Source organism: Schistocerca serialis, chromosome 4 (assembly GCF_023864345.2).
Source record: "Schistocerca serialis cubense isolate TAMUIC-IGC-003099 chromosome 4, iqSchSeri2.2, whole genome shotgun sequence".
Classification (NCBI taxonomy): Eukaryota; Metazoa; Arthropoda; class Insecta; order Orthoptera; family Acrididae; genus Schistocerca; species Schistocerca serialis.
In genome coordinates, this window is record NC_064641.1 from 60947252 (window position 1) to 61019340 (window position 72089).

At 40.7% G+C, this 72089-nt stretch overlaps 1 long non-coding RNA gene across 1 annotated transcript; it reads left to right on the plus strand.

The window, feature by feature from the left end:
• The first annotated feature begins 47669 nt into the window (after window positions 1-47669).
• Window positions 47670-53232, plus strand: LOC126473987 (uncharacterized). The gene is made up of 2 exons (XR_007586547.1): window positions 47670-47707; window positions 52926-53232. It is a non-coding gene; the product is annotated as an uncharacterized LOC126473987 (long non-coding RNA).
• Window positions 53233-72089: the final 18857 nt, after the last annotated feature.

Consider the following 72089-nt stretch of genomic DNA (forward strand, 5'->3'; position numbering starts at 1 on the left):
ATGCGATGGTGAAGGTTGTGGCAGTAACGACTAATAATGTGAAACGACAGAAGCCAATTGAGACTTTAAAATGGCAAAGGGGTTACCTATCGAAATATTGCTTTTAGATGAAATTACCTAAAGTTATTTAGAAGCATACGCCAGGAGAAGCTTAAAGTTTACACAGTTTCGTGTATCTCATTTCTGGGCATAAATGATTGTTTTTCCACGAGTGTACGTACATTTTTTATGGAGCATGATACCCAGAATCACTCTGAAGCAGTAAGCAGTACTATACATCATATATCTTCCTTTATGTCTGCTAGTAAAGGGTACAACAATCAATCGCAAATAATATTTATCGCAATTTCAGATTTAGATCATTGTGTCATCACCTTCACTGCAGTAAAAGTAAGTTAAAACATTAGAACTTCACGGAATAGAGCAACACAGAAATCGGAGCCTCGTCTGGAATGATCATTATTTTCGACTGATTGCTGTACTTGTTACTGCCTGAAGTAAGCACAGTCGCTATTCACACTTATTTTCACATGGAATCAAACCTTCCTTTTTGTGATACTGCTTATGATATGTATAGGATTCGCTGTGCTTGATACACAAAGGCAGAAGTTCTGTGGAAATTTGTTGTACTTCTAGTGATTTCTATGCTTGACCACATGTCAGTCTCGAGTTGTTCCAATAAGTCAGGCAAAGATCTTCGTTCTTAGTTTCTTGCTTAGCAACATCATGGTAGGCACAATAACGCAGAACAAACTGGATCTGTCACACCGGATGTTTCAGACTTCTGGAGAGGAACGAACATGAAACATACCAAAATTGAATCTTTATGGCAGTTTAAAACAATGTACCTGACAGGGACTAGAAACAGGGTCTATTACCTTTCGAAAATAGAGCAAAAAGCGGTGACATTTCTGTTGTATCATTCCAGAGCTCGAGTGTAATCTGCAAGCTGAGGGATTAGAAAAACCATTCTTCAATACTTGCACTTACTCTTATCTCGGGTCATAAAAATGCCTTGAGATGCAGCAGACTCAATTAATTATTTGCTATGTTATGCAAATATTTAAATAGGTGTGACTGGTCAACCAAGGGGTCTCAAACATACAGACGTCTCTTGAACGAAATTACTCGGACCCACTGATGGTTACTTTTCCCCCTGAACAATGTAAGAACTCATTAACTAGAAACCATTATTAACATATGAGGAAGCATCTCCTTTGCACTCTTAATTGACGTACATTTTTACATACTTGGCATCTGAACTGATGTGTTGTTTATCAAGATTTATCTTTCCATTAAGTTCCACATTCTCAGTCTGAAAAAGATACTATGTATTCAGCTCTGTACATCTAGAGGTAGTGTACCAACGATAAGTGTAACACATGATAAGGAAGTAATAAATAGAGTTGCAAAATTTTTACATGTGCGTATTGATGATAATTTAGGCTGTACAACACATTTTGGAGCTTGTAAAACAACTTCACTGAGTCACATTTACACTTATAACATTACAAAGCTTGGAGAGAGAAAAATCAGTACATTGATATACTTCGCATATTTTCAGTCAAAAATGTCAGATGGAATGTTGTTCTGCACGACTCGTGTTTACAAAACAAAGTTTTAATTGCTCAAAAAGTGTTGTAAGATTAATATGTGGTGCTTACTTATCATCTTGTCGACATCTGTTTAAGGAGTCAGGCGTAATGACTACTGCTTCACAATATATTTATTGCCTCATGACGTTTGTTGTAAATAATCCACTGCAGTCTGAAAAGGAACAACATTGCGCACAATTACAATACTATAAGAAAAAATGTCATTCATTACTCCACATTAAGGTTGTCTTTAACGTAAAAAGAGGAGCATAATGCTGCACCCAATATATTTGATCTCTCATGTGGAGATACAAACCAAATTTGCATACAAACTGAAAAAGTTTCTCTTAAACAACACCTTATATTCTGTAGAAAAATTTCTGTTATTTTAATGTGTGAATGTTGGTGGGCAGGAAATAATTTCTCACATCTTTATATTAAAATAATGTTCAGCCTGTAGCCCTATATACAAATAAATTTGTTACTTGAATGAAAAATGACTCTTTCTATTGAATTATGGTTTTACATGAAAATTAACCAGGACTCTTTCCATTGAATTACGGTTTTACATGAAAATTAACCAGTGAACATGAGACTAATTAACAGCGATATGTAGGTAAATATATCAACGTATTTCTGTCAAAATTATGCTAAATATAGAGTTTCCGGGAAGATGGTCTGTACTAATGGGTTCTAAATGCCAGTTTTGACAAAAGAAAGACTTGTGCAACCTGGTAATAATGCATTTTGAAAATACTGTTGTAAATGGCTGTCAGTTTCCTGTAGGATGTCCACATCGACTGCAATTCACTGCTTTAATGTAGTAGTTTAGTCATATTTTTCTATTACTATTTGTCAACAAACTCACAAAAAAGATTTACATATTCCAACCATAGCAAAGTAAGGGGTTATTATTATGTGGGGGTCATAAAATAAAATTGTGTAAAAATAGTGCTGAGCTCATATTTCGCTGCTCACACACTGGTACTGTTAATGCCATAAGATTTATAGTCAGAAATAAAATAATAATCTTTAATCATGCACAGATCCACTGAAATTTCTCGCCTAACTACAATATAGTCGTCAATATCAACGACAGGACTCTGTACAGATGCTCAAATTCTACTTTCAGAGGTCAGAGTTCCACATCAAGATGGTATATTATTCACTGAGTACTACTACATATTTTGTCTCTAACCATAGATATTATTTTTATTCTGGTGGTTTTTGTTTGTTTGTTTGTCTCCCCCTGTCTCTCTCTCTCTCTCTCTCTGTGTGTGTGTGTATGTGTATGTGTATGTGTGTGTGTGTGTGTGTGTGTGTGTGTGTGTGTGTGTGTGTGTGTGTGTGTGTGTGTGTGTGTGACTATACCCATGCCCTGTGGAGGCTATAGGTGCACTGAGAGAGACACTTCGGCAGCGACCAGTACTGCTACATGTACTATCTCTGACCAGAGATATTGTCTCCCTGCAGGTACTCCTGTTTGTGGTGCTGGCTGTGGTGTGCGCCGCTCTGGCGGTGCCTGGCCCAGCGCCCTTCCCACGCCCTGGCCCTATTCCAGTGGCTGCTGAGCCCAGAGAGACTCTCCGTGGCAGTGAGCAGTACTACTACTACCCCTATGTCTACGGATAAGCTTGGACCGAATCACCTCGAGCTGTTAATAATGGATTTATCGACTTGTCACTGAAATGAAAGCAAACATCTCCTGGCCATTTTCTCTCTGTTTGTTATATTCTTAATGTTCTCACTCACCCAATAAATTTCACTTCTTCTCTCAAAATGTGTCCATTTCTTTAAGAGGGATTAACATATCAATTTCCCAACCCAGTTCCTACTCATTCAGTTATTTCTAAAATTAAATTTCTCACTGATAATTCAGAGCACGCTGCAACAATGGTTCTGTGTCTAAAATAACTTATCTGTATAATAATCGTCTAGTTCAATAAAAAAAAGTATTCTTCCTGCTAATGTCAACAATTTTCCCTCCGGTATAGACTATGTGTAGACAGAATAATTAATTTTTATTCTTTTTGTATGCTGTTCAGTTCATTTAGTTTCCTTCTAGCAACGTTCAACAGCCACTTCTGCACTGTTGACAGTAGCCACACATGCAACCATGGGGAAACTGCATGGTGATCGATCATATGCTAAGATGCAAAAATTCTTCAGAACAGGATTCCAGATCTGCTTACCAAGACTGAGACAAGACTGATTTCTCCAAGGCCCTGAAGATTTCATCGAATCTAACGCCATTCAGGATAATTTTTTTGATGAAGCTACACACTTATGAAGGTATTCAGTAAATGAATGATGTAGTCACAGTGCCAAACACCAAAACTGGTCCATCATCGCGTATGCATTTGAAACCCTGCCAGCACTTTGGCGCAGCTAATCGAGTACCTGTGGTCTTGCATCCACACGTATCTCTGTGACCTAGTTGTACCACTTAGGACAAGTAAAAGTTCCATCTCTAGCGAGACAGCTGTATATAATAGTCCGGAGTTTCACCAATTATTGATGTCAAGCATTCCACTGACGAATAATTTGCTGCAGCGTTAAAGTGATGTGTACTTGTGATATCGAAATGACATGACACTTGATGCGGCAGATGCCAGCTGATTTTGGCGTATTTATCTTAACTTGCAGTATGCTGTTTCAAGGCAACGGCGCATTGAAGGCTTCTCACAAACATGTCACTCTCATAGTTAAATGTAAGATAATATTACAACCGACACAAAAGACAAAAACCACATTTCTTGTGTAGTGTATAAGGACGTGGATTAGAGGTTCACGACACACTATTTACAATTTTTTTGATATGAGTGTTTTTTACACTTTCTTACGAATGTAACACAAGTACGTTCTACCTTTTCTATGTTATTTACATATGAATACCCACTCTATGAGGATTGACTTTCTTTCTTCCGCCTGGTTAGAAAACAAAGGATTAAGAAAATATTTGGTTGCTTATTTCAGAACATGTGGCGATTTCCTAGAGTGTGGTTAGGCAGGAACCTAAGGGTAGCGCTTAAATTACCGTGAGTAAAACGAGAAGTCATTAATTCAATAATCCTCCTTGTCAGAAACATATGTCTGTTTACTTCCGGACGCAAAAATCGAGAAGAGATAGGTACTTCACACGTTACAACCAACCACGGGCACTTCTGGCTGGTGTTACTGTGTTAATAACGACGTGTGTAGGTCAACAGTAATATCGAAGTGGTCGCAAACTTTCTCAATGTCTTTTCGTGTCAAACGTAGAGAGGCTGTAATGAACATTATCTTTAAAGTTAGAGCCAGGCCTGCATGGCACGTAATCCGGTGTGACGCTGGTGTGTCAGGGTGATGCTTGATGCTAGTTAAAACGTTCTTTCGGCCGAGCTTTAGTAAATCTGCGAGACAGCATAATGATGTCCTAATCAATCCGTATACACTACAAAGCGTACATCTTAAATAGATGATCTAATTAAACATATGGGCTTGCTGATATGGGCTTCAACGACCAGAATCAACGTTATCCATGGAGACAACGCCAAATCATACCATTATCTGCTCATTATTTCACTGGGAGAGTTTTCTGTATCTCTGCAATGGACTGTCACGGATCATCCACTAGGACAACGCGGTGTTAGCCAAACTTACTGTTTGTCACAGTGTAGTTGCACATGAAGAGTATTGTGAAACTGGCATGACTGCACTTGACATTTGTTGTATATATGAAACCATTATTGGTTCCCATATCTCTGTTTTCAGGACTATTTGCATTTTTGATTGTCCTCTGTTTGCCCCTTTCGTTCATGCCTATAATTGTCAGATTCTCTGTACAGAGTCGTGAGTAATTTAACCAACCAGTCTGTTTTGACTGTAGGATGAAGTAAGGGTACCGATATCGAAACCGCTTTACCTAATGCACTGTGGTTACACAATTTTTGGGGTTTGTAGGGAAGCAGCCTACTCACGCCGTATAAAATTCACATCACTCTTTCCATTGTGTGCCAGCCTAGTCCGCTGTAACTAGCTCTGACGTCATAAATGTTGCACAATACTTTAAAAATCAAGTAAATAACCTGAAACGTTTCTAGCATGTCAGGAGTAATACTAAATCAATATGTGCTGAATATCAGTTCAATAACTTTAACCATTTTCGAAATTTGGATGTTTTTCCGTAAAAATCATTGGCGCAACAGAAAAGAGCTAGAAATTTAAAAATTTATATTTAGATTCCTTTTGCATAATAATTTAGTAAGAACAGTATTCTGAATCTCACACATCAAAATTTTAGTTGAAACTCATGATTTTCTGGTGTTTGTCTTAAAAATTAAGGAATCAAGATAGATTAAGTAGGCCAATAAATAAAGCTAGAATTTTTAAATTTAAGTAGAAAGGAGATCCGCTATAATTATAAAGATGTGAGAAGTTTCAACTGAATAACTATAAAACTATAGCGATAGCGTATCTCCAAAGGGCAAGTTCAGAGCTCGTCTACTGCGTGTAGTGTAATTAAATTAATTCTCTCGCCCAAAATATTTGACTTAGTTACGTCAGACTTTTATTATGATTTCTTACCTGTGTGCTGATTGCACATTTAAATTGAGAGCTTCATCAGCCATCAGCAAAGGAAACAATGATTTATTCAATAACTTAAAGTGGTGCATTACTAACCCAGCGGCTAGTCGGGAGAGCGGATTTAATCAGGCGTTCCCTTAGCCGTTCTCACGGCGGCTTTATATACAGGGTGTTTCAAAAATGAGCGGTATATTTGAAACGGCAATACAAACTAAACGAGCAGCGATAGAAATACACCGTTTGTTGCAATATGCTTGGGACAACAGTACATTTTCAGGCAGACAAACTTTCGAAATTACAGTAGTTACAATTGTCAACAACAGATGGCGCTGCGATCTGGGAAACTCTATAGTACGATATTTTCCACATATCCACCATGCGTAGCAATAATATGGCGTAGTCTCTGAATGAAATTACCCGAAACCTTTGACAACGTGTCTGGCGGAATGGCTTCACATGCAGATGAGATGTACTGCTTCAGCTGTTCAATTGTTTCTGGATTCTGGCGGTACACCTGGTCTTTCAAGTGTCCCCACAGAAAGAAGTCACAGGGGTTCATGTCTGGCGAATAGGGAGGCCAATCCACACCGCCTCCTGTATGTAACGGATAGCCCAAAGCAATCACACGATCATCGAAAGATTCATTCAGGAAATTAAAGACGTCGGCCGTGCGATGTGGCCGGGCACCATCTTGCATAAACCACGAGGTGTTCGCAGTGTCGTCTAAGGCAGTTTGTACCGCCACAAATTCACGAAGAATGTCCAGATAGCGTGATGCAGTAATCGTTTCGGATCTGAAAAATGCGCCAATGATTCCTTTGGAAGAAATGGCGGCCTAGACCAGTACTTTTTGAGGATGCAGGGACGATGGGACTGCAACATGGGGCTTTTCGGTTCCCCATATGCGCCAGTTCTGTTTATTGATGAAGCCGTCCAGGTAAAAATAAGCTTCGTCAGTAAACCAAATGCTGCCCACATGCATATCGCCGTCATCAATCCTGTGCACTATATCGTCAGCGAATGTCTCTCGTGCAGCAATGGTAGCGGCGCTGAGGGGTTGCCGCGTTTGAATTTTGTATGGATAGAGGTGTGAACTCTGGCGCATGAGACGATACGTGGACGTTGGCGTCATTTGGACCGCAGCTGCAACACGGCGAACGGAAACCCGAGGCTGCTGCACTAGCTGCGCGATGCCCTCTGTGCTTGCCGTACGCGGTCGCCCTACCTTTCCAGCAAGTTCATCCGTCACGTTCCCAGTCCGTTGAAATTTTTCAAACATAACCTTTATTGTATCGCTTTTCGGTCCTTTGGTTACATTAAACCTCCGTTGAAAACTTCGTCTTGTTGCAACAACACTGTGTTCTAGGCGGTGGAATTCCAACACCAGAAAAATCCTCTGTTCTAAGGAATAAACCATGTTGTCCACAGCACACTTGCACGTTGTGAACAGCACACGCTTACAGCAGAAAGACGACGTACAGAATGGCGCACCCACAGACTGCGTTGTCGTCTATATCTTTCACATCACTTGCAGCGCCATCTGTTGTTGAAAATTGTAACTACTGTAATTTCGAAAGTTTGTCCGCCTGAAAATGTACTGTTGTCCCAAGCATATTGCAACAAACGGTGTATTTCTATCGCTGCTCGTTTAGTTTTTATTGCCGTTTCAAATTACCGGTCATTTTTGAAACACCCTGTATAAGAACGCTGGGCGAGAGAAAAAGGCCCCAGTTCCCTCCAGACGCTGAATAGCACGCCACCTGTGTCGGGAGTCGCGTCGCGTCGGTATCATTGCTATAAACAGCCTCGGATGCCGTAATAAGTTACTCGGGATACGTGTAACCATGAAATAATTTTCGAGTGAAGTGTTAATTCTGGGATGACTTTAATGATCTATCTTCAGTTTGCGTATGTCGTATTTTCACGTGCCGTCGCGGGACAGACATTCTACCATTATTTTAGCGTGGCGTTTGATGAGCATTATCATCAAATTACGGCGAGCATTCACTTAAACATTTAGATTGAACAGTAATAGTTGCATCAGCGCATTAGACTCTGAACTGCTCTGGTAGTTGGATTGTGTGGATTCTTTTGGTCTGTGACTTTCAGAATATAGTGAACATTTTAGAGAAAATGGTTTTTGATTATGAATCCCAGACAATCTTCCAATTCCTCAGAGCTATAAGCTGCAGCTATAAGTGTATTTCTCAGATGAAGTGGGCACTAGGAATTCTAATTACAGGCTTCACGTTTTGCTAATCACTTTCTGGTTGCCAATATTGTAGTTAGTGAGCCAGTGTTGAGAACGGCAAAAGACTGCATAAATAATAGGAACATTTATATAACAATAAATTCCACCCGCCGCCGCACATATGGTTAATCGGCCGGGAAATGCATCTTTTCTACATTACATTCTACATTTATATAAACCCATATATTCCACCCGCCGCCCCGCATATAATGCTAATCGGTCGGGAAACACAAAACATTTTATTATTAAGAAGTAATTCCACCCGCCGCCCCACATATGGTGCTAATCGGCCGGGAAAAACAAACAAAATATTATATAAAAACAATTTATTCCACCCGCCGCCCCACAGGTTCTGGTGTATTCTAGAAACAACTGGCGTGTTTTTCTGTCCCGATCAACCTCGGTGACAATCGGGAGTAACGGATAAATAGACGCCTTGGAAGTGGACAGGGGAACTTTCGTTTTTGGTGGAAGGTACATCGTAAGTTAAGACAATCTCTGCGTTGCTTGTGCCGACCGAGGTAGGAAGATTCCGTAACAATCCGCTCAGATAAGCAGTAGCGTGAAATAAGGGAAATTATGATCATTTCTATAGTATGAACTACAATGCTAAACAAATAGATAGTTCTAGAAGAAAGGTTGGATGTATTAAAATTAATGTTCATGTCATTGGGAACATTTAACTTACTCAAACGAATATTGCTTATTTCAAGTGACTTTATTACTTGCAGTGACTTCATTTTGTTTAGAAAACATGTTATTTTGGAGCACACTATTTAAATTTAACCACCGCATGTGGACATGACATGTGACTATTACACCTGCATTGACCGATAAGTAGAAGAATTTTAGACTGAAATACTTTAATATGTTATTCATAATGATTTTTAATTGTAATTTTAAAAAGCGAAATGTAATCTCATCAGAAACAGAGCTTTCAGACTGCCAATAACTTGTTGTTAGTTAGTGCCTCATTACATTTCTTGGCTATGGTATTCTCTTTTTAACTGATTTGAAAATTTTGACGATGTGGCATTATTAGTGTGCCTTGGCGCAAATTTCAACATGACTGATCAGAAATAGGTACTCATATGTAAACGCACATTGCAGATGCCTTAGCTGAAAACGTATTTTTTTTTCTGTAAAGGTCTGTCTTGCTAAAAAGTGACAAGCGAGCATATGAAATAAGTATTATTAAAGTAAAGAACAGATGATGAATACTAATTTACCTTCATTACAAATAACTGTATGACAGTTTGCATTAGTCAGGCAATTGTCCATGCCGTTTGATTTTCGAGTGTGATTCGGGGATTGCGATCTCTAATGTACTACATTATGAGAGTTCGATGCAAGTAAATCTGAACTGTATTTGTTGATTGGTAATACACACTTACACAACAATGACTGATGGTTTAAGGACAGAGACTACAGAAGATGGACCTATTGCAGATATGGTATTATTGTGTGGGTGATGAGATCTGTTGTCCAGATAAAAAAATCTTGCCGTGTGTGGTGCGACATGGACAAACACTCCGCACTAGCACCTGGAAAGTGTTATCTAAATGTGCATTTATATACATAATCTGCGAAACACTGTGAAGTGTACGGAAGAAGGTACGTCCCATTGTACCAGTTATTAGAGTTTTTTCCGATTCCATTCCGTATGGAGTGCTGGAAGAATGATTGTTTAAAAGTCTCTGTTCATGCTGCAATTGATATAATCTTGTTTTCACGACCCCTATGAAAGTGACATGTAAGGGGTTCCAGTGTATTCCTAGAGTCCTAGTTTAAAGCCGGTTCTCGAAACAGTGTGAGTAGGCAGTCTCTTGATATTTTACATCATCTTGAAGAGCCTACCAGTTCAGTTTCTTCAGTATATCCTTGACTCTCTGCCATGGATCAAACTAGCCTGTGCCCATTCGTGTTGCCCTTCTCAGGATACGTTCAGTACCTTCTGTTACTCCTATGTCATATGCGTTTCATGCACTTGACCAGTATTGTAGTCTGGATCGTACAAGTGATTTGTAAACAGTCTGCTTTGTAGACTAATTGTTCTTCCCTGTTATTCTACCAATAAACCTAAAACTGCTACCTACTCTACTCATGACTGAGCCTATGTGATCTTTCCATTTCATAATCATACTAAGAGTTACACGTAGATATTTGTGTAAGCTGATGTATTCCAGCTGTGACTCATTGATATTATAGTCATAGGATAGTGAGCCGCGCTCCGGCTCGCGTCTGTGCCGTTGACAGGTTGGCGTCGTGTATTCGGATTGTGACTTCTCGTTTTCTTAGTGCGTTCACTGGCGCCACTACGTTTGCTCGCTTTGTCTGTCCGTGAGTGGCAGCAGCGGCGTTAATCGATAGCGAGTACTATGGAACTATCGTTGGAGCGACCTCTAGTATTTCGGGTTCGTCGTGTGTCAGGAGTTCGATCGGGATGGAGCAATGGAGAGATCTGGCAGTGCGACGACATGCCGAGATTGCTGGCGGCATGCAGACATTGCCGGATCAAGGGGCTTTAGTTGCGAGGGCCACAACCTCGTTGTCCACCGGACCCAGGACGTTTGAGTTGAGTGAACATTAATCCAGTAGTGAAACCTCCACCGTTTGGTGATCACGCCGTTTGTTCGTGCTTTGCTGGTCGAGGTCGCCGTGATACGAACAGCAGCAAGTGGAATGTGTCGAGTTGGTGGAATCTGTTAGCCGTCTCCTACTGCCTGTTATTAGTTTTTGAATTTTGTGTTATTATTTGGTGAAGTGCAACCAGCGGTATTTTACTGCCTAGTGGCCGCTAACGCTCCAGTTACCTGCCCTGGAGGTTAGCATATTGTTGTGGCAGTGTGTTTTTCCTAGTCTCACCGATGCTGTCCGGCATGACGTGTAGTTCGACAGCCTCCTTGATTGCGATGTGGATTGTGTTTTTTTTTTTTTTTGTCTACCTTGGTTGTAGTGGTTCCTTCTGCCTTTCGATGTTTTAAACTCCGGATTCTGAATACGCAATGCTGTCTGTCACTTCACCCTCGCTTGAATTATTCCATCATTGTACTGGTTATCACACGTTAGGTGGAGTTGATAAGAGGAGTGATCGGCGTTTGAACTGTCCCTAATTTGAGTTGCCATCCTGTTAGGTGAGCATAACTCTTGGCTACCTGTCTCACCGCTTACGCAGCGGTAGGGACTTTTCTCAGGCCGATCCTTGGAGCACTGTCTGTATATCACTCCCCATTTTTGTTTGGTCTGATTGTGTCAATTGTTTAAAAATAATATTTCTTCCAATTATTGCTATTGCTTGTGGCCTTCAGCCGACAAATAATTTCAATTCTTTCGTAATAAGGCCTTCGCCGTCAGTGTAGGTAGTGCTACAGTCAATTTTTTTAATGATTGTGCTAAAAATTATTTTGGTATTTTTAGCGTGTAATTGTCTTCCTCATTTGTAATTCAGGTCTTCAGTCGTTAATTGTTCTGAAGTACTGCTCGTGGCCTCCAGCGGACAAATAATTTTGAATTCTCTATTAATAGGGTCTTCAGCCGTCAGTGTAGGTGTTACAGTCATTTTTTTAAAAAAATGATTGTTTTCAAAAAATTATTTCCTTAAATAATGTGTATGTGCTTACTGTACAACCAACGGTATTTGATTAGGCCCCGTCCATACCTTTTCCTGCTTTTCCCAAGTCCCACGTTTCAGATAGTATTATTTTTTTGCTGTGTGAAGAGCACAATTTTACATTTAGATTTCAGTCTTTGTGCCAGTTTGAAATCTGATCAAGATGTGACAGTAATCAGCTTCTTCCAGACAGCACTTCATTACTGATAACTGCGTCACCTGCAAAAAGTCCAAGCTAACTATTAACATTGTCCACAAGATGTTGAAATGTATAAAATGAACTTTAAGGGACCAGCACGCCTCCCTGGGGCACACACGAAGATATGTCTACGTACGTCGATGACTTTCCATCCCTACCAAAAATATTCTCAATTCAGACTCAATTTTCCCCTGACGCACCATACGGTCGTACCTTTCATAAATAGCGTAGATGTGGAACGGAGAAAAATTATTTTCGGAAATCAAGAAATACTGCATCCACCTGACTGTCTTGCTCGAAAGCTTTCAATATGTTATTTGAGAAAAGTTCGAGCTGAGTTCCACAGGATCGATGTTTTCGCAATCCATGATGGTTGGCATAGAGGAAGTCATTTTCTTCTAGCTATCTCCTTATATTTGAGCTCAGAATAATTTCTGTGATTTTACGACAAGTTGATCTCAAGGATATTGGACGGTAGTTATGTGGATCCTTCTTGTAAAGGATGTAAACTCTTACTTTCATGCAACTACTGGACACGTATTTTTGTTCGCAAAATCTACGACAGATTATACCTATAAGAGAGGCTAACTCCGCCGCAAATTCAGTATAGTATCTGGTAGGGATTCCACGGAGCCCTGGATATTTCATGAATTTTAGCGATTTCAGGTGTTTGTCAACGCCACTGACGCCATCAATTTTTGCACGCGTACTTTAAGGGGATCAAACTGAGGTAATTCTCCTTCGATTTTCCTTTGTGAAGGAACATTTGAAAACGAAGTGAATCATTTCTGCTTTTGCATTGCTACCCTCAATTTCAGTTCCATTGTCATCGGCCAGCAACTGTACACTATCTTTGTGCTGCATGCAGACTTTTCATACGACCCAGATTTCTGTGGGTTTTGTAAATGAATTTATGACGTTATTCTGAAAAGACAGTCACTGAAAAGTTCACAAATTTCTCTCTTGAAGGCCATACCCATTTCATTCAACGGCTCTCTATCTATAGCCCTTTGCTTTGTATTACAATTATTATGTAGTAGTCACTGTTACTTTAGGACTTCTTATGCAGTCTATATATAGCAGTCAGGCAGAAGCAGCTGGCTGAGACAGTAGGAGCAACAGGGAAGTAACCGATTTTGTGACTTTTACAGTTCCTAGCAAGAAGCGAATTGTATAATTTCATCTGTGTGCTTTGATAGTTTAGTTTCTTGAGTTTCTGCGTGTTAATTTAATATCTGATAGACATGGTTCTCTTGTTTTTGTTTGCATCGGAAAGTGAGTCGATTTTGTGACATATTGCAAGTTCCTAACCAGGGGCAAGTTATTTAGTCTGACGTGAGTGATTCGGTAGTTCTGTTTTTTGATTCTCTGCGTATCAAACTAATTTATCAGACACAGTTCTTGTGTTTTCATCAAGGTCTACAGTAGAGTTTTGTAGTACGTGTCTATAGTCAGTTTGTCCTAGTAGTATAGTTTTCCATGGTCTTTAGTATGGATAAGGACTGTGACTGTTGTCTGCAGACATGAACCGAGTTGGTGACACTTTGCTCTCAGCTCCAGGCTGTGATGGCTTCGTTCACATAGCTTGAAGCTGCAGTTGATGGTTATCTCTCTTTTGTCAGGTTGTGCAGATCCATCGGACATCCAGCACGTCCGAGTCCTCTGATCAGTCCTCGCCGGTGGCCAGTCCTGTTACCGCTCGCACTGAGGTTGACCTCTCACTTGTGGTCGAGAGGGAGGTCGCCTCAGGGGGTCGTAAGTAGTGAAGGACTTCCCAGGGGGCACACGGGCAAACAGGTTCCAGATGATGTCTATGACTGACACTGTCACTCAGCCAGATGCAATCGCCTGTCCTGTTTCAGAGGAAACCTCTCAGCCTGCAAGATCCAGGCAACCACAGAGAGTGCGATTATCTGTAGTTGGGTGTTCCAATGTAAGATGTGTTACGGGGACACTTACAGACATGGCTGCCACGGAGGGTAAAGTGCCAATGAGCACGCCATGTGCATGTGCGTACATCCAGATGTGGAACGAGTCCTGGATGCCATGAAGAGCACAGGGTGCAGCCAACTGCAGTTGGTGGCTCACGTCGGTACCAATGATGTGCCTCTTTGGATCTGAAGAAATTCTCTCTGGTATAGAGTGGCTAACAGAAGTGGTAAAGTCTGCCAGTCTTGCTTGCAAGATGAAAACAAAGCTCACCATTTGTAGCATAGTCGACAGCACTGATTGCGGATCTCTGGTACAGAGCTGTGTGGAGGGTCTAAATCCGAGGCTCGGACGGTTCTGTGACCGAGTCGGCTGCAGATTTATCGTCTTGCGCCAGAGGGTGGCTAGGTTTCGGGTTCTGCTAAGTAGGTCAAGAGTCCACTACACGCAGGAGGCGGCTACAGGGTAGCAGGGACTCTGTGTCGTGGATTGGGCTGTTTTTTAGGTTAGAGGGTCTTGCAAAAACACAAAAAGGGCTTCAGTCATAAAGGCTGCAGGTCGAACACACGAAGAACGTAGATACAGGAACCATCGGTATAGCAGTTGTAAATTGTTGTAGCTATGTTGGGAAAGTACCAGAGCTCCAAGTGCTAATAGAAAGCACTGATGCTCAAATCATTAGAGGCACTGAAAGCTGGCTAAAGCCGGACATAAGTCCATGTAGAGTTTTGTACCACAAGGAAGCAAAGGAAAGGATGTTGTTATGGTTGGCCGGTGTCCTCTTTCCACAACACAAACGCACACATTGATTGATACGGTTCTTTATTTCGGTTTACTGGAAATTTTACTGAAATGGGATGAAGTCCATGTTTGTGGTATCATCTCATCGATGATAGTCCTTTGCAGACAATATCGGTAATCTTGCGATTACAAATCTTAGTCTCGCTATATCTTTGCCGACCGGTGTGCTGGTGACATGCCAGCACATTTCTCCCTACCTCCCCTCCGCCCCCCCCAAAAACGCACCGTAGTCGTGTAGGGAAGATGCGAACGAGAAGCGAGGCAGGACGCTGGATGTAGAGACGAGCCGGGATCCGTGACTGTGGAAGACTGCGTACTCCCGGCCGTACCCCGCCACCTGGCTTGCGGAGCAACAGAAACATCCTCCGGAAAACTTCAGCCAGGGCACACGTCCAGGTCTGAGGGAGGGTCCTGGGGCGATGACGGCGACGGCGGCGATGGGTCCAGGTCCATCGAGTCAGCGAGCGGGGACGGCGGGGGAGAGGGCGCATCGTCCATTCGCTCCTCACAGGCTGCCCTTGTGGCACCAGCGGGCGGCTGCGAAGGCCGCGAGGTCCCGAGAATCTCGTGGAAGAAAAGCAGCAGAATCACGGGGCAAATGAGACGCACGAATTTGGTTCTGGAGGGGCGCTGCAAACCATCAGGACCTGGAATTAAGTACGTAAAAGTGCCAATGCGTTCCTGGACCACAAATAAACGCACAATGAAATCGCTTACGTACAGACTCGCGAAACATCTGGCCAACCTCCTTACCCCGCACCTTGGTCACTGTGTGCATCACATCAAGAATACAGCCTACTCCATCAGTCAAATTAAATGCCTGCGCCTTGGAGAAGGGGATATTATGGTCACTTTTGATGTAGTGTCATGTTCACGCGCGTTCCCGTTAAAGACTCAATAGATCTGCTCTCCCAGTTATTTGACGACTGTTGTTGCTTTATTCAAGCATAGTCTGACGTCATTTTATTTCTTGCATGATGGAGAATATTTGAGCCAGACGGACGGCGTTGCAATGGGAAGCCCATTATTTCCAATTGTACCCAATCTGTTCATGAAGTACTTTGAAAACATCGCCCTGGACACAGCTCCTGAAAACCCTAGTTGCTTTTATCGTTAAGCCGCGTACATACGTAGCAACAAAAGTCGCGGAACACGTGTCCCGAGACAGGTCTCTGTGTTGTTCTGGGACATTTTCTCGTGTTGCGAGACTGTCGCTATACAAAAGTCTCGAGTCCCAGGTTCCCCGTCAAAACGGAGAACATGTAATTTCGCGCGACATTTCGCAGTCTGTACGTGCACTCTGACGTGTGCGCGTCATTTTGAACCTGGCCACAATGGAGGCAACGATGAAAATAATTGAAGATTTTCAAGCTTGCCCTTGTCCTTGGGATAGGCCATGTGGGGAATATGAAAACATAAATATGAGGAGGGATGCTATGGAATCTCTGGCTAAAAAATACCTGATGTCACACCATGAAATGGAAAAAAAATCCACAATTTAAAATCACAGTTTAGGCGCGAACATAAAAAGCTATCCGAGTCAAAAAAAGTGGTTCGCCTCCCAAAAAGTGCAACTGGTTTTGGTACAAACCATTACTGTTCTTGTTACAAGGAACGGAATCAAGAGGAAGCCGGGACACTGATTGTGATGAAGCCGAAGAAGAAACATATACCATAGTAAGTGAACTTTATTTAATTTAACAATTTACACAGTAATTTTTTACTCTTACCATAAGTATTTTGTACATTTGTATCTTTTATAGTACTTTAAAAGTAATTTAGCAAAGCTTTTAAATTTATTTTTAACTTTATAATATTTATATAATTATTTTCATTGGCAATGAAGGAAAAATAATTAAAAAAACTAATTATCCAGCAAATATGTGCCATTGCCCCTATTGTTGATTATTTTGCCAAGAAACCGCTCCTGCTGGAGATATAAAATAATCTCTGAATTCATCTCAAATTTTGTGCACATCGGTAGGTGCTCTTACAGGAATACTTTGCAATTTTATTAGACTATTTGGTGATTCAAATCTCCACTGTCCTTCTATCAAACTTCCGTCAATGTCTTCCAAATCAAACTATCCCGGAGGAGTATAAAACTTCCTTGATTCAGAATTTCTTCTTGGGATGTTGTGCAGATAAATACATGTCATAGCCACAGATTCTACTTTATCGGGATCCAGTGCAATAGGTTTTAAGAGCATTCTGAATTTCGAACTTAAAATGCCAAATATGTTTTCAATAATGCTTAGAGCTCTACAGAGCCTGTAATTGAAAATCCTTTCTGCTGATGTTGAACACAATCGCTGGCCTGGATAAGGTTTCATCACATGGGTGGATAATGCAAACGCATCATCTGCTATAAATACATAAAGAACAGGGGTAGATTTGCCTAGCAATGCTTTATCTGGGGGGATATTTAGTTTCTTTTGCACCATTTTCTTGTACAAAGATGTAAATTTTAAGACACCACCATCCGATATTCGGCCCTGACATCTCACATCAGCATATATAAAGTTATAATTGGCATCACCTACTCCAAGAATCACAATACTAAAGTTCCTTTACAATTGAAATACATGCTGCCACTGTTTTCTGGGGCCACTATCTGTATGTGTTTGCCGTCAATACTACCTAAACACTGAGGAAAGTTCCATCTCGTTGCGAATTGTTCTGCTGTTGCTGCCCATTCGGAGTTAGATTTTGGCATCTGAAATATTAAACAAAATACAATAACATTAAAGCAATAAATACAAGTAACAGCTGTTAAACAAAATAAGTTCAATGAAATTGTTGGTTTTTCCCTAGGAGGATAACGACAATGGAACAGAAGAAGAGCGATATGATGAACGACAGTCCACTCTACCAAAAGAAGAATTCAGAAGGCCACCGATACCCAAAAGGAGGAAGAATGCAGACCACGATGTTGATATTGCAAAGGATACAGCAAGCTGCAGGAAATTTTTAACAGAGGCTGTTAGGAGCCGAGATAAATTTGCGGTTTACGGAGAGCATGTTGCTAATAAATTAAGAAACTGCGGTAGAAGTCGCATCGAAATTTCCTTAGCCCAGCGTGAAATTGATGACATATTCTTAAAATTGGAAATGGGAATGTACAGTAGGATAGGATGTTCACCTCAGTTCTGTTCAAACCAGTTAAGCCCACTTCAAACAATTCCACCTCCATTCCATTCTTCACCATCAACATCCCATAGTACAGACGGACAAAACTCATACTCTTCAGACTGTTCCTTTACACCCTTAAAATCTTCGCAAGATCTCGAACCTCCTTCTCAAAATGAAGGGACCAGAGAATACTAAACCATAGAGGGTTTTTTTGAAAATTTCAGATCATTGTAATTTAAAAAATGACAAAACTGTATACCTGTAATTAATTTATTCTTAAAATAAAAGAATGTAATAAATAAAAATTGAGTTACTTCTTACCTTTACAAACCCTTTCAGCGAAGTAATTATGGCTTCACAGACTTCTGGAACTATACTTGAAATTGATTGTTTTGACACTCGAAAGGTGCACATCAAGCTGGAAAATTATTCGCTGCTAGCAAGGAACCGGAGGGTGATAGCTAGCCTGACTGAGGCTGGAGTGGTTTTTCCTAAATATAGTGTTTTCTTTCGAAATCTTTTCTCCAATCATTTGCTGAAGAGTTTCGAAATCGGTAGGGCTCATTCTGACAAAATTTATGAAACCAGTGCCATCTTATAGCTTCAGTTTTTCAAGAAGATTCAAAACTGTAGTAACTCCACCAGAAAATAAATTCCTCGTCCAGTACCGTTTAGGTTTACGCTTTTTGCTTCTTAACAACATTAAATTAATTAAACTGATATGAACAGCACAAACAGCTGTTTCTTGTGACATCGTGTTCTGATTTTTGTATCGCAACTGGCTTCGTACATGTGGACGCGTGACATTGTTTGGCGACAGTCTCGAGACATTGTATCACGACTGTACCCATACAAAGTCCCGCGACTTTGTTGCTAGTTGTGTACGCGGCTTACGTCGACGACACGTTCGTTGTCTGGTCTCGTGGACGTGAAAGGCTGGGAGAATTCTTGGACCACATCAACAACATCCATGACAATATCAAGTTCACAATGGAGGTAGAGGCAGATGGTCCCCTGCCGTTCCTTGATGTTCTCGTCCGCCGCAAAGCAATTGGGTGTCTCAGTCACAGCGTTTACCGGAAACCCACCCACACAGACCGATATCTGCACGCTAACAGCTATTACCACCCGTCGCAGACACGTTCTGTTCTAAGGACCTTAGTGCATCGAGACCAGACGGTCTCAATTCTGAAATCTTGCCGAAGGAACTGAGCTACTTACAGAAAGTATTCAAGGAAAACGGCTACGACAACCGCCATATTTCGCAGTCTGTCTTTCTGAAAATATGTGAGCAGAAAGACTCCGAGGAGGACACGAAGAAGTTTGTGTTCTTGCTGTTCTGTGGCGCAATAACAGGAAAGATAAGCCGGCTCCTAAAGAGGCATAAAATCGATTCGGGCTTCAGGACTCCAGCAAAAATTCGACGAGGTCTGTGAAAGACGACATAGGCCTCAGAACCCCAGGAGTATATAAAATACCATGTGGGTGTGGAAGGTTCTATATCGGACAGACTGTGCCTACCATTCAACACCGCTGTGTACAACACGAGAGATGTTTTTGTCTACGGTACCCAGAGAAATCAGCGGTAGCAGAGCATGCACTAGAAAACGGTCATCGTAATGCTTTCGACGAGACATCTATTATTACACGGACTGACAGTTTCTGGGACAGCTAAATAAAAGAAGCGATCGAAATAAAAATTTGTGACAACACGCTCAATAGATACGGTGGCCTACAGCTAATCACAGCGTGGTACCCGACCATCGGAAGGTTGAAGTAGGCGCGGCGGCCGCACAACGCAAACATTACCATATATGGTGCCAGAGCGGGTACCAGTGACGTCACGTAAGTCAGCGCGGCTATATAAGGACGGCAGCAGCAACCAGAAGACTGTCACCACTTGACAATGACCGAGGAGTGCTCAGCCGAAAGCTCGTGGATATCAAACCACTTGACGCGGCTGGAAGGTCGAGAAACTTTCAAGTGAAAAAACTGATATTTGGCTTCTGGTACTTGGACTGGCTGTTCAGAGTATTGAGTTAATGCAGCGATTACTTGGTCATAGCTGAGTTCGTCGGGAGACGCAGATGGGGATAGGTTTTTGTATTAATCTGAACACTGAGACCCCACACTCGGTCCGCAGCTAGTGGTCGTGCGGTAGCGCTCTCGCTTCCCACGCCCGGGTTCCCGGGTTCGATTCCCGGCGGGGTCAGGGATTTTCTCTGCCTCGTGATGACTGGGTGTTGTGTGATGTCCGTAGGTTAGTTAGGTTTAAGTACTTCTAAGTTCTAGGGCACTGATGACCATAGATGTTAAGTCCCATAGTGCTGAGAGCCATTTGAACCATTTGAACCCCGCACTCGAAAGGAAGTATTATAACTTTACAGTACCTTGAACACGATGAACTTGAAAATGTGATTGGAACTGAGTCAGGTATTCAATACATTCCTTTTTTGTGTCCTTAAATTGCCGGAACGGTGGTATGCTGGTCGGCGACATTTGTTGGGCTGCTTGGTTGGTTGGTTGTGGTTGTGCGGCCGACGCGGCTTGTCCAGCCAGTAGTTGTTGTACTGTCATCAGCTAGATGGCGATTTGTTGGTTGTGAAACTGAAAAACTTATGTTAGATCCATCACATTGGCCCTTTGTTGCTGCGATGTGTGGGCAGGGGGTGGAGGGGGCGGGGAATTTGTGGTTTCCACAAATACCTCGTATCAAAAAGCAAGCAAAGCCTCTGGGAAGAGAAATTTGAGTAGTTCTGCGGTTCCACCCTGGAATAAATGCAAGAACAAGGCAACAAATTAGGAAGTAAAAACACTTTAACACCATCACCCCTGCTAGTTAATACACAAGAGAAGCAAGCAAAATCTTCGGCCAAGCTGATTATCTTCTATCGCCCTGTAGGGAAGCAGCCTACTCACGCTGTACTAAATTCACATCAGTTTCCATTGTGTGCCAGCCAGTCTGCTGTAACTAGCTCTGACGTCATAAATGTTGCGCAATATCTTAAAAATCAAGCAAATGACCTAAAACTTTTCTAGCATGTCAGGAATAATACTAAATTAATGTGTGTTAAATATCAGTTCGATAACTTCAGCCATTTTCGAAATTTGGACGTTTTTCTAAAAAAATCATTGGCGCAACAGAAAAGAGCTAGGGACTTCAAAATTTAGATTTAGATCCATCTTTCATAATGATTTAATAAAAACAGTACTTTGGATTTCACAAATTAAGATTTTAGTGGAAATTCATGATTTTCTGGTTTTCATCTCAAAACTGAAAGAAGCAAGATAGATTAAGTAGGCTAATAAATAAGGCTAGGATGTTTAGATTTAAATAGGTTGGAGGTCCGCTATGACTATGAAGATGTGAAAAGTTTGTTTTGAATACCTATAAAATTATAGCGATAGCGGATCTCAAAAGGGCCAGTTCAGAGCTCATCTACTGCGTGCAGTGTAATTAAATTAATTCTCTCGCCCAAAATATTTAACTTAGCCACGTCAAAATTTTATTATCAATACTTACCTGCGTGCTGAATGCACGTTTAAATTAAGAGCTTCATGGGCCATCAGCAAAAGAAGCTATAAATTATTATGTCACTTGAAGTGGTGCGTTACTAGCCCAGCAGCTAGTCGGGAGAGCCGATTTAATCAGGCGTTCCCTTAGCCGTCCGCACCGCGGCTTTATATATAAGAACGTTGCGCGAGGAAGCAAGGCCCCAGTTCTCTCCAGACGCTGAAAGACACATCTGTGTCGGGAGTCGCTTCGCATCGGTATCACTGCTACAAACAGCCTCGGGTGCCGTATTAAGTTACTAGAGATACGCGGAACCATGAAAACATTTCAAGTGAAGTGTTAATTCTGGGTTGACTTGCATTATCTAGTTTCAGCTTGCGTATTGTCGTATTTTCACGTGCCGTCGCGGGACAGACATTCTACCAAATATTTAGCGTGGCGTTTGATGAAATATTTTCATCAAATTATGGCGAGCATTCTTTTTAACATTTAATTCGGACATTTATAGTAGCATCAGGGCATTAGACTCTGAACTGCTCTGTTAGTTAGATTGTAGGGATACTTGTGTTTTTTATCAGTGAATTTCAGAATATACTCAACTATTTTGGAAAACCGTTTTTGATTAGAAATCCCGGACAATCTCCTAAGTCCTCAGAGCTATAAGCTGCAGCTATAATGGTATTCTCAGATGAAGTGGGCACTAGGATCTCTAATTACTGGCTCCACGTTTTGTTAAATCACTTTCTGGGTGCTAAAAAGTAAATAGAGAGCCAGTGTTGAGAACGGCGAAAGACAGCATTAACAACATTCTAAAAGCCAGAAACTGATTCAACATGCAAGCATTTATACAGCAATTCATTATTTTTACAAACTTAACCGCCGCCCCACAGCCCCTGAATTAGCCTCGTTGCCACTGTAGAGTCTTGTACCGCCAGGAAGCATAGGAGAGGATTTTGTTATGTGTAGCTGGTATCGTCTTTCTGCAGCACAAATGCACACGTGGATTAATATGGTCCTTTCTTTACACTAACTGGCAATTTTACTTAAATTGAATAGAGTTACCCTCTTGCATACAATATCGGTAATCTTGCAGTTAAAAACTTTAGTCTCCTTGTATCTTTGCCGACTGGTGTGCTGGGAGCAGCTTACGCCAGCACAGTTCAACCGAAATTTTTGCGAAGAACGTGACGGTGTTCCGAAAGGATAGGCTAAACAAAATTGGCGGTGGCGTATTTATTGCTGTTGCAAGTAGTTTATCGTGCTGCGATACTGAAGTTGATAGTTGCTGTGAGTTAGCATGGGCAGAGATCATTCTTGGCAATCGGAATAAAATAATAATCAGATCCTTTTACCAACCTCCCAATTCAGATGATACAGTTGCAAAAAGTTTAAGAAAACTCGAGTTTAATTTCAAACACGTACCACCACCCCCCCCCCCGCCCCCCATGAACCATGGACCTTGCCGTTGGTGGGGAGGCTTGCGTGCCTCAGCGATACAGGTAGCCGTACCGTAGGTACAACCACAACGGAGGGGTATCTGTTGAGAGACCAGACAAACGTGTGGTTCCTGAAGAGGGGCAGCAGCCTTTTCAGTAGTTGCAGGGGCAACAGTCTGGATGATTGACTGATCTGGCCTTGTAACAATAACCAAAACGGCCTTGCTGTGCTGGTACTGCGAACGGCTGAAAGCAAGGGGAAACTACAGCCGTAATTTTTCCCGAGGGCATGCAGCTTTACTGTATGATTAACATGTTCTGAGGCATCAAGAGATCACCAATTTAGTATTGGAGGGCAGCGTGGAGGGTAAAAATCGTAGAGGGAGACCAAGAGATGAATACACTAAGCAGATTCAGAAGGATGTAGGTTGCAGTAGGTACTGGGAGATGAAGAAGCTTGCACAGGATTGAGAAGCATGGAGAGCTGCATCAAACCAGTCTCAGGACTGAAGACTACAACAACAACAACAACAACAACCCGACTCATACAGTTACTGTTGGTGGTGACTTTGGTTTACCCTCGACATGTTGGCGAAAATACATGTTTAAATCCGCAGGTACGTAATAAACATTATTTGAAGCAGTTAGTTTACGAGCCCACGCGAATAATATACTGTTGCGAAAACACATTTGACCTCTTAGCAACAAATGATCCTGAGCTAATAACAAGCATCATAACAGATGCAGGGATTAGCGAGCACGGGGTTTTCGTAGCGAGATTGAATATTGTAACTCCCAACACTCATACGTAAAAATAGTATACAGTGTACCAATGAAAGATTGACATTAACTTTCTGATCCAGTCCAACTATATAAGTTGATAATCCCATCTACAAACTAACACTCTGTACGAAACATCGAAACATTTTGTAATTAATATACCAGTAACTTGTAGCATGAGGTCGACAGTCCTGCCTGTAACGTAATACATATGCTGGAGGTGCCGAGTCAGCTAAATTTAAATCTTACAATCTTAAGAGCGCGAAAGTATTGTTTGCCTGCGGGTTGACGGTCCGACCACCAGCTTTAGCGGCACCAAGGTACTCCTAACCCAGCGACAGTTGGCGACATCACACAAAGGACTGATCAGCGCAGGAAGAAGGCGGGCGTTTCATGGTCGTTAAGGGAACAGTAACGGGCAGGAAGCATGGCATCGCTAATAACTGAAACTTCTGCTACTTTCAAAAGTGAAGTAATATCAATATGTTAAAAACTCAACAGTAATTCAACTGCTCATAGTGCACTGAGGTGAAAAAAGTCATGGAATAGCGAAATGCACTTATATAGATGGCTGTAGTATCGCGTATACAACTTATAAAAGGGCAGTTCAATGGTGGAGCTGACATTTGTACTCAGGTGAGTCATGTGAAAAGGTCTGCGGCATGATTAATTGCTACACGATAGTAATCAACAGACTTTTAACTCGTAATGGTAGTTGGCGCTAGACGCATGGGACATTCCATTTCGGAAATCTGTAGGGAATTCAATATCCCGCGGTCCACAGTGTCAAGGCTGTGTGAATAATACCAAATTTCTGGCAGTGTTTCTCACCACAGGCAAGGTAGTCTCCGACAACATTCGCTTAACGACAGAGAGCAACGGTGTTTGCGTAGAGATGTCAGTGCTAACAGACAAACAACGAAGCGTGATATAATCGCAGAAATTAATGTGGTATGTACCACGAACATATCCGTTGGGGCGATGCAGCAGAATTTGCCGTTAAAGGGCCATAGCAGCAGAAGACCAACGCTAGTGCCTTTGCTAACAGAACGAAATCGCCTGTAGCGCTCCTCCAGGGGACTTGACCTCATCGGTTGGACTCTCGACGACTGGAAAAAACGTGGGATGGTCAGAATAGTCCTAATTTCAGTTGGTTCGAGCTGACGCTAGGATTCGACTGTGGCACAGATCCCGCGAAACTATGGACCCAAGTTGTCAAAAAGGTACTGTACAAGCTAGTGGTGGTTCTGTGATGTCAGCTGAGTTTAATTGAAATGCACTGGGTCCTCTGGTCCAACTGAATCGATTATTCATAGGAAGTGATTATATTCGGCTACTTGGAGACCAACTGCAGTCATTCATGGATTTCAGGTTTCCAAACAGAGACAGAATTTTTATGGATGACGATGTGCCATGTCATCGGGCCACAATTGCTCGCCAATGGCTTGAGGAACATTCTTGACAATTCAAGGGAAAGGTGAAAGGTCTGGCCATCGAGATGACCTGATATGAATTCCATCGAACTTTTATGAGACCCAGTCGAGGTCAGTTTGTTCACAAAATACTATACCGGCAACGCTTCAGCTATTACGGACGTTCATAGAGGCAGCATGGCTCAATGTTTCTGCAAAGACTTCCACCAACTCGTTGAGTCGCTGCGACGTCCGGTTGATACAATGTTGCATCTCAGCCAAACGGAGGACACACACGTCATTAGGAGGTATCCCATTACTTTTTTCACCTGAGTGTAAAACTAATATGGTTACACAAAAATAACCAAGCAATCATAACGCTTCTATTGAAATATAGTATTTGTAATATCTGTAGTAACACGAAAGTTAGCTGTTGACAGCAAGTAAACGAATTGAGAAATATATAACGTTTAATTACCAATAAATGCTAGGCGCGATGTCGATACACACTGTAGCAGTCCACTGTAGCTATCGATCATGAACATCAGACAGACAGAATTAATCTAGTTCAAGTTATAACGTAGATGCAGTGCATACCATGGTCAGATAACCATGTCCTTCACATGAAAGTAGTCAATGTATTCCAGCATGATACTGTGCAGTAATACATTATTAATTATTTATATGAGACTGTTGATTGTAATACAGGGTGGTCCATTGATCGTGACCGGGCCAAATATCTCACGAAATAAGCGTCAAACGAAAAAACTAATGAAGTGGACTGACAAGGCAGCCAGTCCACAGTGACGGGTAGCCGAAAGAAAGGAAGGCACGCGTACACACACACGCCGACGGGCGTCAATTCTGGAACAGGATAACTATTGAATGATAGCAAGAAAAGTACGTAGCTGCTTTATACTTAACTTTATTATTTGATGACTACAGCATTCTTCTTGAGACATTTATACTATAACTCTCAAAGTAGGTAAGGCTAATGGCGCCTTGCTAGGTCGTAGCCATGGACTTAGCAGAAGGCTATTCTAACTGGCTCTCGGCAAATGAGAGGAAGGCTTCGTCCGTATGGTCGCTAGCAATCTCCTCGTACAACCGGGGCGAGTGCTATATTGTCTCTCGAGACCTGCCTTGTGGTGGCGCTAGGTCTGCGATCACACAGTGGCGACACGCGGGTCCGACATGTACTAAATGGACCGCGGCCGATTTAAGCTACCACCTAGCAAGTGTGGTGTCTGGCGGTGACACCACAACTAAAAAGAACGAAACTTGTCTAGCTTGAAGGGGCAAACCAGATGGCGCTATGGTTGGCCCGCTAGATGGCGCTGTCATAGGTCAAACGGATATGGACTGCGTTTTTCTAAATAGGAATCCCCATTTTTATTACATATTCGTCTAGTACGTCAAGAAATATGAATGTTTTAGTTGGACCACTTTTTCGCTTTGTGATAGTCACAAACATATGGCTCACAATTTTAGACGAACAGTTGGTAACAGGTAGGTTTTTTAAATTAAAATACAGAACGGAGGTACGTTTGGACATTTTATTTCGGTTGTTCGAATGTGATACATCTACCTTTACGAACTTATTTCTGAGAGCGCATGCTGTTACAGCGTGATTACCTGTAAATACCATATTAATGCAATAAATGCTCAAAATGATGTCCGTCAACCTCAATGCATTTGGCAATACGTATAACGAGATTCCTCTCAACAGCAAGTAGTTTGCCTTCCGTAATGTCTCCACATGCATTGACAATGCGCTGACGCATGTTGTCAGGCGTTGTCGGTGGATCACGATAGGAAATATCCTTCAACTTTCCCCACAGAAAGAAATCCGGGGACGTCAGATCCGGTGAACGTGCGGGCCATGGTATGGTGCTACGACGACCAATCCACCTGTCATGAAATATGCTATTTAATACCGCTTCAACCGCATGCGAGCTATGTGCCAGACATCCATCATGTTGGAAGTACGTCGCCATTCTATCATGCAGTGAAACATCTTGTAGTAACATCGGTGGAACATTACGTAGGAAATCAGCATACATTGCACCACTTAGATTGCCATCGATAAAATGGAGGCCAATTATCCTTCCTCTCATAATGCCACACCATACATTAACCCACCAAGGTCGCTGATGTTCCACTTGTCGCAGTGTAACAACTAAAATGGCTTCTGACATCAAATGTAACAGTTGTGTTACTAAATGTGACACTTCTGTCACTCAATGTAACTGTGTTTTCTCTTTTGATGCTGTCAATTGTCAGGATGAGCATTCTAAAGCATTCTGTCAGGGTGAAAATATTAAATAAATTAACTTTTCTCTCTTAACAACATGTGGGCAGGGTGGGTTCTTCCTTGGCTCGGGTATAAGGTCGAATGAAACATCATTTTTACATAAGATAACTTTTATTGAAGATTTATACAAATGTATCTTACGGGATGTTCTGGTTCAGAGAGCGGCGGCTGTGTCGTTTGTGAAGTCTTCTGCTGCGGCAGCGGCAGTGGCGGCGGCGGCGGCGTCTGATTACGCGTAGCGGTGTGTATCTCGTGTCGCCGTCTCGCCCAGCTAACCGGAGACGCGCAGCGCGAGGTGGCCGGTTTAACTATTGCGAGCGAAGTCGTGCATCGGATGATACCTTGGGTGTGGCGTCCCAGTGTTTCTCTTCTCTAAGCGGCCGCGTGTGTTGTGCGACGACCAGCGGAGCGGCACGGCGGGGCAAGGCCAGTGTCCCGAACTCGAACCACGGACTCCCGCTTGCCAGTCTTCGGCTGTCAGGTCTTTATCCCAGCTCACAGGTGACTGCTGAGGTGAGGCCGTCTCCTTCCCATCCTCACGAGTCACCCGGGTACGTAAAAATAAGACTTCCAATACCTTTTAACTTCTGTCTTCTGGCGCCGCGGCTGCTGCTTGCTATTCCATTACAGTGGCGGACTTGGTGCGACTGTGCATGATGTAGTCTCTTCTTGCATGACGGTCTTCAGCACCGAAACTGACTGAAAACTACTGCTACTCTTCTTTTCTTCCTTCGTCTCTCGTCTTCGTCTCCGTCTGTCTTCATCTGTCTTCATCTCTCAGGCCCACCACGTCTCGCGTATTTATTCACTTCAGTTCACTGGAGGTGAACGACTTCACGGCCATTGCCTATTCTGTCACGTTGAACAGCTTCTCGAAGAATCTTCTTAACGTTGGTCATTGGCTCTTGGAATGTAGGCGGGGGCCTCTGATCGCATGTGACGACTGAGAAACATGTGAGCCGGTCATTGCCTCTTCCGTCACGTTGGAAAGCTTCTCGAAGAATCTTCTTAACGTCGGTCATTGGCTCTTGGAATGTAGGCGAGGGCCTTTGCTCACATGCGACAACTAAGAAACACGTGAGCCGGTCGGGCGATGCCCTGATGGCTGAATCGACAGCGCCCGCTTATGTGGAACTGCTGACTTCACGGTCATTGTCTCTTCTGTTCTGCTGTTCTGCACACTGAATGCCAGTATGTAACTCTCTAAACTAAACCAAGTTTTCCATTTATATTCTAATTTCTAGTTCACTTTGATTTCACTAATTTATTTACTTAAGTAACACTCAACAGCAGCCATCGTGGACTTTCCGTTTCCCAATAGTGCATATTATGCCGGTTTATGTTACAGCTGTTGGTGAATGAGGCTTCGTGGCTAAATAGAACGTGTGCAAGAAATCTGTCACCGTACCGTAATTTCTCTTGTGCCCAGCGGCAGAACTGTACACGACGTTCAGAGTCGTCGCCATGCAATTCCTGGTGCATAGAAATATGGTATGGGTGCAATCGATGTTGATGTAGCGTTCTCAACACCGACGTGTTTGAGATTCCCGATTTTCGAGCAGTTTGCCTGCTACTGATGTGCGGAAAACACCTACTTGGGCATCATTTGTTGCCGGTCGTGGTTGACGTTTCACATGTGGCTGAACATTTCCTGTTTCCTTAAATATAGTAACTATCCTGCTAACGGTCCGGACACTTGGATGATGTCGTCCAGGATACCGAGCAGCATACATAGCACACACCCGTTGGGCATTTTGATCACAATTGCCATACATCAACACGATATCGACCTTTTCCGCAATTGGTAAACGGTCCATTTTAACACGGGTAATGTATCAAGAAGCAAATACCGTCCGCACTGGCGGAATGTTACGTGATACCACGCACTTTTACGTTTGTGACTATTACAGCGCCATCTATCACAAAGCGAAAAAGTGGTCCAACTAAAACATTCATATTTCTTTACGTACTACACCAATATGTTATAAATATGGGGGTTCCTATTTTTAAAAAAACGCAGTTGATATCCGTTTGACATACGGCAGTATAGCAGCGCCATCTAGCGGGCCAACCACAGCGCCGTCTGGTTTCCCCCTTCAAGCTAGACGAGTTTCGTTCCTTGTAGTTTTTTCGTTTGATGCTTATTTCGTGAGATATTTGGCCCGGTCACTATCAATGGACCGCCCTGTATACGTGGTCTGGTACCGTTCGAACTAGAGAGAAGTAAACTTTTGTATAAGGTAAATAATTTTGCTGTAATAGCATAAGGCAAAGCGCGGTGGTCCACTTCACTAATCATTCCATTTTATTAAGCATTAGATTTAAGAAAGACTGCGAGTTGAAACGGAGTCAGACTGTAGCCCCTTGACGTAGGCCTATGTGCGTTCTCGCGTCTTATTGGCGATGAGCAGCACTGGTAGAGTTTCCGTAAACCAGATGGTAGCCAATGAACGATGCAAAACGGGGAGATCATGTCATGAGAGCGAAGAAGCAGCTACGTTCAGGGAATCGTAAGACCAGTTTTGAACTGATGGTTTAACTTGGGTGGCATGCGGTAGCTCTAGATTCTTTAACAACTTCCAGCACTCTGAAAATGTTCGTATGATTTGGGAGTTAGTCGAAATTCAGAAGTTGAGACGTTGTGACGACGGTCGCCTTCTTTCTTTAATGCTTCGTTTGTTTCCTCGGGGTCGACGTACAGGCTGAAAAATGGGGTGTGGAAGTTCAGTTACCGTCTACTGTAAATGATGTAGCAGAGAGATGCACAGCTGCGTTTTACAGTATTTTACTTCCACTCTTCTCAGCCGCCCCCCCCCCCCCCCAATATTACACAGTTATATGGCCATTGCACTATTGTTTAACTTTCGATAAGTCTCATGAATAGGTTGCAGACAGACATCCACATACTGCTACAATAGTTTCCTGTTGAACATCTACGAGCAGTAAAAACCTAACGACAAAGTTCACAGTTCTTGAAGAATAGAAAGGTACATAAGGAGCAGACACTGTCATTGTTTTAACAGACGGCCTAATTGTGTAACACTTATATCACAGTTAAGCTGAAGCGTTGTTGTTGTTCTAATCAACACAGGTTTCTCGTATTAATATCGGCCGTGTACTGACTGTCTCAATAGCATAAATCGGGCTCTTATATATTCTCACAATAATAGGTGCTGAAACTACACACTGTTCGAAGTAAAATTTACAGAAATTAACTGAATACATCGAAAAATTCCGTTTTTTTAACAGTTTCCTCTACTACAAGAGTTAGGTCGAATTATTTGTTTAAATCATGAAATTAACAAATATAAGTACACAAAAAATACTTTTGACAAAACTGTTAATTACTTTGGAATTAATTAAGCGCTGGTTTTGTTAACATGTTTTCGAATAGAGCCAAATAAATACTTTAACAATACTATTGCTTCGTCTCTCAAATGTTTATAATTAGTGTAGATTTTATATTTGTTTGTACGTCAACAACAGAATTTAATTTACGAAAGAATCACTAATTTCACCCTATAATGAAAAATATCAACTAGAAATAGTCGAAAAAATTTATACAATCCATTACATACATAAAACTAAGCATTAAATGAGATCTGGTGGTATATTCTTCAAAACTGAGGGCCAACATTTCTCTTTTATGAGCTGCAGATTATATTTAAGTACGTTAAATGTAATTATTTAAAAGTGAAAAAATGAATTTTAAGGAGGCTGATGGCAAAAAAAGAGGGGATGTAAAAGTATTCCAGCTTGCTTCGTCACAACGTGTTGTTAAGTTGGGCTTTACGAACAGTTAACATTGGGGTATCTGACGCACTTTCGTATTAATGCGCTATAGCAAGCTTCACAGTGTGATTTACTTTCTTATTAATTGTTTAAATAATTTATAGATGAGCACCATCTTTAGTTGTTTCAAAGACCTAAAGAATTAATAAACTAATCATTTCAGCTGAAACCTTCTTGTTCGAGTAATCATTTAATTTGTGTCGTCATCTGATAGTATTCACTTTAGTTAATGCAACGAGTTGCACTTTGTGTTATTTATTATTGGCAATGATTAACCCATGTCTGATAAATTAAGTTGTAAGATCTCTGGCACTTGCTGTGTATTACCCATTAAAGTTACTGCGCGGGGCTTGAATTAAATCTGACGTCTGTGGCTCACCATCTACGACAACAGTGAGCGAAATTTTTGATCTCAGTCACACATTGCCCAGACGAGGACTTCATACATCGTAATAATCAAATGCGATCTTAGCTCTCTTCATTGACTCCATTCTTTTCATCGGTACATCGCAAATGGGGTCTCTCGTCCGGAATTGTCCGAATGATTTTGAATCAATGTTTCGCCGAAAACAGTTCCCTCCGGTAGCAGCCAAAAATGAGATTGATATTACAGTGACCCATGTCAGGAAGCAATTATATGATAGGCAGTATAGCGAAGAGGTGGAAAAAACTGACACTTTAAACCCGATACAGACAGTTTAGTTCTGAATAACCGGTACTTCCTGGGATTTATATGATCTCGGTTTAATAGGCATCTTTATGTTTTGGTAACCAGTGGGTAAAAAAGAACCGGAATATCAATTACCGAAGCAGCGGTGCCAAAATCTTTTTTCTTTTTAAATACAGATTTTTTAAAAAGGGTGATATTTATTCGTAAAATTTTGCGTTGATTTTGATATGGCATTATTATAGAAAATTGTGATAGCGGTCAGTACTATTTCAACAACAATTCCGACAAAATGAGCAACAAACATATGGCATAAGAATTGGTGCAGCATTGCTGAGACAGCAGTGGCCCTGTTGCCACGTGTCGTGGCTTAAGGTATACGAGTACCTGCAGTGTGCAAGACTTATCCGCCGGCCAGTGTGCCGAGCGGTTCTAGGCTCTTCAGTCTGGAACAGCGCGACCCCTACGGCCGCAGGTTCGAATCCTGCCTCGGGCATGGATGTGTGTGATGTCCTTAGGTTGGTGAGGTTTAAGTAGTTCTTGAGTTCTATGGGACTGATGACCTCAGGTGATAAGTCCCATAGTGCTCAGAGCCATTTGAACCATTTTTTATGACTTATCCCTACCTGATCCACACCATTGTCGTCGCCGGACAACCTTTGTACTACAGAATGGCACCAACCCTAGCCTATAAATGTTTTTACAAAGTGACGTAGCAGTGAAGTTCAATGCTTCATCTGCTTTAAAAGGTAAAAGATTTGTCTGTCATTTGCATGAAATAATAAAAGTGGAAGTAACAGTACGTAAAAAAAAAAAAATTAAGAACTTGAGAAACACTTCATTCATACTATACAAAATAGAAAATAGCTGATGTGCTGCCTATGTCTACATACAACGCATTTATATTTGCTTGCAGCCCTTGAAAACGGACAAATTCCTTAATGTTATTTTTCAGCGTTTAACACTGACTATTCGCAGTGGCTAAATAGTGACGTGATGCTCCATTACAACATGATTTTCAGGAGAGTTTAAAAAAATAAGAATCAATAGGAAAATACTGCTTTTTTGTAGTATACACTCATTATTTTTCGAGAGAGGCAGCGAACGATGGACAGACTAAGTTTCCTTTTACTTGCCTTTTTAATTTAATATTTTGATTCAATGTATCTTGAAACTGAGTGAGTCAAAATTTTTCGATCTTCGTTCGATTTTTACGTTTATTACAAAAAATAATAGGAATAAAAACCCGAAAATCGGTTATTTCTGAAACGATTCTTTTTTGAGCGGTTTTGACACTAAAGTTAAACTGAAGGGGAAAAGAAACGATATAACCGAAAACCGATCGTTTCGGTGATAAATGCCATCCCTAGTATTGCGAGGGGTCCCGGAGCAAAAGATTAACAGCAGCTTGTGCGCATGTGAAGTGTGCCAGAAATTTGGAAGGGAAAAGAGAGGAGCGAGGCAAGTAAAAAAGAAAGAGGCAGATGGCACCGTGGTTCCGGTACACAATAATCGACGGCGGGCATCACCGGGTACGCAGGTAGCAGCGCAGACATGTCATCGACTCCAGCATCCGAGACGACGACAACAACTTCGGCGCTTCTAGTTGCGGCTGCAGCAGCATCGCAGCAACAGGAAAAATGACATACAAGTACTGACGTAGACAGTGGGACCATGTGTCACTTTTCAGAGCGACGTCGGAAATGTAGAGTGTACTGATTGAGGAATCACCGAGCCTGTATGAATCGGAGAAGAGCTGAAGTGCGCCAAGAAGTCGTAAACCAGACAGGGAAAGTTTAATTGGGGAAAATATTATTCCATGGTTGAATCAAGCATTCATTGATTTAAACCCTAGTCTTTCAAACGTAAACACAGGACTGAGTACTATGAATGCCAGTATTTCAAATGTAAGAGTACATATGACTGATAGTGTCGTTGATCTCAAGACGAAAGAAGGGAAGGGGCATTCTAATAAAAAGGTGGCCTAGGAAAACTAAAATCGGAGATGAAGGATGCGAAAGAGAAAAAACTAACAGATTTACAAACGGAAATGCGAAAACTCTCATACGAAATGGGTACTTCGCAGAGGAAAGTGGAAAGAGTAGATAGTTAAGTAGATACAAGAACATGAAAATTGCAGATTGAATTGGGTAGTGTGTGAGAGGGTGTTCAAAGGCAGAACAAGCCGTAATTTATCTGGGACAGTTAACGAATGTAGAAACACAATCGCTGACTTACAGCAGAGGTAGGGCACTATAGACAACAGGTTAAAGCGATGGGTGCGGAAATGGGTCCAGTGGCAATAAGTCAAGTCGCAAATATAATAAATGTACCATTGCTTTGAGGAAGTAAAGCCAAGTGTTTTATAACGATGGTAAACACTATCCGGTGAATCTTACTACCGCATTTAGAGATGGATTCATACCGGGTATATCGGGTGATGCAAAGCTCTTCGAAGTGAAAGCACAGTCCTCGGCGAATTTTAAGAGTAGCTCTTTTCTTCTTCTTCTTCGAGGATGGATCACTTAGGACCACGCATAATCAACATTTGTTGGCCTTCCTTTTCGCTCGGTATTCCTTCATAAGCAACGAATGGGCTAGCTTTCGTTGCGTAGACCACGTATGTCGGTTAGTTTTTCTCTCTTCTTCCTCAAAACGCGGTGTGTTTGTGATTTTTCTCATTTCATTAGTGTCATGTAGATTTGGAGAACCTAATTCTCTCAGGTCTTTTTCCGTCTGTTTGTACCAGTTCGGTCTAGTAGTCTTGTTCTTTAAAATGTATGGATTTTGTGAGGTAACCTGTTTGAGTCCATTCTTTCTAAATGCCCCATGAATTGTATTTTTCTCATGCGCATTTTGTCTGTTATTTTGGAGATATTTTTATATATTTCTGCATTGGGTTTTGGATAATGCACACCATCTTTAGTTCTTGGTCCTAGGATTTTCCTCATTATTTTACGTTCTTTCGCATCTAATTCGCCTTTTAGTGTTCTGTGTTAAAGGTTTAGTGTCTCAGATGCGTAGAGAGCTTCGGGTCTAATTGCTGTTGTGTAGTGTCGTATTTTCCAGTTCCACGAGAGACTCTTTTTGTTGTAAATGTTTTTTTGTTAACTGAAATGCCGTCTCCATATTCTGGACTCTTGATCTGACAGATTTCCTTTCATTACAATTTTCTGCAATCCATTCACCTAAATATTTAAATTCTTTTCCTCGAGAGATGTAGTTATTACCAATTTTGAGATCAGAAGGGGCTTATTTGATGTCAGTCATAAATTTTGTTTTTTCAACTGAAATTTGTAATCCTATTTTTGCTGCCTGCTCTTGTAATAATTGTAACTGTTTCTGTGCATCGGTAATGTCTTGTTCGGTCAGTGCCACGTCATCAGCAAATGCTAAACAGGCTAATTCTATGCCCTTACGTCTGGGTCCCAGACTGTGTGCTGGTGCACTTGCTTTTCTCCATTCTCCAACAACTTTTTCAAGAGCACGATTGAAGAGCACTGGGGACAGTACATCCCCTTGTCGTACTCCTGTGTCTATTTCAAATTCTTTGCTCAATTCTCCCATAAATTTTACTTTGGATTTGGTCCCCGTGAGTGTTTCTTTTATGATGTTTGTTGTCTTTTGATCTAGTCCAAATTCTGCTAATGCTTCAAAAAGGGATTCTCATTCTATACTGTCATATCCTTTTTTAGAGTAGACAAACGTGATGACATTTCTTTTGTTTGAAGTACTATGCAAATTAAGGATTTGTTCTCGCATGATCGATCTTCCCTGAATCCACCTTGGTATTCGCCTAGTTTTGAATCCAGCTGAGGTTCTGCTCGGTTTAGTAGGGCTTTAGAAGAAGTTTTGTATGTTATTGACAGTAAAGAGATTCCACGATAGTTGTTGGGGTCTGTTTTACTTCCATTTTTGTACAGAGGATATACGATTGCTGTCTTCCAATCTGTGGGGATTTTTTCAGTTTGCAGATTTCATGTATAATAAGATTTTCTCCTGCATTTTTCCGTAGTTCTGCGATGATTTGGTCTTCTCCTGGTGCTTTGATATTTTTCAGTGACTGAATTATATCTTTAATCTCCTGCAGACTTGGTGGCTTTGAGTCTGGATTTCGTTGTGTGTGACGGAACTCAAAATTTTCTGCAGCCTTTTCACAATTCAGCAATTTAGAAAAATATTTTGCAAGAATTTCACAGTTTTCGGTGTTGGTATGGGCAATTTCCCCATGTTCGTTTTTGAATTAGAGTAATGGAGGAGAGTAATTTGTTAATTTTTGTTTGAATACTCTGTAAAAATTTCGGGAACTGTTTTTCTTGAAATCATTTTCTGTCTTGCAATTTTTTGTCTTTGTGTTACTGTTCGTATTGCTTTTGTGACTGTTTTCCTGGTATCTTTGAGATCTTCCAGGGTCTTTTTATTTTTGTTGCACAACCAATTATGCCACGCCTGTTGTCTGAGATTTATCAGTTGGTCACACTCGTCTGTCCACCATGGATGTTTACGTGTTCTTGTTTGCGGTGCTACAGTTTCAGTTGCTTTTAAATGTCCTGCTTGCTGTTGTTGCCAATTTTGTGGATTCAAATTTTGTGTTTCTTTTGTAAATTTTTCATTAGCATTTATCTTTTGTACATCATATTTACGGTGTGGAGATTTCTTAGTGAATTTTCTTTTTCTGGAATGACATCTAGGGAGAATTTTGTTGGGTATTGGTCGGAATCTAGGTCTAGTCCATTAAGGACTTTAAGTTTCATGATTTCTACTGTATTTACGAGGGAGATCATTACATGATCCAACTGATATTCACCTATTAATGGATTAGGTGAGATCCAAGTTTTCGTTTTCGAGGCTCTTTTCTTGAAAAATGTTGATTTGAAAAATAGGTCTTGGTTTTTGCAGATTTCAATGAGTCGCATGCCATTCTGGTTGGTCTCTGTATGCCCTGACCATTTACCCTCCCAATATCGATATTTCTTTTCTTTACCGATTTGTGCATTGAAATCATCCACAAGGATTTTGACATTGCTATTTGGGATTTTTTGGTGAATATTATCTAATTGGTTCCAGAATTCTTCTACTTTGTTTTTGTTAGTGATGTTAGTTGGTGCATCTCCGTTGACTAGGGTGTATATCTTACTAGCTGATTTTATTATCATCGTGGAAAGCCGACCCGAGTAATATTTGAAAGTCGTGACTGAATCAAGTATTGATGTATCTACTATAAATCCAGTTCCAAATTGTGGACAATTTGCCATGGCTCGTTTTCCAGGTTTTCTTTTGTATATCCTGTATCATTCTGAATCAAAAGAATTTTCATCTGTATATCGCGATTCCTGAAATGCAAAAAGTTTACCAGCTGGTGTGGCCGAGCGGTTCTAGGTGCTTCAGTCTGGAACCGCACAGCCGCTACGGTCGCAGGTTCGAATCCTGCTTCAGGCATGGATGTGTTTGATGTCCTTAGGTTATTTAGGTTTAAGTAGTTCTAAGTTCTAGGGGACTGATGACCTCAGATGTTAAGTCCCATAGTGCTCAGAGCCATTTGAACCATTTTTTGCAATAATTTTGATTTTATGTTCTCTGGGTTTGTCCAGGGTGTTTTTCATTTTCCCATTTTTAAGAGAGAATTTACATTGAATGTCATTAGCCAAATTTATTACGGGGTTTTGAGGTACTCCGACGTACCTCCATGCACACTTCTGTGGTCTCCCCAGAGTCCGAATAGACCACTTGCGGTTCTTCAACCGTGGGATTTCACCCACTGGGGTAATTTGACTTTGAAGGTACTGTATCCATGTTGATTTATTTGGACTGGGTTTGTGACTGAAATTGAGATTCCAGTCTGGTTAAGCTCCGTGTTCCACTTCTGAGCTGTATAGATCAGCCGCCACTAACATGTGGAACAGGCGCTGTAGGATTGCCGCCACTAACCTGTGGTACCGTCGTGCCCTTTGTCCAAAAAACCTTGGACGCTCTTTTACTAATTATGAGACGTCTAAAATGGTGTTCTTCAATAAATTTTGGAGCGAAGCCAAACAAACCCGACTACAGAACGAATTCTTGAACAGCCCGAGTTATCAAAATAGAGGTTTACTCACGCGGGAATTTTACGCGCGGAAACTGGCAAAACTAGTTGATGTAAGCAATCCGTTGGGTACCTGAAGAGAGATGATTGATTACCTTCAAGATTTTCAGAATACTCTCAACAGGACATGTCACATAATCTGTAATGAAAAACTGGAGCAGACGTTAAAACACAAACCGCAACAAAGTTCCAATAATCAGCAAGTAGGTAGATAATTTTAATAGACAGAATGGGGAAAATTTTGAAAGGGGAAACGAAAGAGAGAGGAGATTCTAGTGGGTAGGTGGGGGGGGGGGGGGAGGGGGGGAATAAGGAAATTCACAAAGGAAAGCTGTACAGAAGGAACGATGAAAGGGTTATAAGTAACAAGGTGATTGAAATGTGATATGAGGCTGAATAACCAATCTCATACGAAGATTGGGGCGGAATCAGTACGGGGAAATAATATAGAATAGACGTGATACCAAAACCAGAGTCAGCGGTAGAACTTATCTTGATAGGTGAATTTGTAGAGAAGTCTGGAAGCATCACTTTAAGACAATATTTCGACGAAGTGGAAGATGTTAATGTGAAAGGTTGTATCTGTGATGGCGACGCTGCGATTGACTCGTCAGCCGGAGATTGATGTTCTAATGTAGCGGTGGAAGTAGATTATTCAGTTGTAAACGAAGATCTTGATAGTAAGTTTCATTGTGAAAATATCGCAGTGGCTGAAACTGATTCATCTGACGAACGTATCAATACATTTGTTTCCTTAAAGGAAGGTGGACCAGATAACTGATAGGAATGAGGATACAATGAATTTGTCGGAGGTGCATAATGGAAATGGAGGTGTTTGCATTGAAGAACCATTAATTTTGGGTAAGGTTACGGATTCGAAATGCTCCATGAAAGATGAAGATGAATATTTGGACGAAGAACGGAGATCATATGCCTTAGTCACAGAAACCTAGTTACCGGTCCCTGATTTCAGGAACCGCGAGAAATTCGAAGTGACGGGTCATATCATGAATTATTTAATGATGTTTGTGAGACAGAGGAGTTGTCAGGAGTAACTGGGTGTAGTAATGACGCTGTCGAGGAAGATATTCTTGTTATTTCCACCCATGATGAGAATGAAACCGAAGAGACAGACGGTGACGCCAATGATGGCTGGAGGGAGACAATTTTGAATAATTATAGAACAGAGGACTGGCGATTCCGTAGCCAGGTTTATAGGGAGTGCAGATTAATGTGGGAAACTGAAACAGGCGAAACAGTGATTTAAGTGAGGAATTAAGAGCATAAATAATGATAATAACGACTGGGCAGAAGACTTAGTGCGGGTGCGCTAAACGTAGGAGAGAAGGGAAAAAACGTTGAAAATGATTTGTTGTGGGAAAAGTGCTTAAGAAAGGAAAGTCTTGAAAGTGTACAACCTATTACAGAAATAGGAGGTGGTACAGAGAAAGTATTTGCTCTACTTCACTCTTGGAATAACGTGTGGGCGGTAGCAGAAGTATTCAGTGGAAATCAAGAGCGTGTAATTGTCAATTGCTCCCACTGGCAGGAGTGAAAATCAAAGCCGTCACATGTAGGCTCAGGAAGCCAATGAAAAAGACATGCTTTTATAATTTATTTGTAGTAATTGTAAGTTTAACATGATATGCTTGATCTTAAATAGGGTTGACGAAATATGTAATTTTGGCACAGATTTTGACGAAAGATGTAATTTTGGCACAGATTTTCTTTATATATAAGTCGTTGCTAAACTGCGAGGAAAAGTGTTGTAAGATAAAAGGCGTAGACTGAGAAAGCAAACAAGGAATTGCGCACGTGGAAAGAATGGATGATTAGAGTGAAGCAGGATCTGTGTCTGAACAAATCAGTGAAATGGTGGAACAAGTAGAAAGTGTCACTAGCGAGGAGAAAGACGAACTTTTTTAGTCTCTGGGGCGGTATTCGTATGTTTTCTGTGACAAACTTGGTAGAGTTTTTGAGTCTAAATACACAACCAAATTAAACCAGAACAAACCTGTAAGCGTAAAAACGCACTGTGACGCAATTCTGGATAGGAAACCAGTAAAAGGCAGTTTGACCCAGATGACGGAATGGGATGTCATAGATCAATGTGGGAGTGATTGTTGTAGTCCGACAGACAGAGCTAAGAGAAAGAACAGTTCGGTGACGATAGTGCTTCACACCTAGAAATTAAAGTAATAGAGAACACGACCAGCTGGGTAACGTGGTCGAATTGCTACAGAACTTCGACAGTGTTGAAGTGATGTCAAGAGTAGACTTAGTCTTGCGGTTGTGGTAAGTCGCACTGGCGGAAGGAAGTAGGCGGTATAATGCATTCCTATTTGAAGGAGGAAGTTTCAGGCCTAAGGTGGTACTTTTCTAACTCACCATATTTCTGTCAGCATTCGTGAGTAAGTTAAGTCATGTGTTGAATGCAGGATTAATGAGCAAAATGGTAGTGTATGTTATGACAATTTCTTGGCACGAGCATTGTGAACTGATGGTAAAAGGTACTGATAGCTTTAAGACGAGGTGGCATATCTTTGAAATACGGAAATGTGAGTTTGTAAGGACTGAAAAACAAATCTTTTGGCATAAATTAACATCAGAAGAAATGCTGTTGGAAGTTCCCGTGGATGGAAAATTAAATACACTAAACTTGTGAAGGCTGTTGAAAAAGAACTCGTTACTGAATTGGAGTGAGGACTGTGGGACAGAATTTATGAGAATAAAAGATAACATTAGCAACAGCAAAGTGGTGTACTACCCCGATAAAGACGTTATCGTTTTGTCTACCGATAGATAGCTCAGACTATGGAACTGGATGCGAGGTCTGCCAAGAGAAAATGATGAATGGGTACTAGGGCATTGAAGTGTAGGCTTTGACAGTCATATGCCAAAAAATCATGAGAAAGGCTACAGTATTTCGGAGAAGGAGATTTAGAGCATCCAGAAGTTCCGCCTTTATCTGAAGGGGCAAGAGGTAGTGATGTTGTCGTACCATAAGGCTGCGAGTTATCTGCAGGAGTACCAGTTACTAAACGGGAGATTGATACATAGAATGACATTTTTTTCAACAGTTTAGTTATACAATCCACTACATCAAAGGGAAAAGAATCGCATCACTAATGAGCTGTGCCATTTACCCATTGGGGATGAAGATGAAATGAGCAAGAGGAATATCAGTTGTTATATACTAAAAGGGCAGAAGGGGAACATTACACACAAGCTTATGCAAACACTTGAGATGCATGCAGAATGATGTCCTGCAGTTAAAAAAATAAAAGTGGATTTTAACAGAAAAGGATGAGACAAAATATCACTGTATTACAAAATCCATAAAGGGATGCTTTTCAGCAGAGATCACTACAGTGCTCAGAAATGTATCAGAGTTCTAGGCGAAATCGTCCACATTAACAATCTAGCAAGGAGAGTACATGCTAGTTAAACACGTGCGACAAGTGCCAAATAGAGAAGCACAGTAAAGTGATGCATCAAGGGGTCATACAAGGTATACGAGTAATGCAGGAGAGTTATTGACAATTGAGAAATTTCTGTCCACTACCGATTGGTCATGCGGGGGACGAGATACATCTTCGTGGTTGTGGATGTACATTCTAAGTTCATTAAGTTGTACCCGATGTGGAAAGCCAACAATAGGACTTTAACTGCAAAGTTATGGGAAGATTACTTAAGGAAGGTAGCAAAACCGGAAAGGGTACTATCGAACAGTGGTCCGCAGTTTACATTAAGTGCCTGGGATACATTTTTGACACATCAGAGGATAAAACATGTTAAAATACCAGTGCATCACCCGACGAGTAATCTGGTGGAGTGCTACATGAGGGAGGTAGGGCAGTTGTGCAGGACACACGTGAATAATAAACACTCACGACGGATAGAAATTGGACCCGCATTTGAGGATGTGCTCAACAGAGTGAAAAGCAACGTCACAGGCTTCTCACCTGAGTTCATGAGCAATTGCAAACATAAGTTCATGATATCCAAAATTATTGAGAAAAGAATTAACAGCTGCTGAGGGAGAGAAAACAATACAAGAGTAGGCGGAAAAGATGACACAGGAAAGGAAAAGAGGACAAGTGGTCGGTACACAGTTCTTAGAGAAAAAAGTAACTTAGTGATAAAGCCGTTCTCATCACTTCAGTATCGTGTATAATTGACTTATCCAATAATAATAATAATAATAAAAAACCCAAGGACCAAAACTTTAAAAAAATCGTCGGATTATAATAGAAATATGGATTACAGAGGAAGTCTCAGGAGAAGAGGAAAGCTCATTAATCCACACACTGCATATATAGGGCGACAAGACAGGTTTCATTACTGACGTTTCTCATTATTACCGGTCATTTACAAATTTCCTTCTTTCCAAGGCTTAACTCAATAGACTATAACCACAAGTCGGAACAAAGCTACGTGAATACGTAACAGGCTTCAAAAATGGAGGAATGTGTGTCAAGCAGATTTGGGTACCTCGAAAACTCCTGGCGCTCAGACAGATGAAAAGCACTATAGTCACACTTGTAGACTACAAGAAGGCTTACGACTCCACAGACAGGTAGACTCTCTTTGGTACCCTAGAAGAATATGAGAAGAATATGGAATAGACGGAAAATTTATGGCACTTTTACAACAGATACTCAGAGACACCACATCCTAATTAAAATCTATTAAAGTCTCAGTACCATTCGGGACAGACACAGCAGTGAGAGGAGATTGACTCTCACTGCTTTTATTCAACAAGATCTTGGGTGAAATTCCAAACAATGAAAAGAAAGTTTAAAAGAGATTCGGTTAGAAGGAACACGAACAAGGAAAACAATAATAAAATGCCTGGCATGTGCAGATGACGTCGCAATACTCAGAGACAACAGACAAGAAGCACTGGAACACTTATATGAAATCTATGGCAAAAACAGGCAAGCATGTATACACATATATCAAATGAGAAAACGCAATACGTGAAAAGAAAGAACAACAACAAACAAGCCATGTACACGAAATATTAAAAGTTGAAACACTGGAGAAATGCACGTATCTGGTGGAATATAAACAAACACGAGTGACGAACATCGTATGCAACACAGAAAGAACAGAAAAACTTCAGAAAGCATGCAAACACATTTGGAAGCCCTGCAATAAAGGAAACATATCAAGAAAGTCAAGAAACAGAAAAGACGGAACTAACATCCTTAGAAAATTTTTGAAGAAGTAAACACAGGCGGTATATGGATGAAGAGACCAACCGAAGAATTATACGAACGAACAGACACATTCACAAACATTTTCAGAAAACGCCGACCAACATCCTATGGGCACATGCATACGAGTTAAATGGATAGCCACAGACTCACAAAGAGGATTTTAGATGCAGTACACAGGTCAATCAGAAAACCAAATTAGCTTCAAGAAACACAAGAAGACTTAAAACAACTAGGAATCAATAGAGAAACAATAAATGAAAGAGGCAATTTCAGGAACGGGAACGCCATTCCGAGCACGAAATTTGCAATATTTGAAAGGAAGGAAACGGGCAAAATATAGACAGGACAACAGAATCAGGAACGCAGTAAAAGAATGAAGAGATTTTGAGAAGAAAAATGAAACAAACAAAGAAAATTTGAATAATAACTCCTAAAACTGTCTTACTGGCAAAAATGTCTAATAATAATTATTATTATTATAACAGTAATGTTATTTTTGTGGTCTTCAGTCCTGAGACTGGTTAGATGCAGCTCTCCACGCCACTCAATCCTGTGCAAGCTTCTTCATCTCCCAGTAGCTACTGCAACCTACAGGGTGTTTCAAAAATGACCGGTATATTTGAAACGGCAATAAAAACTAAACGAGCAGCGGTAGAAATACACCGTTTGTTGCAATATGCTTGGGACAACAGTTCATTTTCAGGCGGACAAACTTTCGAAATTACAGTAGTTACAATTTTCAACAACAGATGGCGCTGCGGTCTGGGAAACTCTATAGTACGATATTTTCCACATACCACCATGCGTAGCAATATGATGGCGTAGTCTCTGAATGAAATTACCCGAAACCTTTGACAACGTGTCTGGCGGAATGGCTTCACATGCAGATGAGATGTACTGCTTCAGCTGTTCAATTGTTTCTGGATTCTGGCGGTACACCTGGTCTTTCAAGTCTCCCCACAGAAAGAAGTCACAGGGGTTCATGTCTGGCGAATAGGGAGGCCAATCCACGCCGCCTCCTGTATGTTTCGGATAGCCCAAAGCAATCACACGATCATCGAAATATTCATTCAGGAAATTAAAGACGTCGGCCGTGCGATGTGGCCGGGCACCATTTACTGGCACTTAAAGCTATACTCGACGTTAAAAAATTTCTCTTCTTCAGAAACACTTTCCTTGCCATTGCCAGTCTACATTTTATATCGTCTCTACTTCGACCTTCATCAATTATTTTGCTCCCTAAGTAGCAAAACTCCATTACTACTTTAAGTGTCTCATTCCCTAATTTAATTCCCTCGGCATCACCCGTCTTAATTCGATTACATTCCGTTATCCTCGTTTCACTTTTGTTGATGTTCATCTTATATCCTCCTTTCAAGACACTATCTATTCATTTCAACTGCTCTTCCAAGTTCTTTGCTGTCTCTGACAGAGTTACAATGTCATCGGCGAACCTCAAAGTTTTTATTTCTTCTCCATGGATTTGAATTCCTACTCCGAATTTTTCTTTTGTTTCCTTCACTGCTTGCTCAATATACAGATTGAATAACATCGGGGAGAGGCTACAACCCTGTCTCATTTCCTTTCCAACCACTGCTTCCCTTTCATGTCCCTCGACTCTTATAACTGCCATCTGGTTTCTGTACAAATTGTAAATAGCCTTTCGCTCCCTGTATTTTACCCCTGCCACCATCAGAATCTGAAAGAGAGTATTCGAGTCAACATTGTCAAAAGCTTTCTCTAAGTCTACAAATGCTAGAAACGTAGGTTTGCCTTTCCTTAATCATTCTTCTAAGATAAGGCGTAGAGTCAGTATTGCCTCACGTGTTCCAATATTTCTACGGAATCCAAACTGAACTCCCGCGAAATCGGCTTCTACCAGTTTTTTCCATTCGTCTGTAAAGAATTCGCGTTAGTATTTTGCATCCGTGACTTATTAAACTGACTGTTCGGTAATTTTCACATCTGTCAACACCTTCTTTCTTTGGGATTGGAATGATTATATTCTTCTTGAAGTCTGAGGGTATATCGCCTGTCTCATACATCTTGCTCACCAGATGGTAGAGTTTTGTCAGGACTGGCTCTCCCAAGGCCGTCAGTAGTTCTAATGGAATGTTGTCTGCTCCCGGGGCCTTGTTTCGACTCAGGTCTTTCAGTGCTTTGTCAAACTCTTTACGCTGTATCGTATCTCCCATTTCATCTTCATCTACATCCTCTTCCATTTACATAATATTATCCTCAAGTACGTCGCCCTTGTATAGACCCTCTATATACTCCTTCCACCTTTCTGCTTTTCCTTCTTTGCTTAGCACTGGATTTCCATCTGAGCTCTTGATATTCATACAAGTGGTTCTCTTTTCTCCAAAGGTCTCTTTAATTTTCCTGTAGGCAGTATCTATCTTACCTCTAGTGAGATAAGCCTCTACATCCCTACATTTGTCATCTAGCCATCCCTGCTTAGGCATTTTGCACTTCTTGTCGATCTCATTTTTGAGACGTTTGTATTCCTTTTTGTCTGCCTCATTTACTGCATTTTAATATTTCCTCCTTTCATCAATGAAATCCAATATTTCTTCTGTTATCCAAGGATTTCTACTACCCTTCGTCTTTTTACCTATTAGATCCTCTGCTGTCTTCACTACTTCATCTCTCAAAGCTACCCATTCTTTTTCTACTGTATTTCTTTTCCCCATTCCTGTCAATTGTTCCCTTATGCTCTCCCTTAAACTCTGTACAACCTCTGGTTTAGTCAGTTTATCCAGGTCCCATCTCCTTAAATTCGCACCTTTTTACAGTTTCTTCAGTTTTAATCTACAGTTCACAACCAATAGATTGTGGTCAGAGTCCGCGTCTGCCCCGGGAAATGTCTTACAATTTAAAACCTGGTTCCTAAATCTCTGTCTTACCATTATATTCTATCTGAAACCTGTCAGTATCTCCAGGCTTCTTCCATGTATACAACCTTCTTCTACGATTCTTGAACCAATTGTTAGCTATGATTAAGTTGTGCTCTGTGCAAAATTCTACCAGGCGGCTTCCTCTTTCATTTCTTATCCCCAATCCATAGACACCTACTCCGTTTCCTTCTCTCCCTTTTCCTACTACCGAATTCCAGTCACCCATGACTATTAAATTTTCGTCTCCCTTCACTATCTGAGTAATTTCTTTTGTTTCATCACACATTTCTTCAATTTCTTCGTCATCTACAGAGCTAGTTGGAATATAAACTTGTACCACTGTAGTAGGCGTGGGCTTCGTGCCTATCTTGGCCACAATAATGCGTTCATTATGCTGTTTGCAGTAGCTTACCCGCACTCCTGTTTTGTTATTCATTATTAAACCGACTCCTGCATTACCCCTATTTGATTTTGTATTTATAACCCTGTATTCGCCTGACCAAAAGTCTTGGTCCTCCTGCCAGCGAACTTCACTAATTCCTTCCGTATCTAACTTTAACGTATCCATTTCCCTTTTTAAATTTTCTAACCTACCTGCTCGATTAAGGGATCTGACATTCCACGCTCCGATCCGTAGAACGCCAGTTTTCTTTCTCCTGATAACGACGTCCTCCTGAGTAGTCCCCGCCCGGAGATCCGAATGGGGGACTATTTTACCTCCGGAATATTTTACCCAAGAGGACGCCATCATCATTTAACCATACAGTAATAGTGAAGAGAAAAATAGGGAAACCATTTGGAGCAAATGGAAGATATTAAATCACCCAAACAGATAATAAAACTGCATACACTACGGAAGATTAAAGTAGTAAGACCGTTAGGTAGATATACGTACACTAGTATAAAGTCATAACAGCCAGGCTGCCATCCAGACCGTGAAGTGCGAAGTAATGACGTCAATAACAATAAAATTTAATTTCAAAGCTAAGAACAATCAAGGGATTATTAACTGCAGCTCAGAAGAAAAAATTCATCAACGGAAATGAAGCCTGATCGCTATCTCTCATCCACACAGTAATGGCAACCACTAGGTCCTGAATAACAGCATATTCCCCTTTCAAGCTTCGTTCGCCACCTTTTGAGTCTCAGCCAGTAACTATTGAGCGCCCTTGATGTGTTGAGAACGATTAATGTGGAAGATTATTAAGAACGCCCGCATATAGTGTATAGAGTAATAAAAGAGTTGTAGGACGAGCCAGCTTTTCTCGTTTTTTCCGTAGAACTGCAAGTTCTCAGCAACTGACCTTGGTTGCTAGGTCCCTCGTGGGGCGACACCTGGGTGCTGTCTATTGTAGCGTCATAGAGAAGACCCACCACGCCTTTGCCTGAAGCAATGCAGGTGCTCTCTCCCGGTGACCACCCCGCGAGTATAAATTCGAAGAGAACAATTCCCTGGGCATCAGTTGGTGGCGACAGCAACAGAAAGCGACAACATGAAGGCTATCGTAAGTATGTCTTCTGAGACATATATTTAATAGGAAGTGTTGTAGGGTGTGCCAAGGTTTTGAACAATATTGTGTTGGGCGCGACCTGTATATCTTGCATACATAAACTAGCTTTTAATATTCTACCAGGAATAATTGATTGTTGTATAATCAGGAAGCATTACATACACTTAATAGCCTAAGTGCGATCAGCGAACACTTTATCATATTTCCAGAATGAGATTTTCAATCTGCAGCGGAGTGTGCGCTGATATGAGACATCCTGGTAGATGAAAACTGTGTGCCGGACCGAGACTCGAACTCGGGACCTTTTCCTTCCGCGGGCAAGTGCTCTGCCATCTGAGTTACCCAAGTACGACTCATGCCCCGTCCTCACAGCTTTACTTCCGCCAGTACCTCCTCTCCTACTTTCCAAACTTCACAGAAGCTCTCCTGCGAACCTCGCAGAACTAGCACTACTGGAAGAAAGGTCCCGAGTTCGAGTCTTGGTCCGGCACACAGATTTAATCTGCGAGGAAGTTTCACTTTATCAGATTACCGTCATCGTCGTAAATAATATCCAAAACACTTCTCCTTTCCTCAAGTGGAAGCATAACAAAGATTCTGATATTTTGTAGGCGAGGCTATACCATATGCTACTGATACGTGAAACTGTTTATATGTTATCAACTAGATCTTTATGTTAGCTCCTTACAGCTCATATCAAACAACATGCGAAATAATGTATTATTAATATGGCAGGAAATTTCAAAATAGCGCAAAGCCTGCTACAGAATGAACGATTCATTCTGAAAGTAGATGTTAATCACTTAATGGCGAGCGTTGCTAATTTGCACCATACAAATGCTGTGCCAGTAGCTGGTAGGTTAACCGTTTTTGAATACCACTGTCGGTATACGCTGATTCTTCATGAAGCTACAACGCTTCTGCCAATTGCTGCATTCTTCTTGTTATCTCTGAAGCACCACGGTTTTTAATTTTCTCTCTCCTCTACGAATTTATTCGGGCATTAAGGGGTAAACTTTTTTTATAGCAAGAATAGGCACAAGTCACTATATTAGGCATTATTTATCGCAATGACTGAAATAGCAGACAGCGTAACCGCTTCGAAGAAGAAGTGTTAAATTAGCTACACCAATGGCCATCTGTACTATATACATGAACTAGCTAGTAATTTAAGGTGCCAAAATTTGTAAGTTGTCAAATGTTTTGCGGAAATTCAGGAAAATTCCGCAAACTAGATTTGTGAGTGTATGCCATTAGCCAGTTCCTAGCCTCCTGGCCATTACCATACAGATCTGTATCTCTTGCAGCCAGGCATTAGAAGAGCGCTTCCGCTAGAAAATTTTTACAACAATATTGAAACAGATTGCATACACATAAAAAGGACAATCTCCAAAATATCTAGTCTGACAATTGTTTAGCATCACACAATTTATTTATTTATTTTTTTCCTTGGAAAAAATTGCATGCGTTACTTTATTATAAAATGTAAGTGGAAAGGGCGAAGGGAGTAGACTCAATTGTTAGATACATACTTGAGAATAAATTATAATACAGCCGATGAGTAGAGCCGGCCGTTGTGGCCGAGCGGTTCTAGGGGCTTGAGTCTGGAACCGCGCGACCGCTACGGTCGCAGGTTCGAATCCTGCCTCCGGCACGGATGTGTGTGATGTCCTTGGGTTAGTTAGGTTTAAGTAGTTCGAAGTTCTAGGGGACTCATGACCTCAGATGTTAAGTCCCATAGTGCTCAGAGCCATTTGAACCATTTTTGAACCGATGAGTAGTGGTGAAACAGGAAAGATGGTATTCAGATGTATACACGTGTAGCACAAGACTGGCTTTCAAAGAGCAAACGGGTAATACTGTGAGCCAAAACATTACGATTGACTGCTGGCTTAACAGTGTGACTAGTCCACCTCTCTACACCATACGGTAGAAGCTCTGCGTGGCATGGATTCTGCAATTCCTGGAAAGTTTTCCGGGGCTTTGTTGCACAAGACGTGTACACACCGGTCACGCACTTCACGTAAATGGCGTTTCGGGTGACTGCGATCTCGTATTTAGCGTTGAGTAGAGTCACATGTGTGTTCTGTTTGGTTCATATCAAGCAAATTTGGTGGCTAAGATTCCAAAGTGAGTTCACTATCAAGCACCTCAAACCACTAGAACACGATACTATTCTTGTTACATGGACGTCGTTGAGGAAAATCCCATCGCGGCTGGCGAAGACTTCAAGCACGAAGGGATGTAGTTGGGCCCCAATAATTTTCACACAGTCCACGGCCATGACGCCTTAAATTACTATCACAGTTCCCAAGGAAGCACAGACGAACGCCCCTAATGGCACACTGCTACCTCTACCTGTCTGCGTTCGTCAGCGTTGCGTCTATCAAGCAGCTGTACTTCTGGATGACGGCGTATTCGGACTCAGTCACCTACCTGATGTAGCAACAAACGTGATTCATCCGACCATGCGACGTGTTTCCATTTAACTACTGTTTACTCTCGATGATTCTGTGCCTACTACTATCGTAACTGGCGTTTTCGTTGGATCAACGTAGGAACACGTAGGGGTTGTCTGCTGCTGAGCCCTTCGTTCAACAATGTGCGCTGAACACTGTGCCCCAGACATTGGTGCTTGCCAACAGCGTTTTTCTCTGTTGTCGTATCTGCCACAGGTCGCCCCCTGTCCGGATTTACACAGCCAGGGTTCATCGTTCTTCAAACACTTTCCTCGCACGCGCACTGCAGTAACTGGCGAGCAGCCCATTAGCTTTGTCGTTCCCGAGATACTCTTTCCCAGGCGCAGGGCCACAACTATACTATCTGTACCGAGTCACGCCTCCACACCGCCGACTGGAGTCACTGGATGTCACGGTGGCACGGTGGGATGCCTTCGTAATATTTCGTGCCGTCAGCGTCTGTCACTGGTGCAAGAAGAACATAAGTCTTTGACAGGAGCTATGTGATGGTGAAGAACGTTGACAATAGCGAAAAATAATGCAAATGAAAGAGGGCAGCTCCTGCCTTGAAAATGGCAGAGAGTCAGTTGTCGAAATATCGGTGTTTGACGAGCCGCAATACCGTGAGTTATTTAGAAGTATAACCCAGGAGAAATTTCTCATATGGAACGAGACAGGTCTATGCAAAAATTAGTAGTTTTGTGCAACCAATTTCCGGTCGTAAATTATCATTTTGACCTAGAATGATGCCTAGAATCACTCTGAAACTGTAAGCGGTAATTTATATCATACCTCTGCCCAAAGACATTATTCTTTTCCAAGACTTCTTATTTGTTGTACTGGCTGTAGTATGTATAGCCTTGGATGTGCCTGATGAGCTAGCTAGACTGTATGATCGAGTTTGTAAGGCACAGATTCTCGCACTTAGCTTCGTACGTAACAACAACATGCCAAAATAAATTGTATTTATCACATCGGATGTTTCAGACTTCTGGAGAGCAACAAATACGAAGTGTTTCAAAAGTGAGGCTTTCTGGCAGTTTAAAACTATGTAACCGACTGGGACAAGAGCCTGGGACTTTTGCGTTTCGAAATTAGTGCAAAAAAGGGTGACAGTTCTGCCGCATCACTCCACAACTTGAGTGTGATCTGGAAATTGGTGGATTAGAAAACTCATTCTCCAATAGTTTGACTTATTCTTTCTATTGTGTCGTAGCAATCTCATGAGATGTAGCGGAATTGATGAATTAATTGCTATATTGCGCAGGTATTTAAACAGACATGATTGGTGAACTGAAGGGTCTCAAAAACCTTGAGCGAAATTACTCAGACATACCACTACCGATGATAACAGCTCCTCATGAACAATGGAAGCATTTCTTAACTAGAAACTGCTGCGAATATAAAATGTCAATGTCTGTACTTGTCACTCTTAAAATATGTACATTTCTACCTATACTTGGCATCTGAATTGATGCAGTGCTTATGTGTCCATTAATTTCCACGCTCTCTCTTTCAAGAAGAGACGACATATTTAATTTGCACATCTAGAGGTATTACAACAATGAAAAATAAAGCACATAGTGAGAAAAACAGTAAACAAGTGGAAAAAATTTTAGGTGTCCATATTGATGAGAATTTAAACTGGAAAAGTCACTTTTGGACCTCCTGAAACAACACAGCCACATTTGCACTTAGAACATAGCAAAGCTGGGAGAGAGCCAAATCAATAAGTTGACATATTTTGCACACTTTCATTCAATAATGTCACATGGAATAATGTTCTGTGGTAACTCATCTCTAAGAAGGGAACAGTCTTCATTGCTAAATAATATGCTGCAAGAATAATGTGTGGGGCTCACCCACGATCAAGTTGTAGACATCTGTTTAAGGACTTGCGCATTCTGACTACTGCTTCACACTATATTTATTCTCCCATGAATTTTGTTTTAAATAACACAATAGAGTTCAAAAGGAGCAATGGTGTAAATAATTACAGTACTGGAAGAAAAAATAACATTTTATACTCTACACTACAGTTGACTTTATCACAAAAGAGAAAAAAATTAATTTGCTATTTGAATGTAAAATGACTTCTTTCACATTATTACGATTTAACATGCAAATTATCCGTGGAACACGAGAGTAACTAACAGTGACATATACCTCCAATGTGTTAACGTATTTGTTTCAACAGTACACTAAATGCCGAGCTTTCAGAAAGGTGGTTTGCATTATTGCGGTCTACATATTTATTTCGACAAAGGAGAGACATGTACAGCCTGACAGATAATGAATTTCCTGAATAGTGTTGCAAATGGTTGTCAATTTTCTGTAGAATGTTCCCAAAAAAATGCAATTCACAATTTTAATGCAATATTTTCTCATATATTTCTGTTACTATTTACTGACAAAATCACAAAAAACATATTCATGTTCGTAACAAAGCAGACGAAGAAGTTATTGTTATTTTCGGAGTCATAAAATTAAATGTTATTATATTACGTTGAGCGAATACTCCTCCGCTCAGATGTTGTTACTGTTAATGTAATACGATTTTCAACCAGAAATAAATTAATAATCCTTTATCACATATAAACCTATGGAAACTTCTCGTCTCTAAGCATGGATAGTCTTTCATTCACGTAGTGTGTGCGTTTGTGTGTAGCACTGCTAATCGCAGAGGGATACTGTAGTAGCGAGGAGTAGTGCGATACATACTGTCTCTGACCAGAGATATTGTCTCCCTGCAGGTACTCCTGTTGGTGGTGCTGGCTGTGGTGTGCGCCGCTCTGGCGGTGCCTGGCCCAGCGCCCTTCCCGCGCCCTGGCCCTATTCCAGTGGCTGCTGAGCCCAGAGAGACTCTCCGTGGCAGCGAGCAGTACTACTACTACCCCTATGTCTACGGATAAGCTTGGACCGAATTACCTCGAGCTGTCAACAACGAATTTATGAACTTGGCACTGAAATGAAATCAAACATCTTCTGGCCGTTTTCTCTCTGTCTGTTATATTGTTAATGTTCTCAGTCAGCCAATAAATTTCACTTCTTCTTTCGCAATGTGTCCTTTTCTTTAAGAACAATTAACGTAACAGTTTCCCAATTCAGTTCTTTCTTTATCATTTATTTCTAAAATTAAATTTATTGCTGATAATACAGAACAATCTGCAATAATGATTCTGTGTAAAATAACTTATCTGTATAATAATTATTTAGTACAATAACAAAAGTATTCTCTCTGCTAATGTTAAAAATTTTCCCTCCCGGAGAACTACAGACACGATAATTAAATTTTTTTATTACTTTTTGTTCCATTGACCTCTGCTCGTCCCTTTCATTTGTAACTGTAATAGTCTGATGCCCTGTATACTGTAGCAGAGTAGTGACTAATTTAACCTACCAACCTTTTTCGATTGTAGGATGTAGTAAGGGTACTAATAACTAAATCCCTCTCCATAATTCCCAACAGTTACACCACGTTTTGTGTTCTGGTAGATTCTGGAAACGGTTGGCGACTTTATCTATTCCTATTAGACGAGGCAACAATCGAGAGTAGCAGAGAGGTGGGAGGCCCGAAAGTGGGAAGAAGGACTTTTGTTTCTGGTGGAAGGTGTAAGTGGGCAGAAGGACATTTGGTTTTGTTTGGAAATATATCGTAAGTTAATCATACCTCTGCGACGCTCGTGCTGACAGCGGTAGGAACATTCCATTGTAAACCTCTCAGATTTGTGGTTGTGAGTTACATTATGGAATGTTTAAACAGTGAGATTTCGGTCATTTGTGCAATATGAGCTTCAATGCTAAAGAGCTGGAAGAGGGGCTGGACCTACTAAAATAAGTGTGAGTATCATTGGGAACATTTAACTTATTCAAACGATTAAGTAATACTTTTCCCAAGTCACTTTATAGTTTGCAAGTATTTCATTGTCAGGCAATAACACTTCGTTTATGACATATGTTAGTGTGGGGTGAACGATTTAAATTTAACCATCTCATGTGGACCTGACATGCGATAATTAAACCTTCACTGAGTGACAAGTATAAAGACCTTAAATTGAAGTTCATTCTTGTGTTGTTCATAGTAATTTTTAATTATAATTTAAAAAAAGCAAAATGCAATGTTCATCAGAAACAGATCTGTAAGGCTGCCACTAACTTGTATTTAGTTAGTGTTTGATTATGTTTCTTGTTTCTGATCTTGATCTTTTCATTGATATGAGGTTTTTGATGACATACCTCGGTGCATTCCTTCGCATGACAGACTGGGAATACGTAAAATGCACAGTGTGAATGCCTGAGCTAATATGTATTTTATTTGCAAAGGTCCATCTTGCTAAAAAGCATAGATATTGAATACTAATTTAGCTTCATTAATAATTAAGCATGGACAGTTTGGGTCATAGTCGGATAGTTGTACACGCAATCTGATTTTCGCGTGTGATTTCGGGGACTGCGACCTACAATGTGTTATATTCTGCGTGTTCGGTGCAGGTAATCCGACCTGTATTCGCTGGTTGACAAGAAGTGCACACGCAGCATTGACTAATCGGAACGCTCGTGAATGGGAAGTGAACATACGTGATGGAGTGAGGACAGAGACTACTGCTGTGTATGCTTAAGGATTGTGACAAGTCACTTACCTTTCATCTGGAAGACGAACGTTGTGCAAGAGTTCTACAACTTGTGAGTGACGAGTGCTGTTGTCCTCATGAACAGAGATTTTTGCCTTGTCTGGCGGTACGTGCACAAGCACTCTGCACTAGCATTTGAAAAGTGTCATCTACATCTAAATCTGTACTGTGCAAAACACTGTGAAGTGTATAGCAGAGGTTAAATCCCATTGTATCAGTCATTAGAGCTTTTTCTTGTTGCATTCACTTATGGAGTGCTGCAAGAATTATTGTTTAAGTGCCTCCATGTGTGTTGCTATTAATCGAATGTCACCCTCACGATCCCTACGAGAGTGATACGTAGGGGGTTGTATGTTCCTAGGATCACCATTTAAAGCCCATTCCTGAAACTATGTAAGTAATCTTTCTCTAGATAGTTTACATCTATCACCAGAAAACTTCCGTTCAGTTCCTTCAGTACCTCTGTGACACTTTCTCATGGGTCAGTAAACCTATGACTATTTATGCTGTCCTTCTCTGTATACGATCATTATCTCCTGATAGCCCTACTTGGTATAGGTCCCACACACATGAGCAGTATTCTAGAACCGGTCGCACGAGTGATTCGTGTGCAATCTCCTTTGTAGATTGATTACACTTCCCCAGTATTCCACCAATTAACCGAAGTCTACTCACGACTGTGCCTATGTGAAAATTCCAGTTCATATTTCTATAAAGTATAACACCTGGTACTTTTATGAGCTGGCCGATTCCTACACAAGATCCACTGAGTGCAGCTTCTTCGTTATAGATAACTGCATCATCTGAAAAAAGTCTAAGATTAGTGTTAATATTGTCCACAATTACTTCTCTACATAACATGTACTGCAAGGACCACAACACACTTCCCTGGGGTACACACGAAGTTACATCTGCAAATTTCGATGACTCTCTACTCAAAGATAACATGCTGCGTCCTCCCTATCAAAAGTCCTCAGTCCAGACACAAATTTCGCTTGATACAGCTTACGATTATACTTTTGATAATAAGCGTAGATGTTGTACTGAGTCAAATGCTTTTCGGAAATCGAGAAATACTGCCTCTATCTAACGGCCTTGATCCAAAGTTTTCAGTATGTCATGTGAGGCAAGCTCGAATTGGGTTATACAGGGTCGATGTTTGCGGAATCGATGCTGGTTGTCGTGGAGGAAGTCATTTTCTTCGAGATATCTCCTTATGTTTGAATTCAGAATATGTTCTAAGATTCTACAACACGTTGTAAGATACTGGACAGTAATTTTGTGGGTCACCTCCACTTCTTGTAAGTCGATATAACCTGTACTTTTTTCCAGCTACTAAGAACGGATTTTTGTTCAGGGGATCTAAGCCAGATTGTAGTTAAAAGAGGGATAACTCAGCCGCAAATTCAGTATAGGATCTGACAGGGATTCCATTCGGCGCTGGAGCTTTTTCAGTTTTAACGATTTCAGTTGTTTGTCAACACCGCTGACAGTAAGACATATTTCATTCATATTTTAAGAGGATGGAACTGTAGCAACTCTCCTCAATTATCCTTTTGTACAGGAACATTTGAAAACGGAGTGAATCATTCCTGCTTTTACTTTTCTACCCTCCATTTTAGTTCCAGTTAGATCATTTAGTTTAGTTCCAGTTCCAGACTCAACACTAACTTGGGTGCCTCTAACAGACTTTACTATGACCAGAATGTCTTTGGTTTTTGTGAAAGATCACACGACAATATTCTGCCAAGAGAGCCATGGAAAGCTTCATGCATTGCTTTCTTGATAGCCAAACGCTCTTCATTCAGCATTTCTCTATCTATAGCCCTATCCTTTGTCTTTCACCTATTGCACAATAGTCACTGTTCCTTTAGAAGTTTCTTTGCAGCTTATATATAGCCTATATATCTTTGTACTTGTTGCAGTTGGTCTTCATACTTTAGTAATCATTGTTACCATTAGATCTAATATATTTTCAGCACAACTGGATAACTACCTGTTCTAAGTAGAATTAAAAGAAGGCAGTAGTAAAGTTTCACAATATGTCTTGTCACGCCCACCACTAAAAGGCTGTAATGTTCCCAAGTGACTGCTGGATGATTAATGTTTCCAGTGATCATTAGAGGGTTACTGAGGAAAAAAAAATATTTTTTATGTACCATGCCAGAGATAATTATTCTTAAGACAACGTTACCAGAATACTCGCAATATGATTTGGTATAAAGTACGAAACACTCCATAGAAGTTTTTAGATTTTATTGAAAAACTATATCAGGCATTAAAACACAAATGGGTCACAAAAGTATTCCAGTAATCGGCATAGAGGTGGATACCAGCGGCGATTTTCATGGAGCGGATCAGAATAATAATAATTTTAATGGGCTGAATGGGATAATTTTCAAAGGGAAAACTTTCAAAGCGGGAACATACGAAATCACTAAAGAGAGCAGAGATTTGAGGGGGCGAATCAGCACAGGCCACAAATTCAAGAGATAAATTGGAAAGGAAACTAGATCCTGCGATATCTCAGATATGAGAGAACAGGAAACGGGGCTATACAGAAAGAAAGGATGAAAGGTTAGAAGTAACGTAGGGAAGAGTAAGATGATTTTTAAGGAAATTAAAGTAGAAAAGACGGGAAGCCAAAATAAGAGTCGGCGGTAGACCCTATCTTAATGCTAGGTGAATTTGTTAAGACATCCGAGGAAGCATCAGTTTATGGCAATAATTCGATGGAAGTAGAGGTTGTTAGTGTAAACAGTTGTATCTGTGATGATGTTGCGACTGACACGTCAGCTGGATATCGATATATTAATATAGCGGCTAAAACGAATGATTCAATTGTTAATGGAGATGTTGACAGTGAGTTTTATTGTGAAAATAACGTAGTGGATGAAATTGATGCATCTGAGGAAGGTACCTACAGATGTATTTCCTGAAAGGAGGGTAAACCAGTGGCAACTGATAAGAATGAGGTTGTATGCTGAAGGTAAGTGATGAAAACAGAGTTGCTCGCATTGAGATTAGATTAGATAAGATTCAGTTTTCGTTTCATAGACTCAAAAACGAGATGATTCTCGTGGGTGTGGAACAAGTCAGAAAATGTAGCATAAAAAACATAAAACATGTGAATATAATACTCACTACTCTGATCGTTTGTCAGGAGACCAGCAGAATAGATAGTAATAGTAGAATAGTAAACTGGAATTGCTAATATTTACAGAATTAATACACTGTCAGAATGAATCATAGCTATGCACTTTTAATAAATTTATCATACAGAAGATACCTAATCTTGACTGTTGTGACCAAGTATTGTAAAAACTGAAATCTGACAGACATTGTTACTTAAGCTGGTCCAACAGTCTGTGATAAGATATTCATCTATAGAGTAGGAGGAGTTACCTTTCAAACTCTGTTTAAAGTGTGCTTTATCTGAAAACAAATTTTTAATGGTTGCTAGCAATTTATTGAAAATGTGTGTTCCTGAATATTGTACCCCCTTTTGATCGAGGTAAGTGATTTTAGATCTTTATGTAGATTGTTCTCATTCCTACTGCTGATACTATGTATTGAGTTATTGTTTGGAAATAGAGATATATTACTTGCAAGAAGTTTCATTAAGGATTAAATATACTGAGAAGCAGTGGTTAAAATACAAAGTTCCTTGAACAGATTTCTATATGATGTTCTTGAATTTATACCACAAATGATTCTTATTACACGCTTTTGCATGCTAAAAGCTTTTGCTCCGTTTGATGAGTTACCCCATAATATAATCCCATATGACATAATAGAAAGAAAGAAAGCAAAGTGCACAAGTTTTTTTTAATATTTATATCTCTTACATCTGACATAATTCTCACAGCAAATATTGACTTGTTTAGGCGATACAGGAATTGTGTGGTATGCCCTTCGCAATTGAATCTATTATCAAGTTTAACACTAGCAACCTCTTCGATCTGCATGTCTTTATATGTTATACCCATGCTGGAAGGAAATCTCTTACAGGTTCTGAACTGCACGCAGTGAGTCTTTTCAAAGTTAAATGACAGTGAAATTAGCTTTAAACAATTTATTAACATCAGTAAAAGCGTGAATAATGGGGGTGAAATCATCTTCCAAAACCCTTACGTACAATTCGGTACTCACCGTGCCATCAGGAAATATCGCACCGGTTATCCCGGACATTGCACACCACACAGTCACCCGTTGAGGATGAAGAGATTTCTCGATCGCAAAATGCGGATTGTCAGTTCCCCAAATGCACCAATTCTGCTTATTGACGAACCCGTCCAAATGAAAGTGGGCTTCGTCGCTAAACCAAACGATGCATGCAGTTACTAATTCCCATCAAGCCCACGGACAACCGTACAGTAAACGTCATAACGCAAACGGTTCAGAAGTTATGACGATTTTATTTCATGTAGTTCAATAATTGTCACCCTGTACAATGAAGCATGTCATGTTAAACTTATAATTAAGTCATCTAGTTACAAAGCCTGCTAAATGCAAAGAACATGCGGATGAAAAACCTGCCAAAATGTCAAACGGTTGCAAACCCGCTATAATACGGTAGCAATGTGCGCGCTGCACGGTGCGCTGCTGCAAAACCTGTATAATGGATATCAGTCGCCAACGTTGCCAAGGACAGTAAATAACAAGCGAAATTAACCTTTTTAATGCTCTTATACGGTGTTTTGGTACTAAGGTTGGCGTAGGGGTTTTTTCTGCCTTGTCGTGACTTCTGAGAGATTTTTGTTTTGCTTACCTTGGGAAGCCGAAATGTTACAGTCGTTGTTCCTGTGATTTTAGGATATTTTGATAACGGATGTCAGTGAAAATAGCTTGTAAGATGTCAATGAAAACAGAGACACACAGGTTATGGATGTTCAGAGCATAAATGCCGTCGTAACTGGTCCTCATAACACGACAACCTCAGTTCGTGTTGAGGAATCTGATCGAGGTCGCAAACGGAAGACAAAGCCTCAAGATTGGAAACGAAATGTTGAAAACAAGGATGAGTTATTATACCTCAAAGAAAAATGGTAAAAACCGTGTTTCATAGATATTTTGTGCAACATAACTTATACACAACTTAAAACGTACTTTTGTACGTACGCACAGGTTGAAATCAAAAGGTGATCAACCGCATTAAATAATTTAAATCTCTGAGAAAACACTACTCCAGAGAAAAGAATTCTAGTAACAAATTTCTGAGCTCAGACCTGTCAATCAAGACACAGTGGGAGATATACAACGCCACTTACCCAGAAACGTTACTACTTTTACAGAAGCAGTTTCACCAAAAGTTTTAACATTTGATTTGGTCCTTCTGCTGTAGACAAGTGTTCTGCATGTGCGTGTGCGGTGTGTAGAGTAAGTGGAGAAAAAGAACCGACTGAAAAGAAGAAACTAGAAGCGGAGATCGTCGTTAATAAGAAAAGAGCAGCTGTTTTTTTATGAAAGGTTAGAACAATACGAAGAAGGAGTATTCATTATAAGTTATGATTGCCAAAAGAAGACGCCTCTTCCAAAGTTGTCTGACAAAGCCTTTTATTTCTGAAGTCAGAAACGCCTCTTCCAAAATTTCCTGATCAAGCCACTTATTTTTGAAGCCAGATGTACCTGTATAACTTCACCGTTTGCATCGGCGATTCTCATGTTCCCCAGACTCCATCTACTCGCATGTGCGGCTTGAGAGGGGTCAAACCAGAAGAGTCTGCTGTCCACACCACACACTGTGCGAATCAAATCTCGACAGTATTAGAAAATTCGTATGTTCGCTAATGGCTGTAGAGGTCAGAACAAGAAAAAAAACATGATCGTAATGAGAATGCAATGGTTTTTGAGCAGCATGCCCCCTGATGTGCTAAAGACTGAAATGTAATTCCCCATTGAAAGACATTATTTTCTCCCCCAGACAGAATGTTCGGAATCCTGGGAAAAAATTCTAAAAACCGGAAGCTGTCGAAAACTCTAACGTGTACATTGAAATCATGCGGAAATGCGCGAAGATTGCTTGCTTAGGAGACGATTGTGATGTAAGATATTAGATAGCAATCGCGGATCATATGCTTAAAGAAACAGGTAGATGGCATTTCGCCTTTCAAAAGGTTTGAAGGATATGTGTAACCAAAAGCAAGAACAAAAGATTTGTCTTGTACAAGAGGAACGATCTTATACCTTGGACAGTCGAGAACTAAAAAGCATCCTCAAAAAAGGAAACTCGTTGAAAGATACTGGAAGACCTGCTCTTGTCCTGCAAGGTGCAGTATTGAAAACTGCTTAAGTAAAGGATGTAAAAGATTTGCTACGTAAGGATTACATGATAACTGGGAACAACGAGAAAACTTTAATTTCATACTGAAGTCTTTCAAGGTCAAGAAGAAGTGCAAGTACCTAACGAAAGAGAGGAGGAGACTTTCGAGTTAAAGGAACGGAAGTAATGGAGATGTTGTAAGCTTTTCTTTTCAACCATTGTTTGGCGCTTTCGTTGGACCTTTTTCACGTTTAATACCGGCAGTGATTGTAACCGATCTCTACAGACAACCAGCTACCAGATTTGAGATGCTTCTTTTATGATATATATGTTTTTATTCTATTTTTCAAACTGTATTTTTCTTAAGTTAGAGCACTGTGTTTTCCTACAGTTAATCTATAATATAATTTTTTCTTCCATTTATTATTTCTTCTGATTCCCTAAAAGATTCCATAAATTCAAATGGCATTTTCAATGGTGAACCTTTGCAAACAATATTATTTATTTAACCTTTACTATTTGTTTCATTACCTACTCAGCTATTTATTCCATTATTGATTTATTTTATTTAAAAAAAATGCGTAGCTGCAGTACCAGAGCGATTATCAAAGCAATATAACCATATTTTGCGAACGAAAACGGTTGCAAAATCTGGAACACAGAAATTTTGTATCAAAATATAATAAAAACAGTGAGTCTGAGATTACACAGGTTTCTACGCTTGAGAAAAGAGTTTTCTCCCATTAAAAAAGAACCAGAGTATTGTGTTTATTTTGTATAAATCATGCTGTCCACATTTTTCGTGATTACTCCGTTCAGCTTATGATTCGTTTAGCAGGTTTTCAATTGGACGACTGAATTGCTGACAAATTCTAAACACATATATGCTGAGCCCACACGTCATGGTTTTGATTTGCACTCCCGTCACTGGAAAATTTGTCAATTTCTCGCTCTTTATTTCCTCTGCAGACGCGTCACTCGATGAATCTAAAAGAAGATACACTTTTTTCAGTGTTTTCCTTTCTTAAGCACTTTTCCCACAGCAAATCATTTTCAACGTCTCTTTCCTTCTGCCTTGCGTCTAGCACACACATACTTAGCCTTCTGCCCAAACGTTATTATCATTATTTTATGCTCTTAATTCCTCACTTAAATCGCTATTTCCCCTCATTTAGTTTCCCACATATATTTACTCTCCCTATACGCCTGCCCACGGAATCGCCAGCCCTCTATCGTGTAATTATTCAAAATTTTCTCCCTTCAGTGATCACTCGCATCACCGTGTAGCCCATCAATTTCATCCTCATCGTGGTTGTAAACAACACGAATATCTTCCTCCGCAGCGTCATTACTACACCTATTTACTCCTGACAACTCTTCTACCCCACAATAATAATTAAATAATTCATAATATCCCACCTCCGCACCTAATCATCTCTGGACTCTTCCAGCCATCTGGTGCCGGCCGGAGTGGCCGATCGGTTCTAGGCGCTACAGTCTGGAACCGCGCGACCGATACGGTCGCAGGTTCTAATCCTGCCTCGACCATGGATGTGTGTGACGTCCTTAGGTTGGTTAGGTTTAAGTAGTTCTAAGTTCTAGGGGACTGATGACCTCAGATGTTAAATCCCATAGTGCTCAGAGCCATTTGAACCAGCCATCTTGCCACTCTGAATATCTTGCGCTCTCAGAAATCAGGTACTGGTAATAAAGTTTTCGTCACTAAGCCATATGATCTCAAATCTTTATCTAAATATTCACCTTCATTTTTAATGTACTATTTCCTAGCCATATTGTTATCTAAAATTGATGGCCAGTTATTGCATCAGAATATCCGGGGACTAAGGGGTAAGCTTAATGGCTTTCTCATTTTTACTATGAGCCCTTGAAGAACTGAAGTTAAGCAAATTAGGTGATAAATCTGCCTCTCAGAACATAAATTGACCACTGGTGTAGATATGTTGAATGTTACAAGATTGAACTTGGCTTCTTACTTGTGTAGAGTAAATATGGAGAAAGCAGGAGTTGCCACATTTGTCAGACACTCTTTGATTTAGAGAATACTGATATTAACAAATTTCTCTCAGTGCAGCACTTAGGAGGCTGTACGACAGAAGCAGTATTTCACAAAAAGTCCTTTATAATAGAAAGTATATGCAGAGCGTCTTCAGAAAACTTTAAGCTCTTCATAAAATATCTGAAGCTCTGTTGTCCAATCTCACAGCAAAAAACAAGGAAATAGTAAGGAAATAGTAGATGCTGGTGATTTTAATGTGGATTTATTGATAAGCTCTGTCAGTGAATGGTTATTGCAACCAGTAGCACTGTCGTTTAATTTAATGTCTACTGTGAACTTTGCAACTAGGGTATGTAAGTGCTCTGATACTGTTATTGGTAATATCTTTATAGACAAATATAGGAAAAAAAGTCATATCACAAAGCCAATAGTAAATGGGTTATCTGATCACGACACGTATCATCTTGGTTAAATGTCGAAACTTGTCAGGAAAAAGAATCTACTAAATCTGAGTGCAGGAACCACAAATTGAGAATTTAATAGATTGCTCAAAGACATAAAGCAGATAGATGTTTACAATACTCCTGACTCCAATGGAAAATACAAAGCATTCGTTAATAAAGTTACTTTCTCATTTGAACATTGTTTTCCCTTAAAGGTATTTGTATTGTATTGTATGTTAACTGGAGACCTAGAAACGACGGAGTGGTTCCTTCCCCTCCGCAGCCGCAGTGGTCCACAACCCCAAGACGACTGCCGCAGTCCACTTCACCCCTCACCGAACCCAGGGTTATTGTGCCCCCAGTGGACCCCCCAGAGAACGTCTCACACCAGACGAGTGTAACCCCTACGTTTGCGTGGTAGAGTAATGGTGGTGTACGCGTACGTGGAGAACTTGTTTGCGCACCAATCGCCGACGTAGTGTAACTGCGGCGGAATAAGGGGAACCAGCCCGCATTCGCCGAGGCAGATTGAAAACCGCCTAAAAACCATCCACAGACTGGCCGTTTCACCGGACCGCATTCTAGCTCTGGTGTACCCAGAGACGACTGCCATGAGCCCCAATTGAGCGCCATATTCTCCGGATCTGAAAGCACCAGACTCCTTTTTGTGGGGCTGCATTAAAGACAAGGCGCACAGCAATAACTCCAAAAGCACTGCTGAGCTGGAAACAGCCATTGAGCTCATCGACGGAATCTACATTCCGACGCGTCAGCGGGTCATGCAGAATTTAGCTTTTCGTCTGCGCCACATCATAGCCAATAACAGTAGTCACATCGAACATGACATAACTTAAATCCGGATATATATAGTGACGTTTACATGCTTAATAAAGTGTGTGTAACTAATTTACGTTTTGTTCCATATAGTTCAATAATGGTCATCCTGTAAATATGTTGAGGAAAAATGTAATTTTAGACAGAGATTTTTTTAATATAACAAAATGCGAAGAAAAGTTATTGTGTATATTTTGGACGGTAAAAGACATTGACGTCGTACTCAATGGCAAGCAAGGAATTGCTCACATGGTAAAAATGTGTGGGCTGGAGTGAAGCTCGACCTGTGATTGAACAAATTAGAGGTATGGTGGAACTAATAGCAAGTATGACTGGCAAGGGCAGGCGAACTTTGCCAGTTACTCGGGCAGTGTGGAGATGTTTTCTCCGACAAACGTAGCCGAGTTGCTGGCATTGAATACACAGCCAAACTAAAACAGCACGAGCATGTACGTGTAAGGCCATACTGTGTCGTAAGCGTGGATAGTGAACCAGTCAGAGTCAGGTTGAAACGTCCCCTTAGAAAAATCAGTGTGACTGTGCTGGTAAACCTGTTACGTTATTTGATTTTGAAACAGCTGAGCAAAACTGAACGTACTCAGACATTTCTCTCTTTACTTATTCTGATCATCACTAAGCTGACATGCAATATTTTTAGCGCAACGCAATCTGACTTTCAATAATCCCTACAAAAGAATGGCCCTGATTACCAATAACCTATACCTTTCACGAATCACTTACCTCACAAAAATCTCCGTTACTCGAACTACTCGAACTACTGCAATACAGCGAGCGCCAATACTGCCAGCTAAATAAAAGATTCAAAGTACTTAAGGCACTAACTACTGATAGACATAGCTAGCAAACGAAAGATTTTGATAGAGAGCAAACAATGTATTTCCCTTAATAGTGTTCAAAAGTCATAATATATATATCAGTTCATGACATCCAGTCTTACAAATTTAGTGTCTCTGATGGACACACTTACAGATCATCCGCTCTCAAAACTCCGCCATCTCTCTCCCCACATCCACCACTGCTGGCGGCTCACCTCCAACTGCGCAATGCTACGCGCTGTTAACAGCCAACTGCCCAACACTACAATAGCAAATACCAACAATGCAAACCAGCCACAGACTGCACACAGCACAGTCAGTGATTTTCATACCGAGCGCTACGTGACGTTACCAACATAAAAACCTGAACAGCCTACTTACATATTCTTAGTTTTACTACTGATTTATTTTTCTTGTTTGCTGCAAAGTGCCTTATATTAGTTGTAATATTGCAATTGCTTTACTACTTTAGATATACTGCTGCTTGCTCTGCCAATTTGCATTTTTTTGTTATTGCTGTTTGTGTTAATTTGTTTTGTGCTGCTGCATTGCCTCGTCTCTTAGTATATATATCTGAGCTCAGTAGATTTAAGTTATCTTAAGAGTGGGTAGACTATATATGAAACTAACTACGAAGAATAGGGAAAGAATGCATTGAGAAGTTATATGAAAAAGATTTGGGCAAAAATGAGTATTGTACAATGAGAAATATTTATTTTGAAAGAAGATATGAATAGAATACAGAAAGCATACTTGGATAGGATTTTTTTTGGTGGAAACAAATGTTGAAATAAGAGGAAAGATCTATGGAATGAAGTTTTCGGTTGGGCTGCAGTACCAAATGTTACACTGAAAACAAACCCTGTCCTTTCCTTTTGTGTTAATCCGCTACGTGTTTGTGTACTCTTATGTATATGTGTTTTTCCTGTCTTTATGTGTTTAGCTGATACGAGTTATGTTATAGAATTTTTCTAATAATATGTTATTTACTTTGTAAAGATGTTTAGACTTTATTTTCGAAAGCTATTCTGATCTTTTATGGATTTACTTATGTCATAATTCCTGTAACACTGATGTACATGTTTATTTCTATTCTTTTGTAAAGCCTGTATTACTACAAATGTTATCTGTATTATTATGTTTTACTGATGTTTTCTGTATCTTTGTAATTGTATTCTCATGTTATAAAATCGTAATGGACACCAGATTATCAAATTAAGTAACTTGTAAGCATTCATTTCACTGCACACATTTCTGTTGGTCATAGTATATGCACAATATGTAAGGAGTTGGGACTGTTAGTGTTTGCATGTGTGTTAATAATTCAACAAGGGACTGGTTAACTTCATTGCTGGTTCTAAGGACATTTCAAAAAAAAAAAAATTGTGAATGCACAAGTGGTTTATGGACTTGCTATATTGTAATATTGTATAAGACTCATCGATGGTGACTGTGTACCTGCACAGTCGCAACAGATGGCTGCTGGCCGTCTCTACAAGGACTACAGTGGGTCTGTATCTTTGATGGCCCACCAATACCATTATTTCTACAAGGACTGCAGTGGGTCTGTACCTCTGGTGGCCCACCAATACCATAATCTCTACCAGGACTACAGTGGGTCTGCTCTGTGATGACCTACCTACCAATATTCTTCAAAACTTCGACTGACTCTGCTGTAGGTTTGCCCTGTTGTGACCCATTACCTATCTGCATGTCAAGAGTCAGCACTGTCTTTCCGTTGGAAGGATTAAACTACTTCTTCAAGACTGCATGTAAAACCACTACTTCTGTGTGCATTTTCTTTTACTGCTATGACTTTGAAAAAATAACTGCAATTACTATTGTGATGAATGATCAGTGCTGTTTTAATGAGAACAGTTTTTGCTTTTGACCAACATTGTATCGATAAACGTGTGCATTTGATATATTTGTTAGCGTTAATATAAAATTTTTTTAACAAATATGTATTGGCCAGTGCCAAAAACAATTTGTAACATTTTTTGTGGGGAGCATGAGGGATATGTAAGTAGGCTGTTTAGGTTTTTATGTTGGTAACGTCACGTAGCGCTCTGTATGAAAATCACTGACTGTGCTGTGTGCAGTCTGTGGCTGGTTTGCATTGTTGGAATTTGCTATTGTAGTGTTGGGCAGTTGGCTGTTAACAGCGCGTAGCGTTGCGCAGCTGGAGGTGAGCCGCCAGCAGTGGTGTATGTGGGGAGAGAGATGGCGGAGTTTTGAGAGCGGATGATACATTGTTTGTTCTCTATCAAAATCTTTCATCTGCTAACTATGCCTATCAGTTGTTAGTGCCTTCAGTTGTTTGAATCTTTTATGCAGCTGGCAGTATTGCCGCTCGCTGTATTGCAGTAGTTTAGTAACGAAGATTTTTGTGAGGTAAGTGATTCATGAAATTTATTGTTAGCCAGGATCATACTTTTGTAGGGATTGTTGAAAGCCAGATTACGTTGCGCTAAAAATATTGTGGGTCAGTTTAGTGATGATCAGAATAAGTAAAGAGAGAAATGTGTGAGTACGTTCAGTTTTGCTCAGCTGTTTGAAAATCAAATAACGTAACAGGTTTATCGGCACAGTCATTCACTGATTTTTCTAAGGGGACGTTTGGAGGTTGAACCCGAAGTCGGAGTGGAATGTTATCGAACAATGTAGGAGTGACTATTGTCATCCGATATATTTAAGAAAGAGGACGATTTTGTGAGGATAGTGCTTGACACGTGGAAATTAAAGTAATAGAGATCACGATTAGCTGGGTAACATGGCTGCTACAGAACTTCGACAGTGGAAGGTCGCACTGGTGGAAGGAAGAAAGTAGGCGATCCACTGAATTCCTATTTGAAGGAAGACGTTTCAGGCTTAAGCTGGTACCTTTCGAATTCACCATATCTATGTCAGTATTTGTGAGGCCGTTAACTCATGTATTGTGTGCAGAATTGATTGGCAAATTGGTAGTGTATGTCGATGACACATTCACTGCAACGAATTCTTCGCACGAGCATTTTGAACTAAAGTAAAGGGTACTGACATCTTTAAGATGACGTGAAATGGCTTTGAAAATAGGGAAATGTGAGTTTGTAAGGGCTGAGATACAATTCTTGGGGTATAAACTAACATCGGAAGGAATTCTGTAGGAAATTCCTCGGGGATAGAGGCTTGAATACACTAAACCTATGCAGGCTATTGAAAAAGAACTCGTTGTGGAAGAGGAGTGAGGACTGTGAGAGAAAATTTATGAATAAAAGGTTGTATGAACACTAGTAAATTGTTGTACATTCCCGACATAACGTTACCGTTTTGTCTAGGCATGGATAGCTCCGACGGTGGATTTGGATGTAAGGTCTTGAAGGAGAAAATGGTGAATGGCGTACTAGAGCATCGAAGTGTAGGCTTTGACATTAATACTCCAAACTAGAATGAGAGAGGCTATTGTATTTCAGAAAAGGAATTGCTCGCTATAGTGTATGAATTCCAGAAATTCCGCCTTTATCTGGAGGGTCAAAAGGCAGTAGTCTCGCTGGACCACAAGGCTTAGAGTGATGTGCAGGAGCGTCAGCGGTTGAACGGGAGATTGATGCATAGCGTGACGTTTTTTCAAAAAAAAATTTCAACAATTTTATGTATACAATCCATTACATCAAAGGGGAAATAATTGAATCGCTGATGAGCTGTAGCATTTACCCATTGGGGTTGAAGATGAAGTGAGCAAGAGAAATATCAGTTGCTATCTACGAAGGTGCAGAAAGGGAACATTACATATAATCTTATGCAAATACGTGAGATGCATGCAGAATGAGGTCCTGGAGTTAAAAAAAATAAAAGTGTATTTTAAAGCAAAAGGATGAGAGAAAATAGCACTGTATTACGAATTCCACAAAGGGATGATTTTCAGCAGAGGGTCACTACAGCGCTCAGAAATGTATCAGACTTTTACACAGAATCATTCACATTAACAACCTATCAAGGAGAGTGCGTGCGTAGTTAACCACTTGTGATAAGTGGGGAAAAGAGAAGCACAGTACAGTGACGTATCAAAGGGGAGGTAGAAAGTATTACTCCGAAGAGGGCGGGAGAGTTATTTGCAATTGATAATTTCTGTACCTACCAAGTGGTCGTTGAGGGATGAGATACATCTTCGTGGTTGTGGATGCGTTTTCAAAGTTCATAACTCTGTACCTGATATGGAAAACGAATAGCAAGACTGTGACTGCAGAGTTAGAGGAAAATTGCTTAATGAAGGTAGCAAAACCAGGAAGAATACTATCGGACAGTGTTTGGCAGCTTACATGAAGAGCCTCGGATACCTTTGTAACAAATCATGGGATGGAACATATTAAAACATCAGCACATCACCCGGCAAGTAATTTGGTCGAGTGCTATATGGTGGACACAGGGCGATTGCGCAGGACATACACTAGAGATAAGCACTCGTGATGGATAGAAATTATACCCGCAAAAGGATGTGCTCAGCGGTGTGAAACGCAACGTCAAGGGCTTCTCACGCTTTGAGATCATGAGGGACCGCAAATCTAAGTCTCCGATACCCTATATTACTGAATACCCACAGAGAAAAGTATTGACGGCTGCTGAGAGAGCGAAAGCAGTGCAAGAGCGGATGGGAAAGACGGCACATGAAGGAAAAAGACTACACGATGGTCGGTGTAGAGTTCTTAGAGAAAATGTCTAACTTAGTGATAAATTATTGTTGAATTCATTCTTAATACATTTAAAAAATGACGGAGCCAATAATAATAATAATAATAATAACAAAATCAAGGACCAAAACATCACGAAAAATTCATCAAATTGTCACATAAATATAAACAGATAAAATGTCACAGGATAGAAAAGTGCGCTAATCCACCCACTGCAAAAAAAGAGCGATAAGGCAGACTTATTTACCGACGTTTGTCATTATTGCCGGTCATTTACAAAATCGTCTCCAAGGTTTAAATCAACAGACTTAAGCCACAAGGTGAAATGTGAATACCAAGCAGGCTCCACAAAAAGAGTAACGTGTATCGAACAGATTTCGAAACCATGTACATTTCTGGCGCTGAGACAAATGAACGCACTCGTTGTCACATTTGTAGATTTTAAGAAGACTTACGTCTCCACAGACAGGTAGACTCCTTTCGACACAATGGAAGAATATGGAGTAGACAGAAAAACTAGGGCTCTCTTACGACAGATACTCAGAGACACAACATCCAACTAAAGTTTAAGCTATGGAAGAAGTGTTAGTAGCATTCGGGACAGTCACAGCGGTCAGAGAAGGAGATTGACACTCACTGCTTTTATTCAACAAGATCTAGAACAAAACTGTCAAACAACGGGAAAAAAAGTAAAAGAGATTCAGTTAGGAAGAACACGTACAAAGAAAACTATAAGACAGTTCCAAAAAAATGGCTCTGAGCACTATGGGACTTAACTTCTGAGGTCATCAATCCCCTAGAACTTAGAACTACTGTAACCTAACTAACCTAAGGACATCACACACATCCATGCCCGAGGCAGGATTCGAACCTGCGACCGTAGCGGCTGCGCGGTTCCAGACTGCAGCGTCTAGAACCGCTCGGCCACTCCGGCCGGCTAAGACAGTTTCAAGCGTGTGCAGATGACCTGGCAATACTCAGCAACAGTAGACAAAGTGGGTTGAAACACTTGCATGAAATTTCTGCCAAAGCAGGTGTACACACATCATTTGAGAAAATACGATACGTCGTAAGAAAGAACTAAGATACAGAAGACATGCACTTGAAACAAGGAAAAGTAAGAGAATAAAAAAAATTCAGGTGTCTAGGGCAATACATACAAAGAGGAGGAGCAAACAACCATCCAACGTAGAAAGAATAGACGTGACGACCTCTCATGGATGCACTACAACAAAAGAAACATATCAAGACAGGCCAATACAAGCGCTACAGAAACGTAGAGTGGAGGACAACAGACTCGCAAAGAGGATTTTCAAGACTTAAAACAAGCACAAATTAATAGGGAACTCATAAATGTAAGAGGTAAATTCAGAAGCAAAATTATGGACACGAAATTTGACGTATGTGAAAGGAGGAGAACAGGTAAAAGTATAAAGAAAAGGAGGAAACATTAAAACAGTCAAAGAATGTAGAGATTTGTGGAAAAGAAAAAGAGCTAAACAAGAAAAATTGAATAAGCCGGTAAAAATCAAGTTCAAAAACTGTCTTACGGGTAGAAATGTATAATAATAATAATAATAATTGCGATTGTAAGAGCAACAGTAAAGAGAAAAATAGGAAGACGATTTGAAGCCGATGGAAGACATTGCATCACCCAAACAAATAATGAAACACCTTCCACTAGAGAAGAGAAGCGTAGGAAGTCTGGTAGGCCGATAGACTGTAGTGTAAAGTCGTAACGTCAGCCAGTCACTTAATCCCTGAAGTGCGAAGTAATGACCCCAATAATAATAAAACTTGATTTAAAAGCTGATGATAATCATGGTACTACTGGCCGCAACTAAAAGATATGATTCATTAATTCAAATTAAGGACAATAGCTACCTCTCGTCCACAATAAAAGCGGCCACGTGGACCTAAATGACAGCGATTCCCATTTCAAGCAGCATCCGCCACTTTATGGCTCTCAGCTAATAGGTTTTGAACACCTTTCTTATGCTGAGAGCAATTAACATGAAGTACGTTCAAGAATGACCGAGAAGTATCAATGTACCTATTATAGTGATTAGAGTAATAAAAGAGCTGTCGGAGGAGCGAACGTTTATCGCTTTTTCCGTAGAACTGACCTTGGTTACTGGGTCCCTTGTGGGGCGACAACTGGGTGCTGGCTGTTGTAACGTCCTAGAGACGACCTGCCACGCCTTTGCCTGGGGCAATGCAGGTACCC